The sequence below is a fragment of the Leucoraja erinacea genome, chromosome 19 (genome assembly GCF_028641065.1).
Source record: "Leucoraja erinacea ecotype New England chromosome 19, Leri_hhj_1, whole genome shotgun sequence".
Taxonomy (NCBI): Eukaryota; Metazoa; Chordata; class Chondrichthyes; order Rajiformes; family Rajidae; genus Leucoraja; species Leucoraja erinaceus.
This window is the reverse complement of record NC_073395.1, coordinates 2,228,986-2,301,074: the sequence shown is the minus strand read 5'-3', so window position 1 is coordinate 2,301,074 and position 72,089 is coordinate 2,228,986. Positions and strand designations below refer to the sequence as shown.

The 72,089-nt window shown below is 45.4% G+C and overlaps 1 protein-coding gene across 1 annotated transcript; it reads left to right on the top strand.

Annotated features, from left to right (window-relative positions):
• The first annotated feature begins 47,234 nt into the window (after positions 1-47,234).
• Positions 47,235-71,846, top strand: mtpn (myotrophin). The gene is made up of 4 exons (XM_055650051.1): positions 47,235-47,328; positions 63,381-63,498; positions 67,375-67,458; positions 71,077-71,846. Exons 1-4 carry the CDS (start codon positions 47,258-47,260, stop codon positions 71,161-71,163), a joined length of 360 nt encoding a protein of 119 aa, XP_055506026.1. The 5' UTR covers positions 47,235-47,257; the 3' UTR covers positions 71,164-71,846.
• Positions 71,847-72,089: the final 243 nt, after the last annotated feature.

The following is a 72,089-nucleotide window of genomic DNA, read 5'->3' as shown; positions in this document are numbered from 1 at the left end:
AGCACCCGGAGAATACCCACACTGTCGCAGGAAGAACTTGCAAACCCCATATAGACAGCACCCGTAGTAAAAATCGAAGCTGAGTCTCTGACACAGAAAGGCAGCAACTCTACCGCTGAGCCACTGTGCCATCCCGAGTGTTGTTATAGTACCTGCTTCAACTACCTCTTCTGGCAGCTCGTTCCATATACCCACCACCCACTGAGTGTAAAAAGTTGCCCCTCAGGTTCCTGTGAAATCTTTCTCACCTAAAACCTATGTCTCGGAAGGAACTGCAGGTGCTGGTTTAAACTGAAGATAGACAAAAAAAGCTGGAGTAACTCAGCGGGACAGACAGCATCGCTGGAGAGAAGGAATGGGTGACGTTTCGGGTCAAGAAGGGTCTCGACCCGAAATGTCACCCATTCCTTCTCTCCAGAGACGCTGCCCGTCCCATTGAGTTAAACCAATGTCCTCTGGTTCTTGATTCCCCAACTCTGGGTAAAAGACAGCATCCACCCTAAGTATCCCCTTTACAAATCTATAAGATCACTCCGAAGCCTCAGACAATTTTGTTTAGTTTAGAGGAACTAAACAGCGCGGAAACAGGCCCTTCGGCCCACCGACCTGCGCCAACCAGCGGTCCCTGCACATTGACACTATCCTACACACACTAGGGACAGTTTTTACATTTACACCAAGCCAATTAACCTACAAACCAGTACGTCTTTGGAGTGTGGGAGGAAACCGAAGATCTCGGAGAAAAGCCACGCAGGTCACGGGGAGAACGTGCAAACTCCGTATAAACAGCGCCCGTAGTCGGGATCGAACCTGGGTCTCCGGCGCTGCATTCGCTGTAAGACAGCAACTCTACCGCTGCGCCACCGTGACCGTTTCTGGAAATAAAGTCCTAGCTTCCCCGATCTCTCACCATAGCTCCGCTCAGTCCCTCGAGTCCTGACGACATACTCATGAAAAATAAAAATCACTTAAAGAGATCTGGGTTGGTTTTTGGGGTGAGAAGTTGGCACCGTAACAGCTCGCTGACATGCTAGGCACACTTTCATATAGCTGACTCAACTAAAATTCCCTTGTCACTGATCCCTCTGGCATTTTCGACATCCTTACTGGAAGAACTTGCTCTATAATTTCCCTGGCTCTTGTTCCAGTTCTTGTAAGGATGGCCTGCCTTGAATTAATTCAGTTGCAGGAGTCTAGCTGACAGAATGAAATGCCCCTGCGTGATGCACTGGTTTATTTCTGAGTTCCCTTTGTGCTGAAAACATTCAGTCCAGAAGCATTAGGGGGAACCACCATCCACGTTGTAGATGGGAAAATCGATTTTAATTGATTTTCAGTCGTTTTTTTTTAGAAAAACAAAGCATATTTTCAACCGGTTAGTCTATCCTCTCAATAATGGTCTCAGCCGGGTGGCCTGGCCGACAGTCTGTCTGTTCCCTTTGTTCTGTGTTGGTTTTTAGTATGTTAAAGGTATGTTTTAGTGTTCTTTAGCTGGTTTTATGTGGGGGGATCGGGGGTTTTGGGGGATTTTGTTTAATCCTTTACCTCTACGGAGATGTGACTATTTCCGTATAGTATCTCCGTCCGCCCTGCGGCCTAACATCGTGGAGCTGGCGGCCTCTTGCTGGGGACCAATGTCGGGAGCTCCACCCCGGGAGCCTGCGGACTTTAACATTGTGGAGCTGGCAGTCCCTGGTTAGGGTCCGACTTTGTTCTCTCATATGCTGAGAGAATGGAGCAGCTGGGCTTGTACACTCTGGAGTTTAGAAGGATGAGAGGGTATCTCATTGAAACATATAAGATTGTTAAGGGATCGGACACGTTAGAGCAGTGGTTCCCAACGTGGGGCGTACACCCCACAGGGGGGCAATTTGATTTTTAAGGGGGGCAATTGAGCGCGACTGAGGTCTGGGTCCACATTTTCGATTTTTATTTTTTAGGATTTTCCATCAGGTAAACATATGTAGTTTATGTTTCAGATGTTATTTTGAGTAAGTAATTTTTTTGGGGTAAAAAAATGTCTTTATTGTGTAGTTATTACACCCAAGGTATTGGCGTTTTAAGCTTCTTCAGCTGAAACGGAGTTCACATTTTAAATGATAAGAATTATATATCACCACATGGGGGGGGGGCCATCAGGATTTTAGAGGTGATTAGCTGGGGCATGGCCAAAAAAAGGTTGGGAACCACTGCCCTAGAGGCATGAAACGTGTTCCCGATGTTGAGGGAGTCCAGAACCAGGGGCCACAGTTTAAGAATAAGGGGTAAGCCATTTAGAACGGAGACGAGGAAACATTTTTTCTCACAGAGAGCGGTGAGTCTGTAGAATTCTCTGCCTCAGAGGGCAGTGGAGGCCGGTTCTCTGCATGCTTTCAAGAGAGAGCTAGACAGGGCTCTTAAAGATAGTGGAGTCAGGGGATATGGGGAGAAGGCAGGAACGGGGTACTGATTGGGGATGATCAGCCATGATCACATTGAATGGCGGTGCTGACTCGAAGGGCCGAATGGCCTCGTCCTGCACCTCTTGTCTATTGTCTATTGACTTCGGGAGCTCCAGACCGCAGGAACTTGGACCGCCCTGGTCGCGGGGGCTTCAATCACCGGCTGTGGGAGCTTACTGTAGATGGATGGTTCAACTGCCCCGACTGCGGGAGAATAAAAGAGGAAGAAGATTAGACTTCCATCACAGTGAGGAACGTGGGGAATCCGCTGTGGTGGATGTTTATGTTCACTTTTATGTAGTTGTGTAGTTATGTAGTTTTATTAGTATGGCTGTATGGTCATTCGAATATCAATGTACCTTAACTGGCACACGTGGCAATAAAAGACTTTTGAGCCTTTGAACCTTGAGCTTGATTCCAAGTGAAAAATCCTCCTTTAAACTTGTATAAAGGCAGTGTGGGGAAGCCGGGCCAATGTATATAATGGACAGGTGATTTACTCGTTCACAGTCCATTGGGTCTGCTAAAGATGGACTTCACTCACTAATGGCTCAGACACAATTGTAGTGGTTCTTTTATCCTCATTATCCAACCCCAAACCCCCAATGGATGCTGAAACGTGGGCTGACTCTCAGTGAAACTAAATCCATCAGTATGGAAGATACGGTTAATAAATGGCTGAAAAATCACACTGGTGAATGAGGAAAAGCAGCAACACAGCTGCAAATAAGGTAAAGAAAGACACATAATGGTGGAGTAACTCAGCATTATTATTATTATTTTTTTCTCAATAGGTGCAGGAGTAGGCCATTCGGCCCATCGAGCCAGCACCGCCATTCAATGTGATCATGGCTGATCATCCCCAATCAGTACCCCGTTCCTGCCTTATCCCCATATCCCCTGACTCCGCTATTTTTAAGAGCCCTATCTAGCTCTCTCTTGAAAGCATCCAGAGAACCGGCCTCCACCGCCCTCTGAGGCAGGGGGTGGTTTGCGTGGGAAGGGACGAGTTGACCAGGGAGTTTCGGAGGGAACGATCTCTGCGGAAAGCAGGAAGGGGTGGAGATGGGAAGATGTGGCCAGTGGAGGCATCCCTTTGGAGGTGGCGAAAATGTTGGAGGATAATATGCTGTATGCGAGGGCTGATGGGATGGAAGGTGAGGACAAGGGGAACTGCAGCTGCTGGTTTAAACTGAAGATAGGTACAAAAAGCTGGAGTAACTCAGCGGGACAGGCAGCATCTGTGGGGAACATGGATAGGTGACGTTTCACAGAGTGCTGGAGTAACTCAGTGGGTCAGGCAGCATCTGGGGAGAACATGGATAGGTGACGTTTCACAGAATGCTGGAGTAACTCAGCGGGTCAGGCAGCATCTCTGGAGAACATGGATAGGTGACGTTTCACAGAGTGCTGGGGTAACTCAGCGGGTCAGGCAGCATCTGTGGAGAACATGGATAGGTGACGTTTCACAGAGTGCTGGAGTAACTCAGCGGGTCAGGCAGCATCTGTGGAGAACATGGATAGGTGACGTTTCACAGAGTGCTGGAGTAACTCAGCGGGTCAGGCAGCATCTCTGGAGAACGTGGATAGGTGACGTATGGATTGAGACCCTTCTCCAGACTGGGGGAACCTGTGCTGGGGAGGAGGCAGTGGAACATTTTCTGACGACAATAGAACATCAGTTGGGCAGGAGAAGTTCCACCTGCTTTACTATCTGATTTAACATAAGAAAGGAACTTGCACACTATCATAGGGGTTTCTTTTGTAGTTTGGGTTTGGGTCGACTGAGAGTCGGGGGAAAGGGGAAAGAGATATATGCAGATTGTAATGTAGAGAGACATAGAACAAATGAATGAAAGATATGCAGAAAAGCAATGATGATAAAGGAAACAGGCCATTGTTAGCTGTTTGGAGATACACAAAATTGCTGGAGAAACTCAGCGGGTGCAGCAGCATCTATGGAGCGAAGGAAATACGTGACGTTTCGGGCCGAAACCCTTCTTCAGACTGATGGGGGGTGGGGGGGGGAGAAGGAAGGAAAAGGGGAGGAGGAGGAGCTTGAGGGCGGGCGGATGGGAGGGTGGGAGGAGACAGCTAGAGGGTTAAGGAAGGGGAGGAGACAGCAAGGGCTAGCAAAATTGGGAGAATTCAATGTTAATGCCATCCGGACGCAAGCAACCCAGGCGGAATATGAGGTGCCGTTCCTCCAATTTCCGCTGTTGCTCACTCTGGCAATGGAGGAGACCCAGGACAGAGAGGTCGGATTGGGAATGGGAGGGGGAGTTGAAGTGCTGAGCCACCGGGAGTTCAGGTTGGTTATTGCGGACTGAGCGGAGGTGTTCGGCGAAACGATCGCCCAACCTCTGCTTAGTCTCACCGATGTAAATCAGCTGACATCTAGAGTAGCGGATGCAGTAGATGAGGTTGGAGGAGATACAGGTGATTACATTGTTAGCTGTTTGTTGGGTGTGTCATAATGCTCTTTTACAGATTTTGCAAAGTCTATAGAAAGTTTGAAAAAACGACATTAGACTCTGCAGCCATGATGCTGTTACAAAAACAGCCAAAACCATCAACGACCCACATCATCCTGGCCACACTCTCATTTCACGCCTGGCATCAGGAAGAAGGCACAGGAGGTTGAAATCCTTGAATATCAGGTTCTAACCTAGCTTCTTGTCTATAACCATCAGGCTCTTGAATATAAATTACACAGCGGGTAGAGCCACTGCCTCACAGCGCCAGAGTCCCATGTTCAATCCTGACTTAAAATAAAAAAATGTTTTCATGTATTTTTATTAGAAGCAATTGTACAGAGATAAAATATTCGGCATCTAAAATGATACAATTATTGTACAGCTACATTTTTTAACCTTATTGAAAAAAGAAAAGAAAAAGGAAACAAGAAGCAAGAAAGGAAAAAAGTAGAAAGTGAAAAGATAGATCGAAAAAGAATGGAAGAAAGATCCCTAAACTACCAAAGTAGTGTGGCAGATAGATATAGAAATGACAAAAGAAAGAGGAAGGTGGAGATATACCTGTAGGTGGCATATAGGTGGAGATCATTCCTGACTTCGGGTGCTGCCTGTGTGGAGTTTGCGCGCTCTCCCTGTGACCGTGTGGGTTTCCTCCGGGTGCTCCGGTTTCCCCCCACATCCCAAAGACGTGCGGGTTTGCAGGTTAATCGGCCCCCTCTGTAAATTGTCGCTGGTGTGACTGCAGGGAGTGGGATAACATAGAACTAGTGTGAGCGGGTGATCGATGGCCAGCATGGACTCGATGGGCCAAAGGACGTGTTTCCATGCTGCATCTCTAAACTAAACTAAACTAAACTTTAAACTAAAACAAAGTCTTACTTTGGCAATTCATCAACTTGGAAACATTGAAAACACTAAGGTCACAACGCAAACTTCTCTCAGAACCTTAACATCTGCCTTGATTATCGCTTCCGATTGAAGATAGTCTTTGCTGTTGCTATGTAGAAACAAGGAACTGCAGATGCTGGTTTTCAAAAGGAAAACACAAAGTGCTGGGGTAACTCAGCAGGTCAGGCACCATCTCTGGAGTAAGTGGATAGATAAACCTTCTTCAGACTGTCATACTTGGTTTGGATGAAACAAGGAAAATATCTTTCAAAGTTGTATCAAATCCCCAGAGCTAATACTGCTCTGTTTAAGAGTACGATCTCTCGATCCTCACTCATTTGCTACTCAATTCACCAGTAGATGGTAGCATCTCATTTAGAGGTAAACCTTCCCTGACTTCAGTCGGAAGGCAACCGATTCTGAATCCTACAATGGCATGTGTAGATGCTGGTTTACACCGAAGATAGAGACAAAAAGCTGGAGTAAGTCAGCGGGACAGGCAGCATCTCTGGAGAGAAGGAATGGGTGACGCTTCAGGTCGAGATCCTTCTTCAGACTGACACGTTTGGTTGAAGTGTTGGTGAAATCTTCTCACATCTTAGATTAATTTGATGACCCTTCATCAATTGACTAGGGTCAGGTTTGGGTTTTTGTATTGTCACATGTACCGAGGTACAGTGCAACACTTTGTTTTGTATGCTAAACAATCCGGTTAGATGATACTATACATACATACAATCACATCAACCTCAAGTACAATGGATTGGGCAAAAGAGAAGATACAGAGTGCAGAATATAGTTCTCAGCATTGTTGTGCATCAGTTCCAGAGACAACGTTCGATGTCCGTAATGGGGTAGAGGTGAATCGGACAGCACCCTAGCTTATAGAAGGGCCGTTCAGAAGCCTGATAACAGAGGGGAAGAAGCTGTTCCTGAGTCTCCCACCAAGCTTCTGTGCCTTCTGCCCGACAAGAGCAGAGAGGAGAAGGAATGACCAGGGTGGGGACGGTCTTTGGCGAGCTCTCCGAGGGAGTGTGCAGTGAGAGGGGAAAGATGTTAAAGGAACCTGAGGGGCAACCTTTTTACGTCACCCATTCCTTCTCTCCAGAGATGCTGCCTCACCCTCTGAGTTACTCCAACATTTTATGTCTGTCTTTGAGTAGCTTGGTCTTGGACCCAACAACCTGTGCAATTCCCATTTTTAACTTTGCAGTGTTAAAACGAACCACAGTCGATCATCTTAAAGCTGCGCGCCTGGTTTATCCGCATGCTGGGTTTATCCGCATGCTGAGAGAGTACAGAGGAGATTTACTAGAATGTTGCCTGGGTTTCAACAACTAAGTTACAGAGAAAGGTTGAATAAGTTAGGTCTTTATTCTCTGGAGCACAGAAGGTTAAGAGGGGACTTGATAGAGGTCTTTAAAATGATGGGAGGGATAGACAGAGTTGATGTGGACAAGCATTTCCCTTTGAGAATAGGGAAGATTCAAACAAGAGGACATGACTTCAGAATTAAGGGACAGAAGTTTAGGGGTAATATGAGGGGGAACTTCTTTACTCAGAGAGTGGTGGCGGTGTGGAATGAGCTTCCGGTGGAAGTGGTGGAGGCAGGTTCATTGGTATCATTTAAAAATAAATTGGATAGGCATATGGATGAGAAGGGAATGGAGGGTTATGGTATGAGTGCAGGCAGGTGGGACTAAGGGGAAAAAGTTGTTCGGCACGGACTAGAAGGGCCGAGATGGCCTGTTTCCGTGCTGTAATTGTTATATGGTTATATGGTTATATGGTTCTGTCTGTGGGGAATAAACGGACAGGTGGGGACAGGCAGGGTGCTGTAGGGATGTGTGCTTGGGCTCCAGCTATCTGTAACGCACATTCATGAATTGTACGAGTGGATTAAATGTAACACCTCCAGATTTGTTGGTGATTTAAAGTTGGGGTGTAACACGAGCTGTGAGGAAGAAACAAAGAAGCTCTAATGTGATTTACACTGATGGAGCAAGGGGCAAAGTGCAAGGCAGATGCAGCTGAAAGTGGATAAAGTGGAGGTTTGGGTTTTAAAAGCATTGTGACTGATCGTTATCTAAATGGGAATAGACGGGGGAAAGGCAAGATGTAAGGAAGCACCTTTTGAAAGGTGAAAGGTGCTCCTGATATCAGTCACCGTGAGCAGACATTTAGGTGCGGCAAGCAGTTAGGAAGGCAAATTATATGTTGTTATTGATTGAAAGATGACATGAGCACAGAGCAAGGGTTCATCTTTACCCTGCACCTCCTCTCTTCCAGCTTTCTATCCACCCCCCTCCCCCTTCCTCACAATCCGTCTGAGGAAGGGTCTCTATCCGAAACGTCACCTATCCAAGTTCACCACAGATGCTGCCTGACCCGTTGAGTTACTCCAGCACTCTGTGAAATGTCACCTATCCATGTTCTCCACAGATGCTGCCTGACCCGCTGAGTTACTCCAGCACTCTGTGAAATGTCACCTATCCATGTTCTCCACAGATGTTGCCTGACCCGCTGAGTTACTCCAGCACTCTGTGAAATGTCACCTATCCATGTTCTCCACAGATGCTGCCTGACCCGCTGAGTTATGGTGCAGCAGCATCTATGGAGCGAAGGAAATAGGCAACGTTTCAGGGGCCGAAATCCTTATGGAAATAGGCAACGTTTCGGGCCGAAACCCTTATGGAAATAGGCAACGTTTCGAGCCGAAAACGTTGCCTATTTCCTTAGCTCCATAGATGCTGCCTGACCCGCTGAGTTACTCCAGCACTCTGTGTCCTTTCTCATAGTGGCCATGGTCAGTGTTGTGCAGTGTTCAAGAGCCTGATGGTTGTCAGTAAAAAACTATTCTTGAACCTGGTGGTCACGGTTTTCAGGCTCCTGTAACTTTTTTTTTTTTTTTTAATTTTAAATCAAAAATATTTATTCAAATATTAAAATAGTATTTACAACACAATGAAACAAAACAGCACCCACCACCATAGTACAAGACAAACAAATATACTAAATAAACTTCTAAACAACCACATTACAATCCTTGTCCAGGATACATTCCACCCCCCGCGGTGCCCAGCGGTCCCGGAAATCCCCCAGGGCGCCAGTGGACAGCGCAAAGTCCCTCTCTAACACCAGCCGGGCGCGGAAGTACCCCCGGAAAAGAGGCAGGCAGCCGGCTCGGGCAGAGCCCTCTTACGCCTGGCCCCGTGACTCGCCGATGGCCAGCTTGGCCAGGCCCAGGAGCAACGGTGCCCCGCTCCCTGCCATGGATGCCCTCCACCGAAAACGGTGTCTGAGACGGGCTGGGAAGACCCCTCACACCCCAACCATGGACTGTTTGCCCTCCTCCCATCAGGGAGGCGGTACAGGAGCCTCAGGTCACGTACTAATAGGATGAGGAACAGCTTCCACAACAACACAATCACATTGCTGAACTCGGAGTCCCGACGATAGATTTCTCTGGTCCCTCCGTCCCCATTGTTTAATTATTCTGTATTTCCTGATTATTCTGTATCTTCCCTCTTTCTATTTTTTTTATTTTCTTCATGTACAACTACTGCGGACTGACGCAAAACTGCATTTCATTGCACTGATACTTGTATTTGTGCGATGACATTAAAGTTGAATTGAATTGAACCCAACCAGGACAACTTCGGTCCATCTTGTACCTTCTTGGTGGTAGACGTGAAATCAGAGCATGGCCAGGGCGGTGTGGGTCTCCGATGATACGGGCTGCCTTTTTGAGGGGACCCTCCTCAATTCATTTCCCTTCCTTCACTCACTTCAGACCTTTAAGATTCCCAATTCACCTAAATGGTGACAAACCCAGAAAGTTTTTAAGCAAACAAATGGTAACTGCAATCATTATTTCACTGTGCGTATGTTTGGCCAATGCACATGTATATAAGTTCAATTCCAGCACTCGGGCAAGTGTCAAGGAAAATCTGTTTTCACAAAAAAACGATTTCAAGCTTCGATGGTCTTCTTCAATTGGCCACAAATGCAGTGAGAGAGACAAAAACTGCTGTCCTGAGTAATTTTCCACCTCACTGTTCCATAGCTCTTACACTGTATTGTAAAAGGCAATCAGTAAATAACAACACATTTATGTTTCCGTGTTCACATTTTGAGACAGGGATATCCAAGTACTATTTGGCAATATGACACTTCACCGAATCCTTACAGCAGCAAGATAATGGGGCCACTGTTAACACTGTAAATATAATCTAGTGGTGTAGAAGTCAAATTATTTCAAACTTCAAAAGAAACCCCTATGATAGTGTGCAAGTTCCTTTCTTATGTCAAATCAGATAGTAAATCAGGTGGAACTTCTCCTGCCCAACTGATGTTCTATTATCGTCAGAAAATGTTCCACTGCCTCCTCCCCAGCACAGGTTCCCCCAGTCTGGAGAAGGGTCTCGATCCATACGCCACCTATCCATGTTCTCCACAGATGCTGCCTGACCCGCTGAGTTACTCCAGCACTCTGTGAAACGTCACCTATCCATGTTCTCCACAGATGCTGCCTGACCCGCTGAGTTACTCCAGCACTCTGTGAAAAGTCACCTATCCATGTTCTCCACAGATGCTGCCTGACCCGCTGAGTTACTCCAGCACTCTGTGAAACGTCACCTATCCATGTTCTCCACAGATGCTGCCTGACCCGCTGAGTTACTCCAGCACTCTGTGAAACGTCACCTATCCATGTTCTCCACAGATGCTGCCTGACCCGCTGAGTTACTCCAGCACTCTGTGAAACGTCACCTATCCATGTTCTCCACAGATGCTGCCTGACCCGCTGAGTTACTCCAGCACTCTGTGGAAATGTCACCTATCCATGTTCTCCACAGATGCTGCCTGACCCAATGAGTTATGGTGCAGCAGCATCTATGGAGCTAAGGAAATAGGCAACGTTTCGGGCCGAAATCCTTCTGGAAATAGGCCACGTTTCGGGCCGAAACCCTTACGGGTTTCGGCCCAAAACGTGGCCTATTTCCTTAGCGCCATAGATGCTGCCTGACCCGCTGAGTTACTCCAGCACGTTGTATCGTTTCTGGCACAAATACGTTAGCAATGTGTGAGAAATGATCCGGTTTTCCAAAATGCATTTGGATTCCATCATCCAGTTTTCTAGGAGCGTTGAACTGTCAATTGCTCTCTGTTTTTTGAAATAATCAATAAGGTAATTATTCTGTAGTCTGTGTGCTACACCAACAATATCATACGAGACCAATTAGGAAGCAATTGAACATTATGAGGCAGTCTCTGCATATTGTTTGGCTGTCAAAGAATTTAATTCAAACAGGAACGGGTGTAATTTCCATATGAAGACTCTCTTAATTTCTATTTATACGTTGAAAAACATTTGCCATTCATCTCAGGGCACTTTTCTTCTTGATTAACAAAGAACAGCATTGAAAGAAGATGTGTGGTGTATCTGCCTTGATGAGGAGTGTAGCAAGCAAAAACCACAAGGAATTAAAAACAAAAAAACAGGGACAAAGAATGCCTGATTACCTGAAATCTTTGTTGCATAAAGTGTGAGTTTTATTTAAAGAGGAAATCCACGGTGCTCCTCATACAATTCGAAGGCTCCTCACCACCTAGTAATCGCAAATATCGCAACTCCACTGACATAAGTTGACACAGTTGATGAAGGAGAGCATTTGACTGCCTCAGAGGGCGGTGGTGGCCGGTTCTCTGGATACTTTCAAGAGAGAGCTAGATAGGGCTCCTAAAGGGGATATGGGGAGAAGGTAGGAACGGGGTACTGATTGAGGATGATCAGCCATGATCACATTGAATGGCGGTGCAGGCTCGAAGGGCCGAATGGCCTACTCCTCTACCTATGGTCTATTGTTTCACTAGCCCCTAGAGCTCTATCTAACTCTCTCTTAAATCCATCCAGTGACTTGGCCTCCACTGCCCTCTGTGGCAGGGAATTCCACAAATTCACAACTCTCCGGGTAAAAAAGTTTTTTTCTCGCCTCAGTCTTAAATGACCTCCCCTTTATTCTAAGACTGTGGCCCCTGGTTCTGGACTCACCCAACATTGGGAACATTTTTCCTGCATCTAGCTTGTCCAGTCCTTTTATAATTTTATATGTTTTATAGGAGGGTTATTAAAAATGACAGCAGGCCCTTGATCAACTGGGCAAGTTAGTTTAGGTAACTATCAGGTACATAGTTCTTTGAAAGTGGTGCCACAGGTAAATAGGCTGGTAAAGATGGCATTTGGTACATTATCCTTCATCAGTGGTGGTAACGAGGGGCGCTGCTCTGGCAGCAGCCATGTCAGCAGCGCGTCAGTTTTTTCAACTTTTTTAAATTTTTTAGTATGTTTTAAAGTATGTGTTTAATGTTCCTTTGTGTGTTTTGTGTGGGGGGTGGTGTGGGGGGGGGAAACCGCTTTGGTCACCTCCTCCACGGAGAGATTACTTTTTCCAGGTCGCCTCCCCCGTGGCCTAACAACAAGGATCGGCGCGGCCTTTCCCGGAGACGTGCCCGGGGCTTCAGCGGCGGGCGCAGCGTGGACTCTCGGCGTGGAGTGGGTGAGCCCTCGCTGGAGGGGAGCGCTCCGTTTCGCTGGCCCGGGGCAGCCTGAAGCCTGAAGTCATGGTCTGCAGAACTCCAGCTGGTGCGGCGTCTACAGCCCGGGATCCCTCGTGGGGGACCCGGGGGAAGAAGAAGCCACCACTGCCGGCCCGCGGCCAACTTCTACCGCGGGCCCTGCATGGACTCACCACCACCCCTGGAGGGAGCTTCGACCGCCGGCCCTGCGGTCTACGGTGCTTCTGGCTGCGGCGGAGACTTTAAATCTCGACCGCCGGCCTGCGGCCTACAACAGCTTAAAGCCGCGGTCTCCGGTGAGGAAGAGCCGATCCTGGACTGACTCTGGACTCTGGTCCTGTCCACGGGTGGGAAATGGAGGAGGACTGGCCAAATGTTGTGCCTTCCACCACAGTGATGAATGTTGTGGTGGATGTTTGTGTTACATTTTTATTGTGGTTGTGTGTTCTTTATTATTGTACCGCTGCTGACAACCCATATTCCACCGACCCTGGTTGTGTGGCAATAAATTCTATCTAATCTAATAGAAGTTGTGACGTTACGTTACAGTTGTACAAGGCATTCCTCCTACGCTCGAGTTGCATCTCATTTGCTGCCCTGTCATCACCACACCTGCCAGGAACCAATCCCTTCAGGCAGTGTCATCACTATTTTTCTTGGGTTTTGTTCTAAAAGACATTGCATGATGTGTTTGTAGGTAATTGGCATGTTATTATGAATGCACTTGGAAGTGGCTTCATCATGAAAAAGATAAGCAATTTAAATCAGTGCCAATCCATCTGTGAGTGTGCCAGTTTTAAATTGCTTCTTAAATATGCCTCCCATCTACCCTCCCTTCACAGCCTGGTATCCACATACCTTCATTTCTCCAGAGATGGTGCCTGCCTGACCCCTGTATTCCACACACAGGCTGCTGGCGTTAGAATTGCCAGTGGCTGTAATTGTAATTCATTTATGAGCCAAGTATGTTTGGCCCCACACTGATGATCTATGCCGCACTTCTCAATACACACACTGCTCTGCACAGGCTCAGAGAAGATGCGTCAATCTGTTTTGAGCTCTGCCATGTGTGTAATTGGATTCAGGCGGCAAACACCGGCTGACACGAGACGGTCCGAGGGACTTCTCGCTGGCTCCGTTCAACGGCATTGCCCTTTAGAACCTCCCGGTCCTTTTACCCAAAAACTCTACAGAGGATTAAAAATGTGATCATTGCACAATGTTCAATTCTGCGCGCAGCTCCCTAGTCAAGAGTCTACGGAGTTTAAGTGTCACATACTGAAACGGAACAATGAAAAGCTGAATGCAGTTGCCACAATCCACTGAACATTTCCAGCGCCACTTCTCATCGCAGTCATTGTCCCAGCAGTGGCTTGAGCTACAGTAGGTATAACATTTGGGCCATTGTCTCTGTTGTATTATATCACAGGACTCGATTCCTTGTAGCGCGGGAGGCAGAGGGGTGATCTTATAGAGGTGAACAAAATCACAAATCACAAAGCCCAGTCATTTACCCAGTGTACGGGAATCAAAAGCAAGAGGACATGGGTTTACGGTGAGAGGGGAAAGATTTAATAGGAACCTGAGGATCTTAGGAGTATATTTTCCACACTGGGTACATGGAACGAGCTGACAGAGGAGGTAGTTGAGGTACTGTCAGTACTATAACAGCATTTAATAGACATCTGATCTAATACATGGAGGGAAAAGGTTTAGAGGGATGTGGGCCACATACAGGCTAATGATGGGGCTGAGGTGGGAAATCATGGTCTGCATGGATGTTGGGCCGAAGGGCCTGTTTCCATGCAGTATGACTCCATGACTCTAACCCAGAATGGAAGCAGTTTAACAATAAGGAGTAAGCCATTTAGAACGGAGACGAGGAAACACGTTTTCTCACAGAGAGTGGTGAGTCTGTGGAATTCTTTGCCTCAGAGGGCAGTGGAGGCCGGTTCTCTGGATGCTTTCAGGAGAGAGCTAGATAGGGCTCTTAAAGATAGCGGAGTCTGGGGATATGGGGAGAAGGCAGGAATGGTGTACTGATTGGGGATGATCAGCCATGATCACATTGAATGGCGGTGCTGGCTCGAAGGGCCGAATGGCCTCCTCCTGCACCTATTGTCTATTATTTGTTATGCATGCAAGCAAGTAAAACCTTCCCCACCATTAACATCATTGGGGATGCCATCGACCAAGAACTCTATCAAAGCGGCCTTGTGAATAATACTGCAAGAAAAGGTGGGTAGAGCCATTGCCTCAAAGTGCCCCAGACCTGGGTTCAATCCTGACCTCAGATGCTGCCTCTGTGGAGTTTGCATGTTCTCCCTGTTATCGCGTGGGGCTCCTTCAGACTGAAAATTCAAGAATCTGCAAAAGGGTCCTGACCGAAAACGTCACCTATCCGTGTTCTCCACAGATGCTGCCTGACCCGCTGAGTTACTCCAGCACTCTGTGTCTATCTTTAAAACTAAACTACTAACATCTTCCTAAGACAAATTAGTTCAGAGCAACAAACCTATTGGGCAATATTGGGCAATATTGGGCACTACCATCTTCCTGGGCGATAAATTTTGTCATGGCCTGTGACACGAGATCCCAACAATGAAGATAAAACATATACCAGCATAACTCGGAAAAACATCAAAACCATCGTCAAAAATATCAGTGTATCATTATTATGTAAAATTATGTAAAATACCACCTGGTAGTTTTAAATTACTGCAAATTACTCTCCAAAGCTATTTTGTACTTGGATTAGAGTGCAGCAGTCATTTGGTTTGATCATTTACAAAGAAGCATTCAATGTTGTGATGCCCGAGCAATCAAGTGTTTTTGGAGCCTCCTCAAAACACTGTAAACGGTAAATAATTTGTGACAATCTCCAGTTGCGATCGATCCCTGAGGACAGGCCTAATGCAGTGAGTGAGGCCTGCTTCATTGTCAGTTCAGTTCAGTTTATTGCCACGTGCACCGAGGTGGAGTGGAAAGCTTTTTGTTGCGGTCTAACCAAACCAGTCAGCAGAAAGACTGTACATGATTACAATCCAGCCATTTACAGCGATAAGTGAATAACGTTTAGTGCAAGGCAAAGCCAGCCAAGTCCGATCAAGGATAGTCCGAGGGCCGCCAATGAGGTGGACAGTAGTTCAGATTGTTGCATTAGACCGCAGGAACTGTGGCAAGTCTCACGGAGGTGGGGGAGAGAGTGTAGACACGAGGGGCCGGCAGAGACTGGCATACACAACGGTTCACAGAGTGCTGGAGTTCACAGAGGAGAACATGGATAAGTGACGTAACTCAGTGGGTCAGGCAGCATCTGTGGAGAACATGGATAGGTGACGTTTCAGGTCAGGTCCCTCCATCAGGCTGAGACGTTGCTTGAGCCGCTGTGTCCCTCCAGCACTTTGTAACCTTTTGGGGGAAACGTTGGAGAGCTAAATGCAAAAACAGGAACTGTAGTAAAGCGATTCTTTTGGTAGAAGGCGACTTAAATATCTACAAGGGACCTGTTGGTCTGGTGCCATGAGGGGTAGGACAGCAAACTGTTGAATTTCCAATTCACAAAGTTGAAGAACTCAACAGAAAGGTTAGCCCAGCAATCAGCGAGTTCACTGGGATTTTAGTTTGAATCTGTACTGCTGGTTTGGAGTTTGGAATTCTGAAATAGCTCAAGTGGACAGGCCCTTTGGCCTAATGAGTCCACATTGGCTATCGATTACCCGTACACACTGGTTCTATGTTTTCCCACTTTTTCATCCGCTCCCTACACACTAGGGACAATTTAGACAATAGACAATAGGTGCAGGAGTAGGCCATTCGGCCCTTCGAGCCAGCACCGCCATTCAACGTGATCATGGCTGATCATCCCCAATCAGTACCCCGTTTCTGTCTTCTCCCCATATCCCCTGACTCCGCTATTTTTAAGAGCCCTGTCAAGCTCTCTCTTGAAAGCATCCAGAGAACCCGCCTCCACCACCCTCTGTGGCAGAGAATACCACAGACTCGTCACTCTGTGAGAAAAAGTGTTTCCTCGTCTCCGTTCTAAATGGCTTACTCCTTATTCTTAAACTGTGACCCCTGGTTCTGGACTCCCCCAACATCGGGAACATGTTTCCTGCCTCTAGTGTGTCCAAGCCCTTAACAATCTTATATGTTTCAATGTGAACCCCTCACATCCTTCTAAACTCCAGAGTGTACACGCCCAGCTGCTCCATTCTCTCAGCATATGACAGTCCCGCCATCCCGGGAATTAACCTTGTAAACCTACGCTGCACCTCCTCAATAGCAAGAATGTCCTTCCTCAAATTAGGGGACCAAAACTGCACACAATACTCCAGGTGTGGTCTCACTAGGGCCCTGTACAATTGCAGAAGGAGTTTACATTTACATCTGTTGTACGAGCTGCATCATCTTGCCGCTCAACGTTTGCGAGATCTTAGTGTGTGCAATCTTGCTGATGAATATAGTCAGGCAAAGCTCTCTGCTACACCAGAGCTTATTACCAGAGTGAGGCCACGTGAAAAGTGGAGGAACAGCACCTCATATTTTGCTTGTTTAAGAAGGAACTGCAAATGCTGGAAAAATCGAAGGTAGACAAAAATGCTGAAGGAACTCAGCGGGTGAGGCAGCATCAATGGAGCGAAGGAATAGGTGACGTTTCGGGTCTCTGGCCAAACTCTGAACTATAACAGCCTATTGCATTTTATCTGATTATTTATATGTATGGTCTATGTTATATAGACACACTGATCTGTTCTGTATTTATGCCTACAATACTCTGTTGTGCTGCAGCAAGCAAGAATTTCATTGTCCTATCTGGGACACATGACAATAAACTCTCTTGACTTGATTTGACTTGATTTACCCAGCATCACTGATCATGAATTCCATTATTGATTATGGCACTGTATTTTGTTGTGTGAGTGGATCCCATTGCATGAATGGGTTGTGTTATACTGCAGCGAGTATGACTTCACTGTTGCGTTCCTGGTTCATATGACAATTGAACACTCTTGAGACTCATGAGAAGCCTGCTTGTGTAGATTTTCAAACCGAGAAACAAAGTGAAGGGCATTGAATGTATGCTGGTTGAATGAAAAGACTACAATTGCATCTGGCATGATGAAACGATCAGCGCTGCATTCTAATGCTCCTAACTGCAAGGTGTTAGCTTAAGGCTGGTGACATTACCATATGCCTGGCTGCTCTTTGTGGCGTTGTGTTGCTTGTAGCGATGTTTCAGAAGCAGTCTCGGTGGGGCCAAGACAATAAACATGACTGCCTGTGGCTCCTGATTTCTGTGTGAGTTGGCACGCAGTTCAACAGAGAAACTAGTGACTGAAATGAGGGGAAACTCTCCTGTTAATGTAATGAAAGCAGAAGGAGCTGGAAACAACCGCCTGCCTGGGTCAGGCAGCATTTGTGGAAAGCAAAACAGAGTTAACATTTCACATCCAAGACCCTTTGTCAGAACTGAGCGAAAGCAAAAAATTAGTGTTATTGCAGAGATTGTGGGGAAAGCACAGATAGGCCAAGCAATCATCTCTGCCGGTGAAAGGCCAGAGGTGCCATGGTGTTCAGATCTTGATGAAAACGTTGGGTTGTCAGGTTAATGAGGGAGTTTGGTAAGAGTGAAAACAAACAAAGGATCTCATTGTCAGAGTGAAGATCAGATCAGAGCTGGAGGTGGTGGTGCCTCTATGATCTTTGGTGATGCCCAGCAGTATCAGGCAGTGTCAATGGAAAGAAAATAATGAGCTGATTTACAGATAAATAGACTACAGCAGATCGGGCCAGTCGTTTTAGTTTAGTTTAGTTTAGATTAGTTTTAGTTTTAACTTAGTTTAGAGAAACAGCAGGGAAACAGGCCCTTCGGCCCACACCGTCCATGCCGACCATCTATCAGCCGTTTACTTTAGTTCTACGATATCCCACTTTCTCATCCACTCCCGACACGCTAGGAGGAATTTTATTCAGACCAAGTAATCTACAAAACCAGTACGCCTTTAGACGGTGGGAGGTAGGAGGAACGTGCAAACTCCGCACTGACAGCACTGAGGTCAGAATTGAATCCAGATCTCTGGCGCTGTGAAACAGCAGCTCTACCCGCTGCGTCACCGTGCTGCCCATACAAGTTGCTGGGATACAAGCTGAGGAAGCGTTGAATTGGAAACTATGGAAGCTTGCAATGTAAGTAAGTAAGTATCAGTATCAGTATCAGTATCAGTATCAGTATATCTTTATTGTCATTTTCCTGAGTACTCACATGCCCAGAGGAAACAAAAAAAACGTTGCTCAACCAGTGTCCGTTCAGTGTGCAGTACAAATAACAACAAATAAATAGAAATAAAAATACATATATCATAAACAAATTAAATTAAACACTCTACTCTCTACTAAACATCAACAAGCGTTCCGATCGACAGCTGCTGCAGTGTGTCCAGGTTGATGGTTGGTGCGCGATACTTTGGCAGGGGGCTAAGTAAGTTTATTGGCCAAGTATTCACATACAAGGAATTTGCCTTGGTGCAGTGTGCCCAGAGTGAAGGTGTGTACTGGCCATTAAGCTTACGCTGGTTCTCATTGCAACAATGAAAGGAAAGGCCTGAGACAGAGAGTCACAGGCTGGGAGTGAGATATGGAATCAAAGTGGGACCGCAGGGTCTACCCCTGCAAAATGCATACCCATATTCAACAACAAACCACGTTTAATGTCTCTGGTGCTAGAGAGGCCACAGGGTGATTGCAAAATGCAGTCTGAAGAGGAGTGTCCCAACCCAAAACATCCCCGTTCCGTGTTCTACAGAGGTGCTGCCTAACCCATTGAGTTACTCCGGCACTTTGTGTCCTTTTTTAATAATCCAGAATCTGCAGTTCCTTGTTTCTACAGAGTGCCGTACATTGGATTAGACGTTGGATTGCTTGGATGGCTTCTGCACATGAAAGGATGGTTTGAAACTCTAGGTGAGGTGGGAACAGGTAACATGACCGTGCTGGGTCTTTTGCAACTCAGCATGGCAAATATGAAAGAGGTGGAGATAACAGATTGTATAACCATGTGCTTAACAATGCTGCTATCAGATCAGCCTCCACCTCCAACCCAGGCAGTGTGTTCCAGGCACCCACTACTCTCTGTGTAATAAATCTGCCCGCACATCTCCTTTAAACGTTGCCCCTCTCACCTTAAAGCTATGCCCTCTGGTTTTTTGACATTTCCAACCTGAGAAAAAAGGTTGTGACTGATCACCCTATCTATGCCTCTCATCCTTTTAAATACCTCTATCAGGTCTCTCCCCAACCGCTGCCGTCTCAACGAAACCGATCCAAGCCTTGTCCAGCCTCCCATTGTAGCTAATACCCTCCAATCTGGTCCTAGCACACTGATGCAATTATAAAGAAGGCACATCAGCGCCTCTACTTCCTGAGAAGATTACGGAGGGTCGGTATGTCAAAGAGGACTCTCTCGAACTTCTACAGGTGCACAGTAGAGAGCATGGTGACTGGCTGCATCGTGGCTTGCTTCAGTAACTTGAACGTCCAGGAGCGGAAAGAAATGCAGAAAGTTGTGACCACTGCCCAGTCCATCACCGGCTCTGACCTCCCCACCATAGAGGGGATCTATCACAGTCGCTGCCTCAAAAATGCTGCCAACTTCATCAAAGACCCACACCATCCTGGTCACGCACTCATCTCTCCGTTGCCATCCGGAAGAAGCTACAGGAGCCTGAAATCTGGAACATCCAGGATCAGGAACAGCTTCTTCCCCACAGCCATCAGGCTATTAAATACAACGTCAAACAAGCTCTGAACAACAACAGTCTATTATTACTATTGCTCTTTATCTGTATATTTATTGTGTACATATATAGACACATATATGGTCTATGGTATATAGACACACTGAACTTTCATCTCCTGTTCTGTATTATGTTTACATATTCTGTTGTGCTGCAGCAAGCAAGAATTTCATTGTCCTATCTGGGACACATGACAATAAAAATCTCTTGATTCTTAATCCAGGCAGCATTCTGGTCAACCCACTTCTGCACCCCTCTGGCTCAAATCTACACAGCGAGTTGTGCAACTATGTCCCAACTTCCACACATGACCAATTTCTTCCCAGCAGGCACCTTATTATTGAGTTTAAGAAGGAACTGCAGATGCTGGAAAATCGAAGGTAGACAAAAATGCTGGAGAAACTCTGCGGGTGCAGCAGCATCTATGGAGCGAAGGAAATAGGCGACGTTTCAGGCCGAAACCCTTCTTCAGACTGGGACAGGCACCTTATTATTGTTGGTAGACAAAAATGCTGGAGAAACTCAGCGGGTGCGGCAGCATCTATGGAGCGAAGGAAATAGGCAACATTTCAGGCCGAAACCATGAAGGAAATAGGCAACGTTTCGGGCCGAAACCCAGAAGGGTTTCGGGCCGAAACGTTGCCTATTTCCTTCGCTCCATAGATGCTGCTGCACCCACTGAGTTTCTCCAGCACTTTTGTCTACCTTCGATTTTCCAGCATCTGCAGTCCCTTCTGAAACACCTTCATTATTTTTGTTTACTTAATGCTTGCGACTATGGCGCACATAACTGTGTCCTCTCTCCAGGGAGCTGCAGAGAATATTGAAAGCGCTGTCAGTCAATGAGCACGATAGGAGGGTTTAAGTTGTTGTCACAGTTTGCTGTCAGCTCCACCGAACATCAATGCATTTAGTCTGTTTAAAAGAATTCCGAATTAATAACTCCTGGCTCCTGGGAGCAACTCCCCGGCTGCCAATTAGCGAACGTTCACACTCACACTACAAGGTTGGGAAGAACATGCAGGCTGATCAAAAGCGATCACGTCAAATCGATGCGCTGTTCTTTAAATGTCTCATTTGACGGGTGGTACACTGCCACAGCTGCGAGAGCTTCAATACAAGGTGTGGCACAGCTGGTCGAGCTGCTACCTCACAACACCAGAGACCCGGGTTCAATCCTGACATCGGGCGCTGTCTGTATGAGGAGTTTGCACCTTCTCCCTGTGGCCACATGGGATTCCTCCGGGTGCTTCAGTTTAAGGATAAGGGGGAAATCTTTTAGGATTGAGATGAGAAAAACATTTTTCACACAGAGAGTGGCGAATCTCTGGATTTCTCTGCCACAGAAGGTAGTTGAGGCCACTGTTCATTGGCTATATTTAAGAGGGAGTTAGATGTGACCCTTGTGGCTAAAGGGATCAGGGGGTATGGAGAGAAGGCAGGTACAGGACACTGAGTTGGATGATCAGCCATGATCATATTGAATGGCGATGCAGGCTCGAAGGGCCGAATGGCCTACTCCTGCACCTAGTTTCTATGTTTCTATGTTTCCTCCCACATCCCAAAGATGTGCAGGTTTGTCGGTTAATCGGCCCTCTGTAAATTGCCCCCTAGTGTGTAGGGGAGTGGATGGGAAAATGGGATAACACAGGTTGATCGATGGTCGGCGTGGACTCGATGGGCCGAAGGGAGGGTTTCCAAGATTAGCAGTTGTTGAACACACGTCTCGGCATCTGCATAATGGTGTCTGTCCAGGAGTGGAAGAAAATGCAGAAAGTTGTGACCACTGCCCAGTCCCATCATCGGCTCTGACCTCCCCACCATCGAAGGGATCTATCGTAGTCGCTGCCTCAAAAAGGCTGCCAACATCATCAAAGACCCACATCATACTGGCCACACACTCATCTCACCATTACCATCAGGTAGAAGGTACAGGAGCCTGAAATCTGGAACATCAGGTTCAGGAACAGCTTTTTCCCCACAGCCATCAGGCTGTTAAACACAACATCAAATGAGCTCTGAACTATAACATATTGCACTTTATCTGTTTATTTATTGTGTATATATATGGTCTATGGTATACAGACACAGTGAACTTTCATCTCCTGTTCTGTATTATGTTTACATATTCTGTTGTGCTGCAGCAAAGCAAGAATTTCATTGTCCTATCTGGGACACATGACAATAAAACTCTATTGACTTGACCTCTTGTGCGTGGTAGTGGAAGCATCGGTGAAAACAGGGCCGCGACGTGAACGCTCTTTCCAAGACCCCGTTTCCATCTCCAAACTAAACTTAGTATGGAAACGTGATCACAAAAAGTCCACCGCTGTTTGATAACAACAACAAGGGCTTGAGACATTTTTTATTTTTAAGTTATTGAACTGCCAAACAACCCAGAGCTGCACTTGTTCTGTAACTGCCGGGGAACTATTGATTTAATGCAAAATAAGCCGTTGCAAAAGTATGTTGCAAACTTACGGGCAATCATTATCACTGAATATTTTAAATATAATTTAGATTTCTTCCGCAAAGTAAAATCTAGCATGATGAAAAGCATCATGAAAAATGTCCAAAGATGAATTGACAAAAGGGATCTGCTTGGAGCAGATGTGGGGAAAAAATCAGCAAAAATCCCCAGACTTCATCCATCCTGTGTGGTTTATGAATTACTCAGGAAACTGATGTTTATTTTTCAAAATCCTTTGTTGGAGACATCACTGCGTAGGCAGCTCGGGTTTCAGTTTTCCTGTGCTGATGGTGCCATAGTTGTTTGAGATAATTAGGATTTCATAAAAAGTGAAATATCAATGGCCGCTGTTCGCTGTGTTGTGGAATTTCCAGAAACAATTACCAGTGGCCCCGGTTCTCAGAAAGGGAAGAAAAAGAATCGGATCATTTCCGTGTTTAAGAAAGAACTGCAGATGCTGGAAAAATCAAAGGAAGACAAAAATGATGGAGAAATTCAGCAGGTGAAGCAGCATCTATGGAGGGAAGGATTAGGCGACGTTTCAGGTCGAGAACCTCCTTCAGACTTCATTTCTATGATGTTTTGGCTCTTTTCTAAGAGCCTGCTGTGGGAGTCTACACTATAAAAATGCAAGGAACTTTTGACAAAGCAATTGAATTATTCCTGACCCCCCCACCCCCCCCCCCCCCCCCCCCCTGGCTTGGCTGTTAGAGGTGGTGGTGGAGGCAGATATGATAGTGGCATTTCAGAGACTTTTGGATGGACACATGGTGATGAAGTGCTTTGAGTAGACACAAAATGCTGGAGTAACTCAGCGGGTGTTTATGAATGTGGCAGCATCTCTGGAGAAAAGGAATGGGCGACATTTCGGGTCGAGACCCTTCTTCAGACTTCTCCTCAAGTGCTTTGAGAGGTTGGTTATGGGGCTTATCAACTCCAACCTCAACACGAACCTCGACTCACTACAACCTGCTCACCACCACAACAGGTCAACAGAGGATGAGAGCTCACTGGCTTTCTGATTTGCACTAGTCCACTTAGACAATAAAAACACATATGTCAGGCTGCTGTTTATAGACGGCAGCTCGGCGTTCAATACCATCACCCCCTCCAAGCTATTTACCAAGCTCATAGAACTGGGTCTCTGCGCATCCCTCTGCTACCAGACTCTTGACTACCTCATCAACAGATCACAATCTGTACAAATTGACACTTCCTCCTCGATAAGGGATTGGACGGGCTCGATGCAGGAAGATTGTTCCCGATGTTGAGGAAGTCCAGAACAAGGGGTCACAGTTTAAGGATAAGAAGGAAGTCTTTTAGGATCGAGATGAGAAAATCATTTTTTACACAGAGAGTGGTGAATCTGTGAAATTCTCTGCCACAGAAGGTAGTTGGGGCCAGTTCATTGGCTATATTGAAGAGGGAGTTAGATGTGGCCCTTGTGGCTAAAGGGATCAGGGGGTATGGAGAGAAGGCAGGTATGGGATACTGAGTTGGATGATCAGTATTGATCATATTGAATGGCGGTGCAGGCTCGAAGGGCCGAATGGCCGACTCCGGCACCTATTTTCTATGTTTCTATAACCATCAGCATGGGAGCACCTCAAGGCTGTGTGCTCAGCCCCCTGCTCTACTCACTCTATACTCACGACTGTGTAGTCCGACACAGTTCAAACTCCCTCTACAAGTTCTCAGACGACACCACTGTTGTTGACGAATTAAAGGTGATGATGAGTCAGGGTATAGAAGGGAGATCGATCGGCTGACCAAACAACAACCTTGCTCTCAGCGTCAGTAAGACCAAGGAACTGATTGTGGACTTTGGAAGAATCAGCCACTCTACCGCTGCGCCACCGTGCTGCCCCAGCTGAGTTACCAACCAGGTTGGTAGCCGAGTTAAAATTGCAAAGTCCAAAATGACTGAATTCTGGAATCTGTCTTCCAGACCTTGGTAAGGACAAGAGACAGACCACACCAGGAATGGATTTAACATGGCATAGTTGCAGTCCCGTCAGCTGATAGATTCAGCATCTCCTCACAGCTATTCACAGAAGCCACTGACACATTTAGTTGAATAATGTTCTTCATTGCTTTGAAAGGAAACAAGTTTTCAATGTCTCCATTAAAAGGCTTGCTTTGGTTAAATGTTGTTGATCGGTTGAGGGGAACAAAGTTTCTGCATTCTCAGTCAAGCGTGCAGAAGAATATTTTCTATCCAACGCTGTTTGCTTCCCAGGAATGACTTCTACTCGCTCCCACCTTTCCCCAGGAGATTACATTTCCGCACAAAATTATTGGAACCAACTAAGCAGATCTATATTTTAATGGAAACGCTCACATGAGCCAGTGGAGTGCTCCATTTACACAAGCATTTGGCTGGGATTCATCAAAACCTACTCAAAATTACACCAAGATGTCAAATGGAATTAATTATCAGCAGCTCGTCACTGTGATGTGGAGAAGCAAAAAGTGTAAAAATATTCCTTTCAATTATTATTTCCGTATGACTTTGTGTGGGTTCTCTACTGGAGATAGAGTCACAGAGTGATACAGTGTGGAAACAGGCCCTTCAGCCCAACTTGCCCATTCTGGCCAACAATGTCCCAGCTACACTAGTCATAGAGTGATACAGTGTGGAAACAGGCCCTTCAGCCCAACTTGCCACACCGTCCAACATGTCCCAGCTACACTAGTCCCACCTGCCCACGTCTGGTCTATATCCCTACAAACCTGTCCGATCAATGTACATGTCTAACTGTTTCTTAAATGTTAGAATAGTCCCCGCCTGAACTGCCTCCTCTGGCAGCTCGTTCCATCCACCGACCATCGTCTGTTGATACACGACTGAACTCTGTAGTTTTAAGACAGCATTGGTGGAGGGAGAAGCAGAGTTAACATTTCGGGTCAAGAACCCTTCATCTTTTTCACACAGAGAGTGGTGAGTCTGTGGAATTCTCTCCCTCAGAGGGCGGTGGAGGCCGGTTCTCTGGATACTTTCAAGAGAGAGCTTGATAGGGCTCTTAAAGATAGCGGAGTCAGGGGATATGGGGAGAAGATAGGAACGGGGTACTGATTGGGGATGATCAGCCATGATCACATTGAATGGCGGTGCTGGCTCGAAGGGCCGAATGGCCTACTCCTGCACCTATTGTCTATTGTTATCAGAAGTGAGGAAAAAAAGGCTGTTTTACGTTGCAGAGAGGAAGAGGTGTGTGGAGAACAGAAGCGTTTCGTCTGGGTGGGTTGCAAAGGATGATCTTGGAACGATGAGATGCAGGACAAACAGGAATGCTGAAATAGTCAGCAGAGCAGGCAGCATCTGCAGGGAGAGATGACAATGTTAGTGGTGGGTAATGTTACAGCAGAGCTGGCCAGTTTTACAAAAAACCCCACAAAGTTCTGGAGTAACCAAGCAAGTCAGGCAGCATCTCTGGAGAACATGGGAACAACATTTTGGATTGGGAAGGTGGGACCTATCCATTTAACCTCGAGCAAATCAGTGGAAGTCATTGGACATTTTAAACATCATACAATGATAAAAACCATTAGACATAGGAGTAGAATTAAGCCATTTGGTCCATGGAGTCTGGCATTTGATCATGTTTCTAATTTCCCCTCTCAATCCCATTCTCTTGCCTTCTCCCCACAACATTTACTTACCGAATAGTGAGCCTGGATAGAGTGGATGTGGGGAGGATATTTCCACTAGTGGGAGAGTCTAGGACCAGAGGCCACAGTCTCAGAATAAGAGGATGTACCTTTATAAACGAGATGCGGAGGGATTTCTTTAGTCAGCGGGCGGTGAATCTGTGGAATTCATTGCCACGGAACGCTGTAGAGTCCAAGTCAATGGATATTTTTAATAGATTCTTGATTAGTACGAGTGTTGGGGTTATGGGGAGAAGGCAGGAGAATGGGGTTGAGGGGAAAAGATAGATCAGCCGTGATTGAATGGCAGAGTAGACTTGATGGGACGAATGGCCTAAATCTGCTCCTATGACTTATGAAGTTATGAACTTACCAATCAAGAACCTGTCAATCTCCATGACAAATTCAGTAGAGAAGGGTTGTAACCAGTGTGTAGGAAGGAACTGAAGCTGCTGGTTAAGACAATAGAAAATAGGTGCAGAAGTAGGCCATTCAGCCCTTCGAGCCAGCACCTGAAGATAGACACAAAAAGCTGGAGTAATTCAGCAGGACAAGCAGCATCTCTGGAGAGAAGGATTGGGTGGCGTTTCAGATCTGAAGAAGGGTCTCGACACGAAATATCACCCAGTCCCAAAGATCCTATCATGGAGCAAGATAGTCCACTCCTGCTAAATGCAATGGGCTGACGTGTAGTACGCAATGGAGCGGAATGTCGGCCATTTGAGTAAACTCGACCCGACTTTGGTTATCCCTCTCGCAGTGTAATCAGCGTTGCGGGGGAACAGTTTGTGTGGGTGATATAGGGTTAGGTTCATAATTCATAATTCTGTTCATTCATAATTCTGGTATTTTTTGTTAATGTTAATGTTAATGATTAATATGTTAATAAATTATAATTCTGTTAATTTTCTTTTTTAATGTTTTAAAAAAATAATCTTTTTAAATGGATCATGTGCTGTGTTTGAGTTGATTTTTGTATTCAACTTGTACTCTGTAATTCATCGAATCACATTGTTCACAATTGCGGTTTTTGGTTTAAAAACAATAGAAATATGAACATTCCAGTTGCTCTACTCTTGGAATGTTCCTTAATGTTTGTTTGTGTCTATGGAATTGTTAATTAACAATAAAATGGGCCTGGTCTTCCCAATAGCCAGAGAGTGGAACGAGATCTGTCTGTAATGGTGGGGTTACATAGAAACATAGAAAGTAGGTGCGAGAGTAGATCACCAGGTCCGTCGAGCCCGCACCGCCATTCGCTCATGGCTGAACACTAAACAGACACACTTACCACAAACAGTAGACACAAGACACAGAACACAAGACACTACCCTCCCCTTTATACCTCTATCACCCCTCTCCACCCCAAGAACCTCGTGATCTCCTGGGGGAGGCAAAAAACCGGATAAAAACCCAGGTCCAATTCGGGAAAAAAAAACGGGAAATTCCTCTCCGACCCCAATCCAGGCGATCGACACTTGTCCAGGAGATCACTCAGGTCTTACTATACTAACCATACCTAGGTCCATATCCCTGCCCTCTCCCCGTAGCCCCTTATCCCCTTGGCAGCTAAAAAAAACATCTATTTTAGTCTTAAATATAGCGGAAAGTTTCTGCTTCCACTGCTCCCTGGGGCAGTGAATTCCATAAATTAACCACCCTCTGGGTGAAGAAGTTCTTCCTCATCTCAGTTTTAAAAGAGCCCCCCCTTATTCTGCAACTATGTCCCCTAGTTCTAGTTTCCCCGATCATTGGGAACATCCTCGGGGCATCCACCCGATCAAGGCCCCTCATGATCTTATATGTTTCAATGAGATCGCCTCTCATTCTTCTAAACTCCAAAAAGTAGAGTTCCAGCCTACTAACCTTTCCTCATATGTCATTCCCCTCATTGCAGGAATTAATCTTGTAAACCTTCGCTGCACTGCCTCCAGGGCTAGTACATCCTTTCTTAAGTATGGACCCCAGAACTGTACACAGTATTCCAAATGTGGTCTCACTAATACTGTGTACAGCTGCAGCAAGACCTCCGTGTTTTTATACTCAATCCCCCTAGCAATAAAGGCCAAAACTCCATTGGCCTTCCTAATTGCTTGCTGCACCTGCATACTAACTTTCAGTTATCTAAATGAAATGTTTTGAGCAAGATTAACAAATGATGTATAACTTAAGGATGATTTCATTCAGCAACCATACAATTGATTAGATTGTGTAGGAAAAAACACTCATACATGAATGTGATATAGATGTATATAATCATATAACACCCACATATATATTTCTCCAGATTTTATATATAATGATAAACTTTATTTAGGACTCAAGGCCCAGACAAGGGACAACATTACATAAACTTTACCCTGGCATCCCAGCCGTGCTGACCTGGGCCAGACTCTCCACACGCTATGGAAGGAACATAGGCATCTTTTTGCTTTTTATTGTGAGGCAGAGAGGCAGAAAGAAAATGCTCTTGAGGAGAAGATTTTTACGAGGATGTTTCCGAACAGGCTTCCGTCTCCGCATTAGTATCTTTACATAGAAACATAGAAACATAGAAATTAGGTGCAAGAGTAGGCCATTCGGCCCTTCGAGCCTGCACCGCCATTCAATATGATCATGGCTGATCATCCTACTCAGTATCCCGTACCTGCCTTCTCTCCATACCCTCTGATCCCCTTGGCCACAAGGGCCACATCTAACTCCCTCTTAAATATAGCCAATGAACTGGCCTCAACTACCCTCTGTGGCAGAGAGTTCCAGAGATTCACCACTCTCTGTGTGAAAAAAGTTCTCATCTCGGTTTTAAAGGATTTCCCCCTTTATCCTTAAGCTGTGACCCCTTGTCCTGGACTTCCCCAACATCGGGAACAATCTTCCTGCATCTAGCCTGTCCAACCCCTTAAGAATTTTGTAAGTTTCTATAAGAAACTTACAAAATTCCTTTGCTCCGCCATAGGATCTTTGGTGCGGAGACGGAAGCCGATTACGGTAATGGTGCTGAAGATTACCTATGCCGCTACTACGGCATTTTCGTCGAGTGGACTATCTTGCTCCGCTATGGGATCTTTGCCCAGCCCTTCTCTCCAGAGATGCTGCCTGTCCCCTTGAGTTACTCCAGCATTGTAACCAGGCTCTCCTGTCTCGCACCAACATTGCAAGCAGTGATAAGCTCCTTACCAGTAAGAAATTACAAAGTAGAAGTGACACTGAGAGGAAATATGTGAGAATATGTTGAAATTTACTGAATATTTAACAGATCTACAAGCTACCTAACACTTTGAAGTGTTGCCCTAGTGTTGGAAGCACTTTAAGATGCACATGTACTCAGGTGGATTGTTTTGACACATTTTGAGTCATGTTTTTGACTTTAGACTGATTTAAACAGTTTTAATATTTATAGGCTTGCTATTTGCGAATACCATGTAGCATTTGGCACTCTGAGTTCATAATTCAACGTAGGAATCAATATTTTTTTACATGCATGAAGGAAGGGTGATGGTTTTTGATGATGTTCCCCTTATTTTAAGATAAGAGGGGGGAGGCTGGTTTGGACGTTGGACTGAGCTGCATTCATGACTCGGTACAAAACCGTGGTAACACACCCACCACCATAGTACTAAATCACCAAATTATCTCAACACTGAGTTTGTGACAATCCTTACATATATACTAAATAACTACTATACAACTATGTTCCCCTCTAACACCACCTGAGCGTGGGCAAAGCCCTCATCCGCCTGGCTCCGTGACTCGCGGATTGCCAGCTTGGCCTTTCTTGCCTTCTTGGGCAGAACAGTTGGCAAACCAAGTTGTGATGCGTCCCGACAGCATGCTTTCTACCCTGCTTGCAGAAGCTGGTAAAGAGTTTTTGGGAGATGTCTAATTTTGTAAGACTTCAGAGGAAGTGGAGGCATTGGCTGCAGATTCAACGCGCTTAGACCCGGTCAAATTGTTGGTTATATTTGCACCCAAGACGGTGATGCTTTCAACCATCTGATGCCGACTGAGGTGTGTACACCACCTCGTTTTCTGAAGTCAATAACTAGCTTAGTTTAATTTAGAGATATAGCACGGAAATGGAAACTTCGGCCCACCGAGTCCGTGCCGACCAGCGATCCCCACACACTATCCGACACACTAGGGACAATTTACAATTTTACCAAAGTCAATTAACCTACAAACCTGTACTTCTTTGGAGTGTGGGAGGAAACCGGAGCACCCAGAAAAAACCTACGCAGGTCCCAGGGAGAGTGTACAAACTCTGTACAGACAAGCACCTGTAGTCAGGATCGAATCGGTTTCTCTAGCGCTGTAAGGCAGTAGCTCGACCAATGCACCACGGTGTCATCTGTAAACTTGTCAATGGAGATGGGGCAAAATTTGACGGCACAATCATGAACAACCACCAAAGACAAAAAGAGTCGACTTTGTTGAATAAATGATAACATTCAACCTTGAAGAATGGGAATTAGCATTGTTAAAATGTGCAAAAGTAAATCAATTTGTTCCTTTTCAGGGCACTTTGTTTTAATTGGATTACACCTAAATATTGCTATTGATTTATGCAGTTTAAATTAAAGTTGCAGAGCCTTATTTTAAATCAATTCCACTATCTGCAAATTACCGCCTGCATAATTTGGTTACTCGAAGTCTATTAACAATTAGGACAATTCACGCTCTTCACTATGCACTTGTCCCCCACAGGGGGCGCAACAGCCTCACAGCGCCAAAGACACAGTTTCAATCCTAACCTTGGGTGCTGTCTGTGTGGAGTTTGCAAGTTCGCCCTGTGACTAACTGGGTTTCCTCCTTGTGCTCTGCTCTCCTCCCACATCCCAAAGATGTGGGGGGTTGTACGTTAATTGGCCTCTTTATTTTGCCCATAAAGTGTTAAGGAGTGGATAGGAAAGTGGAATAACATGGAACTAGTGTGAACAGTGATGGTCGGCAGTGGACTTAGTGGGCTGAAGGGCCTGTTTCTAGGTTGCACTTCTAAACTAAACTAAACCCATGCTACATGTTTGCCATGGGGTGGAAGATTGCAACCTTCACGTGGTCCGCCCTGTTTCGACTAATGCAATCAACTCGACGTGCACAAACAGAAGATCAAATGGAAGAAGTTGTCCTACAACTCTAAGCTGTGCACGCCACACGAAAGAAGAAGATGTTTGCCATTTAATTTTTTGGACATATAAAAATTAATTGCATGTAAATTGGGTACAAAATTATCTATGTTGGAAAGAAGCAGAAAATCAGTAACAATGGGAACGTTCATGTATTTTTAGTACACCATTTTTAAAAGCTTGTACAAATGTTCAGGAAGCTGTAACTTCTGCATCTTAAACCATGTATTAGCTGTCAACACAAGCATTTCTTCAGTATGTTCATAATCATTTTGAAAGATTTCTGAAGAGAAGAACAATGACATTAATCACTGGGATGTTTTAGAATCATTGATGATCCCATCATCTTTTATATTGTGTTTAATAAAATGCTGGTCCAAAATAAAGTGACATTATTAAGACTGGCTATCCTATTAAATTATGAAAATTCGACTTCCCTGATGGACGATGAAATGCTGACCAGCTTCCCCAGGTGGTAGAATGCCTCAATCAGTTCTACTGGGGACCGGAGATGCTTGCGTCGACTGGTGTCGTCCAACAGACTAGGTCTTACTAGTACTGATGAAAACACTGAGGGAGGTTCCAATATTATATTTAATCACCTATCAAGGTCATGATCTCCCTCTCAATATTTGCACAGTGGCGCAGCGGGTAGAGCCGCTGACTCACTGCGCCAGAGACCTCGATTCGATCCCCATCTTGGGTGCTGTCTGTGTGGAGTTTGCAGGTTCTCGCCTCTGTAAATTGCCCCCAGTGTGAAGGGAGTGGATGAGAAAATGGGATAAACATAGATATCGATGGATGGCGTGGACTTGGTGGGCCGACTACCATGCTGTATCTCTAAACCAAACTAAACTAAAACATTGATATTAAGGAGAAAGTTTGTGCTCTGTCAGAGGTAAGCTTCCCAATCTGCTCAGGGGAAAATGGTTACACAAAACCAGTGTCGGGTTACAATGGAGATAAATTAGTTTCAGTTTCTTGTGGTGATGACAATGAATGATGGAGATAAAACGCTGGAGTAGCTCAGTGGGACAGGCAGCATCTCTGGAGAGAATGAATGGGTGACGTTTCGGCTCCAGACCCTTCTTCAGACAAGGATCTCGAACCGAAATGTCACACATTCCTTCTCTCCAGACATGCTGCCTGCCCCACTGAGTTACTCCAGCTTTTTGGGTCTATCTTCGGTATAAACCAGCATCTGCAGTTCCTTGTAACACATGAATGATGGACATTCCTGATATAAGATTCTAAAAAAGATTAAACAGGGAAGAAAAATGAAAACATTGCCTTTGAGCAAATTAGAGTACAATCCAAGGTTCCGATCCTAGATTTCAAAGCCGGCAAAAGGACAGTGAAAGATGACATTGCTGTAGTTTAGGTGGGGAACATTCACAGGCGTAAGTAATCACATCATTCTAGGCTTTCAATGTCAGAAGTACATAGCACATCAGAAACTTTATTGGGCATCGTGAGGCGGGAGAGGATGAGTTCAGAAGAGGACAGAGTTGATGGTGGATGGAAGGTGAAGTGAGGGGTGGAGAGGACTAAATATTACATGAGTTTCGCCAGAGTGAGTCTCACCGCAAATTGGTGGAGCAGCACCTCATATTTCTCCGTGGGTAGTTTATACCCCAGCGATATGAACATTGACTTCTCCAATTTTAGGTAGTCCTTGATTTCTCCCTTCTTCCATTCCCCTTCCCAGCTCTCCCACAGCCCCACTGTCTCCACCTCTCCCCCACCCCCACATTAGTCTGAAGAAGGGTCTCAACCCGAAATGTCACCTATAATCCTTTGCTCCATAGATGCAGCCTCACCCGCTGAGTTTCTCTAGCATTTTTGTCTACCTTTGAGTTTAGTTTAGTTTACTTTAGTTTAGAGATACAGCACGGAAACAGGCCCTTCGGCCCATAGGGTCCGAGTCGACCCGTGATTCCCGCACATTAACACTATCCTACACCCACTAGGAACAATTTTCACATTTACCAAGCCAATTAACCTACAAACCTGCACGTCTTTGGAGTGTGGGAGGAGACCGAAGATCTCGGAGAAAACCCACGCAGGTCACGGGGAGAATGTACAAACTCCGTACAGACAGCACCCATGGTCAGGATCGAACCTGTGTCCCTGGCGCTGTGAGGCAGCGACTCTACCGCTGCGCCACCATGCTGTCCTATGTCATGCCTGGGGAACAGACTGATCAGACTGCACTTCCAGATTCTAAGTATAGTTTCTGATAATCTTATATGTTTCAATAAGATGTTTCAAATAAGATCCCCTCTTATCCTTCTAAATTCCAGAGTGTACAAGCCCAGCCGCTCCATTCTATCAACATATGACAGTCCCGCCATCCCGGGAATTAACCTCGTGAACCTACGCTGCATTCCCTCCCTCAATAGCAAGAATGTCCCAGATTAATTAAGACTGGAGGGACCAGTCAGGATTGAACCCTGGTCTCCGGCGCTGCATTCGCTGTAAGGCAGCAACTTTACCGCTGAGCCACAGTGACTGCCCTGCAGTTTTGGAGAGGGATTAGAGAAGTCATCTTGGGCAGGGGGTGGATATTCCGGTCCTGACGGAGAAATCGGAGAAGGTGGCAAGCAGAACGAGTGCCCCTGCAGTTATTCCGCGTTAGAAAATTAAGATTCCTGTGGAAAAGGTCAAGAAGTGTTGCAAATCTCGTGTGCAGTTAAATGATCCATTAATCTGCAATGATGTAGAGAGACACCCAGGTAAAGCAACGCCAGGAACACAGGCAGAAAGTCACTCGCTGACAACTGAAGTTCTTGCGTGACATGGCGATCAAAGGCATTTGTCAACGACGGATTATCTTTCATGGACAAGGTGGTCCATCACATGAGAGGGAACTGTGACAGTGACAGCTCTTCAAACATCCAATCTTCATCTCCCACGAGGCTAAACCACTTCAAAGACACGCAGGGTGTCTAACACAGCAAAGCATGGATAGATGGTGTCAAGCTGGAAAGGGTGCAGAGAAGATTTACCAGGATGTTGCCAGGACTAGAGGACTATAGGGAGTGGTTGAGGAGGCTTGGAATATTCCTTGGAGCGCACGAGGATGAGGGGTGATCTTATAGAGGTGCATAAAATCATCAGAGACATAGATGCACAAAGTATCTTGCCAAAGTTCATCGAGAACTAGAGGACATAGGTTTAAGGTGAGGGAGGAAAGATTTAATCGGAACTTGAGGGGTAACTTTTTCACACAAAGGGTGGTGGGTGTATGGAACGAGCTGTCAGAGGAGGTAGTTGAGGCTGGTCCTATCGCAATGTTTAAGGAACATTTAAACAGGTACGTGGACAGGACAGGTGGGACTAGTGTAGATGGGTCATGTTAGTTGGAATGGGCAACTTGGGCCAAAGGGCCTGTTTCCGCACTGTTGTCTCCATGACTCCCTGATTCACACTTTTATTGCATTGGCATTAAATGCCAGATACTGTAAATAATGGGAAACGCCCATGTACCTCGTTAACGCTGATCAACAGGCCATTATTTTAATCCAGGCGAATGTTATTGTTCTCTACCACCATCATCAAGATGTGAGTGGGTGTGCAGCAAAGTGCCCATGACTAACAATAGAGCTTGCACAAGCAAAAAGGTTTGCAACAAATCTTTAATTTAATAATTGCCTATTAGCACCGCCAATGCAGAGCATAAGTGCGTGTAATTACTGTAGCGTTGCCTGGTCAGGTACATTCAGAAAAAAAAGCACAAAGGACTGGAGTAATTCAGCAGATCAGGCAGCATCTCTGGAGGACATGGATTGGACCCGGCCCAAAACATCACCTATCCATGTTCTCCACAGATGCTGCCTGTCCCGCTGAGTTACTCCAGCACTCTGTGAAACGTCACCTATCCATGTTCCTCCACAGATGCTGCCTGTCCCGCTGAGTTACTCCAGCACTCTGTAAAACGTCACCTATCCATGTTTTCCACAGATGCTGCCTGTCCCGCTGAGTTTCTCCAGCACTCTGTAAAACGTCACCTATCCATGTTCTCCACAGATGCTGCCTCCCCCACTGAGTTACTCCAGCACTCTGTGAAATGTCACCTATCCATGTTCTCCACAGATGCTGGAATTTAGAAGGATGAGAGGATATCTTATAGAAACATATAAAATTCTTTAGGGATTGAACAGGCTAGATGCAGGAAAAATGTTCCCAATGTTGGAGGAGTCCAGAACCCGGGTTCACAATTTAAGCATAAGAGGTCGGCCATTTAGGACTGAGATGAGGAAATACTTTTTCACCCAGAGAGTTGTGAATCTGTTGAATTCTCTGCCACGGAAGGCAGTGGAGGCCAATTCAATGGATGTTTCAAAGAGAGTTAGATTTAGCTCTTAGGGCTAACGGAATCAATGGAGATGGGGAGAAAGCAGGATGGGACACAGATTTAGGATGATCAGCCAGAATCATATTGAATGACGGTGCAGGCTCGAAGGGCCGAATGGCCTACACCTGCACCTTTTGTCTATTTTTCTGTTTCTAATGGCATAGAAACTGTGTGCCAGTTCAAGGTTTCAAGGTCAGTTTATTGTTACACGCATCAATTAAGATACTGTGAAATTTGAATTGCCATACAGCCATTCTAAGTGAAAAGCAACAAGACACACAGATACATAAAGTAAAAGTTAACATAAACATCCACCACATTCCTCACTGTGATGGAAGGTAATAAAGTCCAATCTTCTCCCTCTTTATTCTCCCGCGGTCGTGTCTGTTGAACCATCCGCAGTCGGGGCGATCGAAGTTCTCGCAGCCAGCGGTACAAATCCCTCGCGTCGGGGTGATCGAAACTCCCTCGTCGGGACGGTTGAAACTCTCCGCGGCTTGTTGTTCCCGAATCAGTCTCTAACCAGGGACTGCGGGCTCCACGATGTTAAAGTCCACAGGCCCGTGGTTGGAGCTCTCCACAGTCGATCCCTGGCAAAGGGATCGCAAGCTCCACGATGGTAAATCCGCGCCGCGCCCATGGTGAAGCGCCGAGTCGGTCTCCGGGAAAGGCCACGCTTCTCCACTATGTTAGACCGCAGTGGGAACGGAGATACGATACGGAAAAAAATTGCATCTCCGTCGAGGTTATTGGGCCTAACTAATATAGTTAACTGAGCATTGGGGGGTGGTTCTAATGCCAAATACAAGCCTGACCAGAAAATCAGATACAGTACTAAGTGGGCAGAATCTGCCAGTAAAGATTTTTACCCATTTCAAAATCAGTTACACCATCTCGCTTGTTAATTGGTGCTAAGTTAAAATCAATTTGAAAATCAATATTTCAGCTAATGATCTTCCAAAGAGCCCTTGTCATTCATGGACCGTGCGCGGGGATTGGCGGAAACTTTTGTCATGGAGGCTTACAACACGGAAACAGACCCTTCAGCCCAACTCGTCTATGCTGACCAAGGTGCCCCATCTAACCTAGTCTCGTTTGCCCGCTTGGCCCATATCCCTTTAAACCCGTGTACCTCTCCAATTGTCTTTTCAATACTATTATAGTACCTGCCTCAACTACCTCCTATGGCAGCTCGTTCCATACACCCACCACCCTCTGTGTGAGAAAGTTACCCCTCAGGTTCCTATTATTTTTTCCCTCTCACCTTAAACCTCTGTCCTTTTGTTTGTGTCATAGTGTCTGTGCCGAACATGATGCCACGACCATCACTTACCCACCTGCACATGGCCCATATCCCTCCATTCCCTGCGTATCCATGTGCCTATCCAAGAGTCGTTTCAATGCCACCAACATATCTGCTTCAACCACCACCCCCGGCAGCATGTCCAACACACTCACAACTCTTCCCCTATTGGAAGTCATTGTTCCTGATCAAAAGCACACAAGGTTTTGAACATCTTTAACTATTCTTTTATTGATTTTCTCTGAAGTCTTTCAGCCCTGTTACCAATCTTGTGAATTTCTTCCGCACTCTCTCCAAAGGCGTGACATCCCCCCTCAAGTGGTGGCCAGTATTAATGCCAAACTAGGCATCTGGAGCAGAGAAATCCCTACTGACGTATTAAAATATGGTGGGGAATTACCTCTGGTGCAAGTCCGCAACCTCAGCTCAGACAAGAGGATCCCGAGAGATCGCAGAGACACCATCATCATGACCATCTTGGGAAAGAGCAATAGGCTTGGTCACCCAATACCTCCATAGCAGAAGGATTCCTTTAAAACTATTGTTATCAGTCAATTAGCAGAAACAAGAAAGTGAAGATGCTGGTTTACACAAAAGGACACAAAAGTTCTGAATTAACTCAGAGTGTCAGGCAACATCTCTAGAGAACATGGATAGCCAATATATCGGGTCGGGTTCGGTCTGAAGAAGGGTCCCGACTCGAAACATCACCTATCCATGTTCTCCAGAGATGGAGTAACACTTAGTTACTCCAGCACTATATGATCTTTTTTATCTGTCAATAATCTGCATTTTACCCACAAAAAGGGGGAATATGTATTACCACATGTGTAGGGTGCCGGTTTAAACCAAAATCAGACACAAAAAGCTGGAGTAACTCAGCGGATCAGGCAGCATCTCTGGAGAAAAGAAATAGGCGATGTTTCTGATCGAGACCCTTCTTCAAACTACCACGTTACATAGAACAGTACAGCGTAGAATCCAACTTGGCCCCAGATCAGGCAATGTAAGATATATTGGGCAGCTTTAAGGGTGGCACAGTGGCGCAGCAGTAGAGTTGCTGCCCTACAGTACCAGAGGCTTGGGTTCGACCCTGACTACTGGTGCTGTCTGTACGGAGTTTGTACGTTCTCCCCGTGACCTGCGTGGGTTTCCTCCAGGTGCTACGGTTTCCTCCCATACTCCGAAGATGTGAGGGTTTGTAGGTTAACGGTCTTTGGTAAAATTGTAAATTGGCCCTCGTGTGTAGGATAGTGTTAGTGTACGGGGTGATCGACTCAGGGGTTGGTGCCGACTCAGTGGACTGAAGGGCCTGTTTCCACACTGTATCTCTAGAGTCTAAAGCTTCTAGCACATTATGTCTCAGGACATGATGCCATTCAGTTCCAAACACTATGGGGGATGTGCCCAGCACTGTTCCACTATTACGATGAAGGACATCACAGTGGAGTTCTACTGATAGTTCCAACGCTGTCTAAGGCAGTTTATCAGCGTGTACAACATTAAAATGTACATCTTCCTCATGATTTTCTCTATTCAAAGAAATGTTAGCACACTGGTAGCTTCAGGTTATTCATTATTTTTGGGATACTGAATAGCTACAAAATCTAATATTATTTTCGGCTGAAGGCTATAGTAGAGAGATTTTTATTTGGGTGAGAATTAGAATTGTATTTCTGAAAATATAGTTGCTCAATAATTTATGTAATTTCAGAAATATGCTACAAGGTATATCTTTCAACAATTTGTTTATTAACTTGGTCTAATCAGCACAAACCTACATGTATTGGATTTGTCACTTCCTATATTTCACAAGTTTAGCCCTGGTGCACATTATCATACTATAGCCCTGCTACACAATTATCTCAATACTCACAACTCATGTTCAAAACTGTTCTCTGTAACTTTTTATTAGCCATCATTTTAATAGCTGAAAAAATGAAAACAGGAAATATTTTTATGACTAACAGGTAACAGGTGTTTTTAAGCAAAACTAATTTGTTTTTTATCGTATTAGCTGTGAAGAACACAACCATTGATTCTTGTTCTGCACAGAGGCTGATCAGTTGAGTTCCTCCAGAACATTGTGTTTTGCTCAAGATGCCTGAGTCTGCAGTTCCTTGTGTTTACGGGACAATGGATTCAGGAGTCTTAAGCCACTAAATCCGTGGCATTAAATATTGGGAAAACCACATAAATGTTTATGTTGCGACACATGCCTTTGTTAGTTTGAGTTAGTTAGTTAGTGCGGCACAGTGGTGCAGCGGTAGAGCTGCTGTCTTAAAGCGCCAGAGACCTGGGTTTGATCCTGACTAGGGGTGCTGTCTGTGTGGAGTTTGTACGTTTGTGGAAGAAATTAATTTAGAGGGAAATTATAGGAAAACTAAAAGTAACAGACTCTGAAGGTTTGCTTCAAGAGACTTTATAACATGATATCATGCAGAGATGGCGGTAGTATACTTCCCACTAGTTCTCTGACTTCACAACAGAATTAGCTGACAGTTATACTGTGCAGTTAATAATTTTTGTTTAATTTTGGTAGATACTATTCCACAAAAAATTTATATCAACCATGGGTACCAATTATTTCATTATTGATAACATAATGTTCTCTCATGTTAATCTTATTCAACAACAAATGATCAATACAATTCAAACACAATACAAAGGCCTCGACATTATTCCAAGCCAATCATAAGCCTTCCATTTACTGCAACGTATCTACGCTACTAGCGGTAGGGGGCGCGGGTGATCTACTGTAACTTCTCAGAGAAAGTTAAACAAACTTTGTTATCTCCTTCTATTTACATTTATCATCCACCCTTCATCACATTCCCAGACAGGAGGTAATAACATCTAACCTACTTTGCTGTTTCCCACAAATTCCCGTCTACACCTGGTCAGGACAAAGATCTCCAATTGTCACCTCCAATACACCTTTTTGTTACCTTGTTCAATTCCAATCAAAATTAAATAAAGAAGGATATAAATTTTTCCACCACAATGTTCTCCCTGAGATCGTGTGGGTTTCCTCCGGGTGCTCTGGTTTCCTCCCACTTCCAAAGACGTGCAGAGTTGTAGGCTCAGGGGGACACGCAGCATTTCTGGAGAGAAGGAATGGGTGACATTTCGGGTATCAAGAAGGGTCTCGATCCGAAATGTCACCCATTCCTTCTCTTCAGAGATGCTGCCTGTCCCCGAGTTACTCCAGCATTTTGTATCTACCTTCGATTTAAACCAGCATCTGCAGTTCTTTCCGACAGGTTTGTAGATTAATTGGCTTCAGTAAAATTGTAAAGTGCTGGCGGAGTGAATGATGGTTGGCATGGACTTGGTGGGCCGAAGAGTCTGTTTCCACACTGTACCTCTCTAAATTAATGATAAAAGATATCATTGTTGTTAGGTTGCTCTTTAACTCTGACATTTCCTCTTCAAATTCCCTCATCATATTTAAATCATTGTCTCTAATTTCTCATCCCCACCAGCTCCCTGCTTTTAACTTTACTGTTGTTCTACCTTTTTTGAGATACAGCGCGGAAACAGTCCCTTCGACCCACTAAGTCCACGCTGACCAGCAATCCCCGCACACCAATACCGTCCTACACACACTGGGAACAACTTACATTTATACAAAGTCAATTAACCCACAAACCTGTACACCTTTGGAGTGTGAGAGGAAACGGGAGCTCCCGGAGAAAGTCCATGCAGGTCACGTGGAGAATGTACAAACTCCATACAGACAGCATTCGTAGTCAGGATTGAACCCGGGTCTCTGGCGCTGTAACGATACGATATGATACAACTTTATTAATCCTCGGAGGGAAATTGGTCTGCCGACAGTCACAACACACATGGTTTCAAGGTCAGTTTATTGTCACGTGTACCAATTAAGGTACAGTGAAATTCGAATCGCCATACAGCCATACTAAAAGCACGCAACAAGACACACAACGACATAAAAGTGAACATAAACATCCACCACAGCGGATTCCCCACGTTCCTCGCTGTGATGGATGGCAATAAAGTCTAATCTTCTTCCTCTTTATTCTCCCACGGTCGGGGCAGTCGAACCATCCGCAGTCGGGGCGATCTACAGTAAGCTCCCGCAGCCGGCGGTCGAAGCTCCCGCGTCGGTACACAAACACATAAAATTAAAAGTGAAAACAAAAAGAAAAAGACAAGCAACTGTTGTCTGCTGCCGTGTGCACAACGCCTTCACCGGAACAAATGAACAAACAAACACAGACTTAACTCCTGGCCAGAGGATTAGTGTCGTTCCCATTCCCCCCCCCGCTTCGTTCTCCCACAGTTCCGCACGGTGGGTCCCCATTGTCTTTGGTGCCGGAACGTACGGTGGTGGCGTGCTTGTGAAATTATCAAATGCAAATTTCCCCGCTGTGCTCCCCCTAAGACTGTGGAGAGCATATTGACTAGTTGCATCACGGCCTGGTATGGCAACTCGATCACCCACGAACGAAGAAGATTGCAAAAAGTGGTGAACGCTGCCCAGTCCATCACAGGTGGTGACTCCCCACCATGGAAAGGGTCTACAATGCTCAAAAAGGCAGCCAGCATCATCAGAGACCCGCACCATCCTGGCCACACGCTTATTTTTCTCCTGTCACCCGGAAAAAGGTATAGCCACCTGAAAATTGCAACATCCAGGTTCAGGAACAGCTTCTTCCCTACAACCATCAGGCTATTAAACATGTGTAGGAAAGAACTGCATAAGCTGGTTTAAATCGAAGGTAGACACACAATGCTGGCGTGGCTCAGCGGAACAGGTGGCATCTCTGGAGAGAAGGAATGAGTGACGTTTCAGGCTGGGGCTCGACCATTCATTCTCTCACGTCATCCATTCCTTCTCTCCAGAGATGCTGCCTGCCCAACTGAGTTACTCCAGCATTTTGTGTCTAGGCTATGAAACATTACAACCCCTAAATAGACTCCCAACTGTATAGACCTGGTAGCATTGTGTTTGACTTTACACTATCATTCATTATTTATTTGTTTCCTTGTGTTATTTATAGAGAACTTTTTTGTTGTTTATTACAGGGCACTAATGTTTACATATCTGTTTTGCTGCTGCAAGTAAGGATTTCCTTGTTCCGTTTCGGGACATATGTTAATGAAACACTTTCGACCAAAGATTATAGAGGAGCTCCTCTATAATCTTTGCTTTTGACTTGACTCTCAGCCATGGCCTAAAATTGGGCCATGTTTAATGTGGGACACTATTTTTTGGACTGAGTTCAATCCCGACCTCGAGTGCTGTCTAAGTAGAGTTTGCACGTTCTCGTTTTCACTACTTGGGCTTCCACCGGGAGCTCTGGTTTCCTTCCACTCCCCAAAGACGTGCGGGATTGGAGGTTAGTTGGACCCTGTAAAATTGCAATGCAAAAGTGGGATAACAGAACTATTATTGGTTGGCGTGGGCTCGGCAGCACCGTTTCCAAGCTGTGCCTTTCAATAAATAAAAACGTGTCGTTTTATATTATTTCGATTCTCTTTTTGAGAAAGATTAAAAGGAGAGAAAAATGTAAAGGTTGATTAGAAGGCAGACTTCCCCTGGGTCAGCAGTGAACTATTTTATTGCAGATGTACAACCAGAGCATAGACTGGCATTGAGGGAGTGCAAAATTACAGGGCAGGCAGAAAATTGAAAACAATTTCCATTTATCAGATCTGGCTTCCTCTGCCCTGGAACAGAGCAAACGCCTCACACTCAGCAACTGCTGAATAATCTTGTCAGATTTTAACAAAACTCTTTAAAAACATTTTGTTAAGAGAATTGCAGGGAAGTTCAATTTAAGTGAGCGCTTCATCATTTCGTATTCAACACAGAAAGGTTGCAAGCATGTGGTGCCGGGCAGAATTAATCTGTGGAAACAGCTTGGGAATGTAATTTGTGGCAGAATATTGTGCCGGTGTTACATTAGGTCAGAATACATCACTTCATGACAGTTATAAACCTTTGTGAATTTTTTTGTGGTTGTCAACGGTTTCTCTGGTTGCAGAAAGGCTTGAGGCTGCCAAATGAAATCCGATTACCTTTATTGCATTGACTAAGGGAAGAGGGGAAATGTTATTGCCTGGCATACAGGAGCAATGCTTGACATCAGCTACAGGGATGAAGCTCATTAGTTTTATCAGAAATATGCTTTATTCAAAAATAATAATTGTTTGGAATATAATTGTGTTTACTGCAAGTAAGGCAAGTGTCGGTTTTTGACAATAATAGGATTACAGTCTAGACATCCCTACTCAGAAATCACCTGAATAACCATGCCGCAGATGTGTTAAACTATAACAGTGACAATAGACAATAGGTGCAGGAGTAGGCCGTTCGGCCCTTTGAGCCAGCACCGCCATATAATATGATCGTGGCTGATTGTCCACAATCAGTGCCTTGTTTCTGCATTCTTGCCATATCTCCTGACTCCACTGTCTTTAAGAGCTCCATCTAACTCTCTCTTCAAAGCATCCAGAGAATTGGCCTCCACTGCCTTCTGACGTAGAGATTTCCACAGATTCACAACTCTCTGGGTGAAAAAGTGTTTCCTCATCTCTGTTCTAAATGGCCTACCCCTAATTCTTAAACTCTGACCCCTGGTTCTGGATTCCCTCAACACATGGAACATGTTTCCTGCCTCCAGCGTGTCCAATCCCTTAATAATCTTATATGTTTCCATAAGATACCCTCTCATCCTTCTAAATTGCAGAGTGTACAAGGCCAGCCACTCCATTCTATCAACATATGACAGTCCCGCCATCCCGGGTATTAACCTTGTGAACCTACACTGCACTCCCTCAATAGCAAGAATGTCCTTCCTCAAATTTGGAGACCAAAACTGCCCACAATACTCCAGGTGTGGTCTCACTATAGCCCTGTACAACTGCAGAAGGACCTCTTTGCTCCTATACTCAACTACTCTTGCTATGAAGGCCAACATGCCATTTGCTTTCTTTACTGTCTGCTGTACCTGCATGCTTACTTTCAGTGGCTGATGAACAAGGACCCCCAGATCCCAATGTACTTCCCCTTTTCCCAACTCGACTACATTTAGATAATAATCTGCCTTCCTGTTTTTGCCACCAAAGTGGATAACCTCACATTTATCCACATTAAACTGCATCTGCCATACATCTGCCCACTCACCCAACCTGTCCAAGTCACCCTGCATCCTCACACTGCTATCCAGCTTTGTGTCATCTGCAAATTTGCTAATGTTACTTTTAATCCCTTCATCTAAATCATTAATGTATACTATAAATAGCTGCGGTCCCAGCACCAAGCTTTGCCCCACTAGTCACTGCCTGCCATTCTGAAAGAGATCCATTAATCCCTACTCTTTGCTTCCTGTCAGCCCACCAATTTTCTATCCATGTCAGCACTCTACCCCAATACCATGTGCTCTAATTTTTCCCACTAATCTCCTTTGTGGGACCTTATCAAATGTTTCTGAAAGTTCAGGTACACCACATCTACTGGCTCACCCTTGTCCATTTTCCTAGTTGCATCCTCAAATAATTCCAGAAGGTTAGTCAAGCATGATTCCCCCTTCGTAAATCCATGCTGACTCGGACTGATCCTGTTACTGCTATCCAAATGTGCCGCTATTTCATCTTTCATAATTGACTCCAGCATCTTCTCCACCACCAATGTCAGGCTAACTGGTCTATAATCGCCTATTTTCTCTCTCCCACCTTTCTTAAAAAGTGGGATAACATTAGCTACCCTCCAATCCACAGGAACTGATCCCGAATCTATACAACATTGAAAAATGAACACTAATGCATCTACAATTTCTAGAGCCACTTCTTTAAGTATCCTGGGATGCAGACCATCAGGCCCTGGGGATTTATCTGCCTTCAGTCCCATCAGTCTACCAACACCATTTTCTGTCTGATGTGAATTTCCTTCAGTTCCTCCGTCACCTTAGATCCCCTGGCCACTACTATATCAGGAAGATTGTTTGTGTTCTCCTTAGTGAAGATTCAGATTCAGATTCAGATTCAATTTTAATTGTCATTGTCAGTGTACAGTACAGAGACAACGAAATGCATTTAGCATCTCCCTGGAAGAGCGACATAGCAAACGATTTGAATAAATAATAATAAGTGTCCGGGGGGGGGGTGGTGATTGGCAGTCACCGAGGTACGTTGTTGAGTAAGACAGATCCAAAGTACCTGTTTTACATGTCTGCATTTCCTTGTTCCCCATAATAAATTCACCGTTTTCAGTATTCAAGGGACCAACTTTGGTCTTAACTAATTTTTTCCCCTTCACATACCTAAAGAAGCTTTTACTATCCTGCTTTATATTCTTGGCTAGCTTACCTTCGTACCTCATCTTTTCTCCCTGTATTGTCTTTTTGGTTATCTTCTGTTGCTCTTTAAACATTACCCAATCCTTTTGCTTCCCAGTCATCCTTCTTCTACTTTATTTTCATACTGTCCCTGACGTCCCTTGTCAGCCACGGTCGCCCCTTACTCCCCTTGGAATCTTTCTTCCTCTTTGGAATGAACTGATCCTGCACCTTCTGTATTGTTCCCAGAAATACCTGCCATTGTTGTTCCACTGTCATCCCTGCCAGGTTATCTTTCAACTTTGGCCAGCTCCTCCCTCATGGCTCCATAGTTCCCTTTATTCAACTGTAACACCGACACCTTCAATTTACCCTTCTCCCTCTCAAATTGTAGATTGACCCTGACCTCACTACCTCCTGATGGCTCATAACCTCAAGTTCCTTTATCAAATCCGGTGCATTACATAACACTAAATCCAGAATTGCCTTCTCCCTGGTAGGCTCCAACACAAGCTGCTCTAAGAATCCATCAAAAAGACACTCCACAGACTCCCATTCTTCGAGGTCCCAACCTAATTTTCCCAGTCTACCTGCATGTTGAAATCTCCCAGAATAACCGTAGCATTACCTTTGCGACATGCCGGTTCAACTTGCACCCTATATCCAGGCTACTGTTTGGGGGGCTGTAGGTAAGTCCCATTATTCTCCTCCCCCCCCCCCCCATCATCTCCCCCCCCCCCCTCCTCCTCTCTCTCACTCCGGTCACTATTGGCCCTGACCTTACTCTCTTATCCCTTCTAGAAACATAGAAACATAGAAATTAGGTGCAGGAGTAGGCCATTCGGCCCTTCGAGCCAGCACCGCCATTCAATATGATCATGGCTGATCATCCAACTCAGTATCCTGTACCTGCCTTCTCTCCATACCCCCTGATCCCCTTAGCCACAAGGGCCACATCTAACTCCCTCTTAAATATAGCCAATGAACTGTGGCCTCAACTACCCTCTGTGGCAGAGAGTTCCAGAGATTCACCACTCTCTGTGTGTGAAAAAGTTGTTCTCATCTCGGTTTTAAAGGATTTCCCCCTTATCCTTAAGCTGTGACCCCTTGTCCTGGACTTCCCCAACATCGGGAACAATCTTCCTGCATCTAGCCTGTCCAACCCCTTAAGAATTTTGTAAGTTTCTATAAGATCCCCTCTCAATCTCCTAAATTCTAGAGAGTATAAACCAAGTCTATCCAGTCTTTCTTCATAAGACAGTCCTGACATCCCAGGAATCAGTCTGGTGAACCGTCTCTGCACTCCCTCTGTGGCAAGCATGTCCCTCCTCAGATTAGGTGACCAAAACTGTACGCAATACTCCAGGTGTGGTCTCACCAATACCCTGTACAACTGCAGTAGAACCTCCCTGCTCCTATACTCAAATCCTTTTGCAATGAAAGCTAACATACCATTCGCTTTCTTTACTGCCTCTTTACTTTCTCGAACTTTCCTTCCCATTAATTCAGGAGTCTTATTACTAAAGGCACTAGAGCAATCTTATTACCTTCCCCCTCTACCCCCTACTCCTCCTCTCCCCATCGCATTCCCCCTCCCCCCTCCCACTTCATCATCTCCCGCCCCGTTGCCAGGGGAGGCGGAGCGCGCCCCGGCTTCCGCTGGGTCCGGAAGTGCGGCACCGATCGCCTTCCCCGGGGCGCGCGTCTCCTCACCCTTCCCCCCGCGCGCGCGCTCCCGCTCCCCCCCCCGTCACCGCCCCGCCCGCAGACAGCCCGCTCCCGCGCCCGCCCGCCCGCCACACCGGCGCCGCCGCCGCCCCCAGCCCAGCCCAGCACCGCCCAGCCCAGCAGCACCGCCCGCCCGCCATGTCGCAGCAGACCGACGTCATCTGGGCCGTGAAGAACGGAGACCTGGAGGAAGTGAAGAGTTTTTATAGCGCAGGTCGGTGTGGGCCCGGTGGAAGCGGGGAGGGAGGGAGATGGGGGAGGGGGAAGGAGGAGGGGGGGGGGGGAGGGGATGAGGGAAGAGGAGAGAGGAGAGAGAGTAGATGGAGGGAAGAGGAGATGGAGGGAGATGAGGAAAGGGGAAAGGGGGAGGGGAGGGGAGAGGAGGAGAAGAGGAGAGAGAGGAGAGGAGGGAGATGGAGGAAGGAGGGGGAGGGGAGATGAGGGAAGAGGAGATGGGGAGATGGAGATGGAGGGAGATGGGGGAGAGGAGAGGGAGGGAAGAGGAGAGAGGGAAGAGGAGATGGAGGGGAGGGGGGATGAGGGGAGATGGAGGGAGAGGGAAGGGGGATGGGGAGAGGAGGGGGAGGGAAAGGAGATGAGGGAGAGGAGATGGGAGGGGGAGGGGAGGGAAGAGGAGATGAGGGAAGAGGAGATGGGGGGGGGGAGGGGGAGGGGGAGGGAAGAGGAGATGAGAGGAAGAGGAGATGGGGGGGAGAGGGAGAACGAGTAAAGGATCCTAGGAGGGAGAGAGGAGGGTGTGGGTGGGGTGAAGGGGAGAGGGACGGTGGGAGAAGAACAAGGGTGGGGAGGGACAGGGAACCCTTTCTGGCTTAAGTCCTCCCTCCACCACCTCCAGTTTAAATTCCATTTGGAATATTTTGGAGGAGCAAGAAACAAGAAGGAGGTAGAGGGAAGGGGGTGGAGGAGGTTGACATGCAGGAGGGGAGGGGGGCAGGGAGATGTTGGAGGGGTTGGGGAAGCAGGGTGGGGAGAGGGAAGGGACAGGTGGAGAACGGGAGGGGAGAGGGTTGGGGAGGGAGAAGGATGGGGAGGGGGCACAGGTCTCTGGGCGGGGAGTGGGGGGAGGGTGAGGCCTGTGTGCTAGTGCTGGAGGAGGCAGGGGCACATATCCCTCTGTCCCAGCTGCCCACATGTCTCTGGCACTTTCTTGTTTTATAATCTTTCATCCTCAGTTATTGTGATTTGAAAAATCTGCTGAAAGGATTGTCCAATCTGCCAGATCGGATCTTTTTCATATCTAATTTAGATTTATGATTGTCATCTTTACCAAGGCAGTGTGAAAAAATTGTACAAGTTGTGATGGTACAAAAATGTATTGTTGGTGCCTGTCACACAGACCAGTCTCCCCACCATCGACTCCATCTCTGCTTCATGCAGCTTCAGAAAAGCATCCAACATGATCAAAGATCCTTCTTGTCCTGGTCATTCCTCTTCCTCCCACCCAGCAGAGGATACAGAAGCTTGAAGGTACACCACCAGACTCGGGAACAGCTGCTTCTCCTAAGTTATCAGGCTTCTGAATGGTCCTTCCATCAGCTGGAGTACTGACTGATTCACCTCTACCCCATTGTGGACATTGGACTTTGTCTCTGGAACTGATGCGCTACAATGCTGAGAACTATAATCTGCACTCTGTGTCTTTCCTGTTGCTCTCTCTATTGTATTTGAGTTTTATTATTTTTATGGATTGTATTGTCTGATGTTTGGGTAGCATGCAAAACAAAGCTTTTCACTGCACCTCAGTACACATGACAATAATAAACCTATCCCATTGCTGTGGAATCACAACTGTATCCGTAAGAACATCTACCACCTCCAGTACAGAGATCTGGAATGGAAATCCGCATGTGTTCTTTCATCCTGTCATTGGTAAAAAAGGTGTTATATAGTATCCTGTTTGAGGACATGGAAAATTAATTTAGGTTTATTATTGTCCCATGTATTGAGATACAATGAAAAGCTTTTGCGTGCTATCCAAATCATGAATACAATCAGTTCAAACTCAAGTACAAAGGGTAAAGAGAACAGAAAGATACAGCGTGGAATGTAGTTTCTCAGCATTATGGCGTAACAGTTCAAAGTCCAGTGTCTGCAATGAGGTGGTTGGAGAATTGAGACCGTATCCCAATGTACAGAAGGACCGTTCAGAAGTCTGCAAAGAGGGGAAGAAGGTCCCAAATCTCGTGGTGCGAACTTTCGAGCTTCTGCACCTTCTGCCGGAGGAGAGCAGAGAGAAGAAGGAACTGGGGTGGGAACAGTTGATTATGTTGGCTGCTGTCTGTGGCAGCTTGAGTCATTGGTGGAATGTCTCGTCTGTGATATGGACTGGGTTACATCTACAAATCTGCAATTGCTGGTTGGCTAGGGCAGAGCAGTTCCCAAAATGCAGCCCAATGTTTGTGTCGTCAAGATGGATAATGTGATGTGTGGATGCTTCAGTCTGGTGTGGAAAAAGCTATTATTTGACTATGAACTTGGATCATGCAGCCACAGGCCATACAGAAAAATGAAGACTGCACATTTTCTGTTATTTTCTGCAAATTAAAACTTTTGAATTCAATATTCCCATATCAAAATTGCAAGATTTTGTACCGTTAGGAGTTAAAAGTAAATATCACCTCCACAAATTAATACAATTGTTAAGTGTACATGTGGGATTAACTGAATAGCTCTACCAAAATTGCACAGGACAATAATATGTTCTCTAACGTACTAACAGGTGGTGAATCTGTTGAATTCATTGTCACAGAAGGTTGTGGAGGCCAAATCAATGGATATTTTTAAGGCAGAGTTAGATAGATTCTTGATTAGTGTGGGTGTCCGGGGTTATGGGGAGAATACAGGAGAATGGGGTTAAGAGGGAATGATAGATGAGCAGTGATTGAATGGTGGCATTGACGTGCTGGGCTGGAAGGTAGTTGAGGCAAGTACTATAACAGCATATAGGACATTTGGACAGGTACAAGGATAGGAAAGGTTTAGTGGGATGCAGGCAAATGGGATTAGCTTAGACGAGATATTTTGATCAGCAGAGATGAGTTGGGCCGAAGGGCTTGTTTCCGTGATGTGTGGCTCGATTAGGTTTATGAATGAATTGTGTTCTGCAAAATTATTATGCATACTATATTACGCAATAAATTGGTAATTCGGCACAATATTTTTCTGTAGATAGACACAAAATGCTGGAGTAACTCAGTGGGACAGGCAGCATCTCTGGAGAGAAGGAATTGGTGACGTTTCAGGGTTGAGACCCTTCTTCAGACCTGAAACATCACCTATTCTCTTCAGAGGGGGAGATGATCTACCAAATTTTACTTCACCAGAAATCTATAAATGCCACCTGGAGACAAAATCTGAGAAATAAGTGCATTGATCCAAGATTCAGAATGCTCATCTCAGCAATTTCTGGGATCAGTATAATTTTCCGGGCAGCCAAGGTCCTGTTTTGTATTTTGTTGGGAGCAAGTGGAAGTATGTGCCGGTGTGTGATTTGTAAGCCAGCACCACTTTAAAGGAATCAGCACAAGCTTTTCAGAAAATTTGGTTGTGAGTAACTGGTCGACTAATTCAGCGTAGACACAAAATGCTGGAGTAACTCAGCGGGACAGGCAACATCTCTAGAGAGAAGGAATGGGTGACATTTCAGGTTGAGGCCATTCTTCACTCTTTGAGTCAGGGGAGAGGGAGACCAGAGATATTGAAGGGTAAGGATTGAAACTACAGATCACAACAGACAATCTCTGCCTACTTATTCAGCTTGGTGTTTTGATTAAAAGTTAGATTCAGAGATGTATTCTATTGCATCTGAATGGTGTTCCTCTAGAATAAGGCGGGAATGAGAGGTGCATGGGGCACCGTACTAAATGGGCGTCAGTATCCACAGCAACAGATTTCTGAAAACATTTGATGGTTTTACCAGAGACGTTAAAAAGATCAGTATCTCAACATTGCACTGCACCATCTCTGTCACTGGTTGTTATCAGCCATCAACAACAACAGTCATTTTCTTCGGGTATGTGGAATCAAGAACCAGAGGACATAGGGTTAAGGTGAGCAAGAGAACATTCAATAGGAATCTGGCGGGAACTTTTTTACGCAGAGGGTGATGGAATGGGCTGCCAGAGGTGGTAATTGAGTCAGATACAACTGCCTTTAAATTACTTTTTCCAGTTGGACAGGTACATGAGCAGCCAAGGTTTAGAGCAAACTCGGGGAAAATGGAATTAGTGTAGATCTTGGTCAGCATGGACAAGTTGGGCCGAAGGGTCTGTTCCCGTGCTGTGTGACTCTTATAACCAGGAAGTCACTTCTTTATGCCGAATGTGAGTAATTTGATCACACATTGACTTGCAGACTCGCATTCACCCATGAAGGGCACATTCACCCATGAAGCCATGAAGAATTTCATTGTACTATCTGGGACACATGACAATAAACTCTCTTGACTTGACTTGACTTGTATGATATGCAAACCGCTGGCACTTCTCTCCTGTAATCTGCGAGCCAACAGTTGTATTTATCACCTAGAAAGTAATCTGATGCCCGAGAGTAATTTGGACAAGCAAGCTTTCAGTAAAACACTAGAGTATCTCAGACTGAAGAAGGGTCCCGTCCCAAAATGTCGTCTGGCAATTCCCTCCAAAGATGCCGCCAGACGACTATTGCCAGTTCCTCCAGCACTTTGTGTTTAACTCAAGTTCCCAGCATCTGCAGTTCCTTTAGTCAGTCCCAACCCAAAACGACACCTATCTTATATCCTCCAGCGATGCTACCTGACCCACTGAGTTACTCCAGCACTTTGTCTTTTTTTATACAGGAAAGGAGAATGCCACTTGACCTCCTGTCTATTGAGTGGGATCATGTAGATCGAGGCCTCGTTTCCTGTTAAAGAGCTTTTTCTCCTTATGCTTTGATATCCTTATTTTACACAACTTTTTAATTTTATAGATGCTATTTGACCACGCATCCATGGCCTTGTGGAAAAGAAAATCTAACATTCTGCTGGTTTCTGTGTGTTTTTTCGAAAAATAAATTTTCTTTTCCCGACTTGGAATTGACTATGATGTTGAGAAATAAATGTTGCACACTTTCAGATTGATGCTCAAGAAAAAATATTTTTTATTAAAACTTTGACCCATTGGTAATATTGAAAGGGTTATCTGACACACATTACTACTTCTATAGTTTTGGTTTAAGAAAATAATGGGTTTTGAGACAATCGACAATAGGTGCAGGAGTAGGCCATTTGACCCCTCAAGCCAGCACCGCCATTCAATGTGATCATGGCCGATCATCCCCAATCTGTACCCCGTTCCTGCTTTCTCCCCATGTCCCCTGACTCCATGTTGGGGGCGGTCGAAGCTCCTGCGGCTTGGAGCTCCCGATGTTGGTCCCTAACTAGGGACCCCGAGCTCCACAATGTTAAAGTCCGCAGGCTCCCGAATCGGTCTACAGCAATGGCCGCCAGCTCCTCGATGTTAGGCCGCAGTGTGGACGGAGATACGGAAATAAATTGCACCTCTGTCGAGGTACGGGATTTTAAAAAGTTTCCCCCAACCCGCCACCCACATAATACAAAGCTAAAGAACACTGAAACATACATTTAACACATATTATAAAACAACAGAGAAGGAAGGGACAGACAGACAGTTTGTGAGGCAGCCATTGCTGCTGACTACCCCACTCAATCTCTATATTTATTCCACTGGGGTTCCTCACAATTTAACAGTATGAACACTGAATGCTCAAACTTTGGGTAACTAATCAACAACAACCCGTCCCCATCCACTTCCACCTATATCCAATCCTCTGGCTTCACCGTTTATGCTTCTTCAGTATCTAGGTCCCTGTTTTCTTCTTCCCATCTTTAGCCTTTATCTTCCCTTGAAACCCCTCGCTGTACTCGCCTATCACTTGCCAACCTTTGTCCCATCCCGCCCTCTCTTCCAGTTTTCTCCCCCTACTACAATTGGTCTGAAGAAGGGTCCCGACACGAAATGTCGCTTATCTATGTTCTCCAGAGAAGCTGTCGGACCTGTCCAGCACTTTGCGTCTTTTTTTTCCTCCATATTTATTGGTTCCCCTGGATTTCAGAAATGTATCGGTCTCGGGTCGAATGTAAAGGGCCTGTCCCACTTAGGCGACTCTTTAGGCAACTGCCAGGGACTAGTTTTAATGGAATTCACCTACGACACCTGGCGACAGCCTACGACAACAAACATTGTCGCCACTGTGCCAAAAAGCTTTCAACATGTTGAAATTTTTGCGGCAGTTGCCTGTAGTCGCCCAAAAAATGGTCCAAGTGGGACAGGTCCTAGAATGTGACTGAACAGCCAGACTGCAGTTGGTTTTGGCTGTCACATTTGCCTGCTTCACTCATAATTTAGATGACTCTTCTCAAAAATATCTGCATTTGGATGGTCTACTGCTAACTGATACCCTCTTCAGCCTTCATTTACAAAGAATCTGGCAGCCGGTAGAGAGATTGGTTCTTGGATTATGAACCTTGCGAACTGTGGGCCAATTCACTGAATAGTCTGATAATCTTGCCAAGGAGGCAATTGGCTTCATTCTTAGGTAGCACACTGCAGATCCAATTTTGCATATATAACTACCAAATGGATCTAATATGATGATTGAGATTGAAAGGTGATATTACAATAGAAGCATTTGTGTGAGAATTGACGTTGTTTATTAGCCAAGCCGAGGATTGTTGGAGTACTAGCCTTGCGTTTTCAAAAAAAAAAAAATCTTAGATGCTGGAAATCTGAAATTAATGGGAAACCATGAAAAATAGTGGAAAAAAAACCTCAACAGATCAGGCAGCATCTGTGGAAATAGCAGCTGTTAATATTTCAAATAAAATCCTTTACAGCTGAAATCTCAATAAGAAATTTGAGGTGTGTAAGGATGTGTGTTGGTGTAGATTGAAAAAAAAACTGTTGAAAAGAAAACAACGGGAGTAGGGAGAAAGTGGCATGACTGGGATGGGACAAGTCTTTGATTATGTCAGCTGCTTATCCACTTAGCGTGAAGTGTAAATAGTCAATGGTGGGGAGTGTGGTGTGTGTGGGACTGGGCTACATCTACAATGGTGGGGAGTGTGGTCTGTGTGATGGACTGGGCTACATCTACAATGGTGGGGAGGGTGTGGTCTGTGTGATGGACTGGGCTACATCTACAATGGTGGGGAGTGTGGTCTGTGTGATGGACTGGGCTACATCTACAATGGTGGGGAGGGTGGTCTGTGTGATGGACTGGGCTACATCTACAATGGTGGGGAGTGTGGTCTGTGTGATGGACTGGGCTACATCTACAATGGTGGGGAGTGTGGTCTGTGTGATGGACTGGGCTACATCTACAATGGTGGGGAGTGTGGTCTGTGTGATGGACTGGGCTACATCTACAATGGTGGGGAGTGTGGTCTGTGTGATGGACTGGGCTACATCTACAATGGTGTGGGAGGAGTGCTCTGTGTGATGGACTGGGCCACATCTACAACTCTCTACAATTTCTTGCGGTCTTAGACAGAGCTAATGCCAAACCAAGCCGGGTTGCAGCCCGACAGTATGCTCTCTACGATGCATCTGTAGAAGTTTGTAAGAGTCATTGGAGACATGCCAAATTTCCTCAGTCTCCTCGGGAAGTGCAGGCATAGTTGTGCCTTCTTCGCTGGTTGGTCCACGACAGATCTGGAAGTCTGAAGAATGATCCTGACTGGAAACGTCATCTGTCTGTTCCTTCCAGAGATGCTGCCTGACCCGCTGAGTTACTCCGGCACTTTGTGGTTTGCTCATGATTCCAGCGTCTGCAGTTCCTTGCGTCTCCACATTGAATGGCAGTGCAGGTTGGAGGGTCCTGGCTGCCTATTCATGCTGCCATGCCCTTGTGTTCTCTATGCACATGCCCTGTCTGATGAGCTATGGGGTTTTTTTTGCAACATTCTCGGTTTTTATATTTTCTCTGAAGCTTGATAGTTGTCCTATTATTGGCCTGTGATTAGTCAGAGCATTTTTCAATATTGCATAATGTCATTGTGTACTTTCTGGACTGTTACTCAGTCATGTATCATTCAAAACATTTTCTAAAGTGTGATGCAAGGAGAAACACATCCAATAAGTGTCACTAATCCTGCTTTTCATGTCTTTCTGAAAGCATCTTCCAGTTGTAAATAAAAAGATTGTAGATGGTGAAGCACCATCGATGGAAGACAAAATTATCATTGCAATTTGAAGGCCTTTTATTTGAGCTGCTCCCAATGGCTCGTGCTGGTGTCCTTCAAACCTGCTGCCTTTTAAATGTTAATTCTTCCCCTCTTTCTAATTAAATGTTTAACTGTTGCCACATTATGTGCCATTGCTACCATGTTCCAACCTTCACACCAAGTTCTCTATTAGACCCCAATCAGCAGAGATAATTCCAATTACTTTCAGCTCCCCTTAATATTTAGAAAACATTGATCACTCCACCCCTTCACGTTCTAACCTCGAGGAAACTTAGCCTTAGTTTGCGTAGCCTCTCAATTGTTATACTTTTCTCCAGTTTCCTCCCACATTTCAAAGACATGCAGGTTTGTAGGTTGATTGCCTCTGAAATTTGCTCCTAGTGTGTAGGGAGTGGATGCGAAAGTGGCATACCATAGAACATAACATGTGAACGGGTGATCAATGGTCAGCGTGGGCCCTTTTTCCATGTAGTATTTTTAAACTAAACTAAACAAATACTGTACTATACCACAGGCATATTCCTACTGTGCAGCTCAGAGCCATATCGTGATCAGGACCTTGTATAGTTCTCGACTAACTTTCACATCCTTTTATTAAAGCCTTCTAGGAATAATGGCCAGGATTCCGATGGCCTTTATTTTCTGACTGTACTTGTCAGATGTTTGAACCCTTTAAAACAGTGTGGAACTGCCCTGCCACATCACCTCACAATTTAGATAACCATTTTATGTTATCAGTGGATGACATCAAATTGGCTTCCATTGAAATCTATTTGTCCACTTAATATTATCTTTGTATTGTCAGCGTTTGAGAATGTAGTTTTTAACCATTTTCTAAGCTGATAATAAATACAGAGCAAGAAAAAATCTCCCTGAACCTCCGCTAGCCACACCTGTTGGTTAAATGCCTATTCCTACTTCAACTTCTGCGGTTCAGCACATTTCTTCAACTTTATAATTTGCCTTTGACTCCTTGAGCTGCTACTCAGTACTGGAGGGGGGATTTATCGGGGACCTTTAGATATTTCCTGTCCTCCTCTTGATCATCTCTTCAAAATAAATCAGGTTTTGCATGTGTTTAAGAAGGAACTGCAGATGCTAGAAAAAAGTTTATTCCCCCCCCCCTCCTACCCACCTCCACATCAGTCTGAAGAAGGGTCTTGACCCGAAACATCACCTATTCTTTCGCTCCGTTGATGCTGCTTCACCCGCTGAGTTTCTCCACCAGGTTTTGCATATGTGGTGACTTGGTAAGGCAGCATCAGATTCTTTCAGTTTACAACCCAGCGGTATGAATATTGAGTTCTGTAATTTTAAGTAATCCTTGCATTCTCTCTCCAGCCTGCCCCCACCCTAATAGCACTGTTAGTTTCACTTGTCGTATCTCTTCATGCAGTTCCATAACTCAGTACTTCCCTAACTCGACGTCAAATTGAAAATCCTTCCATGGGGAAGTGAGAAAATAACTGCTGCACAAAATGGAGCATATGGTGGTTGCAATAGAACAGGCAGTCGTTGGAAACAGGAGGTTTAGATTTTAGGTTTGGGTTTATTATTGTCTTGTGTACCAAGGTACAGTGAATAACTTTGTTTTGCACGCTATCGAAACAGATCAGATATACCATACATAAATACAATGAAGGCAAATTCAAGTACTATATATAGAGCAAGGTGGGAAGATACAGAGTGCAGAATATGGTTCTCAATATTATACCACATCAGTTCCAGAGATCATCATCATCATCGGCAGTCACTCGAAACGAGTATGACTGTCCTCTCATGGAGGACGCCTGTGCGTGACTTTGTTTAACATGGGGAGACTGGTGCACAGACACTGGTCCTTGACAGATCTGGGTCAGGATCCAGTGGCATGGAGTCCAAGACGACTGGAGACCCTTTTCTGCTGCAGCCTTCATCCGCCTTCCCAGCCGTTGTGACGCTCCATTAAAGTCAGCCCTCGCCCTCCGCCTGTTCCACCATTGAGGTCTTGGTTGGATTGCTCTTTGTCAGGGACCTCCCCCTCGACCTTAGCACCATGAGTGACCCTACCAGGAGAATAGCTCCAGACGGCATCGCTCTCAGGATCTCAGGACTACACAAGCTTCTCCACCACGACAAAGTGACAATCCAGAGATAAGGTCCAATGTCTACAATGGGGCTGAGGTGAATCAGACAGTACCCTAGTTTATGGAAGGACCATTCAGAAAACTGATAACAGAGGGGAAGAAGCTGTTCCTGAGTCTGGTGGTGCACACTTTCAGGCTTCTGTATCTTCTGCCGGACGGGAACAGGGAGAAAAGGGAATGACCGGGCTGGGACAAGTCTTTGATTACATTACATCTTTTGTGTATGTCTGTTTGTTATTCGCTGTGTGTGCTTCAGCACATGTATCTTCTATCCCAGCTCCACTCCTTTTGATTCACAACCCAAGATTTGAGAAAGCTAAAAGTTTTACAGCGATCTTGACTCGTATTATTGCATTACATTCTCTGTTGGATCGCATAACATGTACCGTAGGGGATATTATAAAACTTTGCCATCACACCCTGTTTACTAGCAGTCAAAAACAACTTGGCGATGTCACAAAATATGTTATTCCATTGGGGATCTGAACTAGAGAGGCTTGCATTTGAACCACATTCATTGCCTGAGGGCTTGTTCCAAGATATTGTAACGCTCATCGCATTTCCACACTATCTTATTCCTAATGCTAACAGGCACTGCAACTGATTCTGAGTCCTGATTGTCAGACAAAGCAGAAAGGGAGTGGTAATATTTAAATTAGTTAAGATCTCATTTTTGATGTAAACTAAAACTTATTAATGTACCTCGGTTCCCGTGACAATAATACACAAAACTAAAATGCCAAAGGAGTTTTATGCTGAGGAAGTTTTATACTTATTTCCTTATTCAGAGGGTGGTGAATCTGTGGAATTCATTGCCACAGACGGCTGTGGTGGCCATGTCAATGGATATTTTTATGGTGGTGATTGACAGATTCTTGATTAGTACGGGTGTCGGGTTATGGGGAGAAGGCAGGAGAATGGAATTGAGAGGGAAAGATAGATCAGCTGTCATGGATAGTGGAGTAGACGGCATGGGCCAAATGGCCTATTTCTGATCCTGTAACTTAAAAACGTAATAATTTTTTTTGGATGTGGCCTAATTGGTTCTTAGCATGTCACAATGGGATTTGAATGAGTCTTCACTAGAATGTTGATCCAAGCTGCTAGTTTGCAGGTCCTGCATCATAAAGCTTTACTTTAGAGGTACAATATGGAAACAAGACCTTTCCATGGAGTTCATGCCAAGCATCGATCACCGGTTCACACTCATTCTATCCCCTTTCTCAACCACTCCCTGCACACTCGGGGCCATTTAGGGTCCAATTAACCTACAAACCCACACGTCTTTGGGATGTGGGCGGAAACCCATGTGGTCACAAGGAGAACATGCAAACTCCACATGGACAGTACCTGAGTCAGGATCAAACCCAGGTCTCTGATGCTGCGAGGCAGTCGCTCTTGCATCTGCACCACTGTGCTGCCCTTGTATGTTTCTCTGCTCGTATATCATGTTTGTCTGTAAAATACAAAGTGCTGGAGGAACTCGGCACGTCAGACATAATGGGGAGAGAATGGACAGGCAATGTATTGAATCGGGATCCTTCTCCAGACTGGGCATTTGTAAAGGTGCAAATGCATTACGTTGCTATGTAACTAATCGGTACATTTTAGAAAACTGCTCTGACCAAAGAATTGCATTGTAATGGCCTGTGTTTGTGCGATTGTACCGTCCGTCAGCAATAGTGTGTGGTGCTGAATGGCAATGCTGATAACAGCAGACTAATATTTTGGATGGTGTTAGCAGTTTACTCTTTTGGGGAAACTTTCTGGAAAGAACCTTGTTGTGGTGCAGTGAGCTGTTGATGGGTTTTTTTGGTTCTATTATAATTGCTTTTGTTGAAGAGTTCATTGTTCAAGGTTCAAGTTCAAGTTTACATTTACTGTCACGTACACCATTTGGTACAGTGAAATTTGGGTTACCATAGAGCCATACGGATTAAAAAAAGAACACAACACGTGATAGAATTTAACATGAACATCCCCACACAGCAGAATTAACGTGAGGGAAGGCAATAAAGTTCAATCATCTTCCTCTTTGTTCACCCGCGGTCGGGGCTTCCCGAACCCTCCGCAGTCGCCGCTACGGCGGCCCAAAGTTCAGGCCCTCTCGCCGGGATGATTGGAACGCCGACGTCGGAACGGAAGAACATTCTCAGCGGCTTGGAGTTCCGAATCGGCCACTTCGTACCGGAGACAGCGGCTCCCGAAGTCCACAGACCGAGCTGGGCGGAGATTCAACGCTGGCGGCCCTCGGCAAAGGGATCACCAGAACTCCGCGATGTTGAAGTCAGTGCGGCCCGCGGCTAGAAGCTCCACAACCACAGCTCCACGATGATAAAGCAGCAGGCCCACTCTGGAGCTTCAAACGGTGATCCCCGGTATGGCATCGCCCGCTCCGCGATGGCAAATCAGTGCTGCGCCACCGCTGAGGTTCTGGTTGGTCTCCGGCAGGAAAGGCCGCGCCAATCCAGATGGTAAGCTGCGAGAGGGGGGACAAAGACGTGACTGGGAGAATAGTCGCATCCTCGCCAGGAAGTGACTGAGAAACGGTTTCCCCTTTACCCTCCCCCACATAAAAAGATGAAGAAACCTCCAAAACATACTTTTTAAACAGACTAAAAATAACCCAGACAGACCGTAGGTAGAGGCTGCCATCATAGGGCACCCCTAGTTGAAAAGAGTTTCTGAGAGGACATCCTCTGGCCCAAGTTGCTTGTTCCTGAAGCAGATACAGGTTCTCAGGCATCAGGTTGGGCCTGACGTGCATCTGACTGGAGAACGATAGATAGACTGGCACAGTGTAAAAGTAACCAGACCTTGAGGGAGCGCAGCGTAGGTTTACAAGATTAATTCCCGGGATGGCGGGACTGTCATATGCTGAGAGAATGGAACGGCTGGGCTTGTACACTCTGGAATTTAGAAGGATGAGAGGGAATCTTATTGAAACATATGAATATTAAGGGTAAGGCCCGATGTTGGGGCAGTCCATAACCAGGGGCCACAGTTTAAGATTAAGGGGTAAGCCATTTGGAACGGAGATCAGGAAACAATTTTTCACACAGAGAGCTGTGAGTCCGAATTCTCTGCCTCAGAGGGCGGTGGGGGCCGGTTCTCTGGATACTTTCAAGAGAGAGCTAGATAGGGCTCTTAAACATAGCCGAGTCAGGGGATATGGGGAGAAGGCAGGAACGGGGTACTGATTGGGGATGGTCAGCCATGATCACATTGAATGGTGGTGCTGGCTCGAAGGGCCGAATGGCCTACTCCTGCACCTATTGTCTATTGCAAAATGATGTCCTATGTAGTCCGATCATCTGTGAAAGAGGCGGGGGTTAGCCTGGGTCTTTATTTTTGCCTCTCTCAGGGGACATTGATCTAATACACTGGACAGTACATACAAAAGAGAGGCTTCACCACTAATTTCCATCCGGCACTCAAATTCACTTGGACCATTTCCGACATCTCCCTACCGTTTCTAGATCTCACCATCTCCATCGCAGGTAACAGACTACTGACAGATATCTACTATAAACCCACTGACTTCATGGCTATCTGGACTACACTTCTTCCCACCCTGCTTCATGTAAGGACTATCCCCTATTTCCAATTCCTCCATCTACGCTGCATCTGCACCCAGGATGAGGTGTTCCAGACCAGGGCACCGACGATCTCCTCATTCTTTAGGGAATGGGGGTTCCCCTCTTCTATTATAATGAGACTCTCACCAGGGTGTCCTCTATATCCCGCAGCTCCGTTCTTACTCCCCATCCCCCCCACGCGTAACAAGGACAGAGTCCCCCTTGTCCTCACCTTCCACCCCATCAGCTGTCACTTACAACATATTATCCTCCGATATTTGCGCCATCTCCAAAGCTTTGGCCAGAATTGAGGAATGTGTTGAGGGTACATCTGGAAGTGTAGTTTCCCTTGTCATTTAAGGACTTTGTCTCTCAGATCTTTTCTGTGCAATTAGTTGCCTTGATTGTCGATTGTAATTGAAGTGGGGCCAGGCTGTAGACAGAACAACTAATCATGTACATGGAACGTACATGACAAAGGCTTCTCCGTTTCACTTTACAATAAGTATAGGAAGCAACTGCAGATGCTGGTTTATACCGAAGATCAACACACAATGATGGAGAAGGGTTTGACCCGAAACATCACCTATTCCTTTTCTCCAGCGATGCTGTCCGACTCACTGAGTCACTCCAGCAGTTTGTGTCTATCTTCACTTTAGAATAAGTCTTTGTGATGCTGAATTTCTGCGTTGGAATATTGAGTCTTCTCATCTAGCAGACACATACACCAATCATGTCAGCTCCTCGGAGGTCTCTGGTATTGTGTCTTGTCCAGTGGGTCTTTGGTAATGATATGGGCAACTTTTTACTACGGCCAATGCAAGCTGACAGTGTGTTTTCTCAGTATATTTAAACCAGCATCTGCAGTTCTTTCCTGCACAGTATGCTTAGCCAATTGTTCCACTCCTGTTTAGACCACATCTACTTTGAGGCCTGTAGTTATTTATAACAGCGTGCAAACTTCCTGCGTTTTTTCTAAATTTCAGTCAAAAACCAGAGACAGTGGTCAGAAACCATCAACTACAACATGTTGTATTTGTCCAATGTGTGTAAAGTACTGGTGATGCCCCAACATGCATCACAGATTTCCGCAGCTACAATTCAATTGTTCAGGGGTATTTATTGTCGCATGTACCCAGATACAGTGAAATTCTGTTTTTGCATTCAATTCAGTAAAGTCTTACTGTATAATTACAAGAGTGCAATGATTGTAGTGTGAGAATAGTGAAATGTTGTTGTATGTATTTGCAATGACAATAAAATGTATTATTATTACGATAAACACAAGGTGCTGGAGTAACTCAGCGGGTCATGCAGCATCTCTGGAGAGAAGGAATGGGTGACGTTTCGGGTCGAGACCCTTCTTCAGAATAGTGGATTCTACCGCGACAGCAGTCTAATGAGTCACCACGTTTCTGGCGCTATCATGCTTCCTTCAAGTTTGAAAGTTGCGAAAGAGTCTTGGCCATAAAGGCCCGCAGTGCTGGAGGTGGCATTGGGTCTGTGAGTGTTGCAAGGATCGGCCTGGCCTGCTGATGCTCTCCATGTCTCCCACCTCCCGTGTTGCTGCAGGTTGCCTCTGACTATAGAAGTTCCTCCTCACCTCCTTTCTGAAAGAGCGCCCTATAATTCTGAGGTTATGACCTGGTCCTAGACTCTCGCACCAGTGCAAACATCCTCTCCACATCCACTATATCGAAGCCTTTCATTATTCTGTAAGTTTCAATGGGGGTCCCCTCCTCAACCTTCTAAACTCCAGCGAGAAGAAGCCCAGTGCTGTGAAATGCTCATCGAGAGAGAGAGGGGAGGAGAGGGACAAAGGGGGGGGGGGGGGGGGGGGGGGGGGGGGGGGGGGAGGGAGAGAGAGAGAGACAGACAGAGAGAGAGAGAGAGGGAGAATCATCTGCTAACCCACTCATTCCTGGAATCATTCTTGTAAACCTCCTCTGGAGCCACTCCAGAGCCAGCACATCCTTCCTCAGCCTGCCTCGTAGAGCCACACCAGGGTGCCTCCCATAGCCGACATCACCACCCCCAGATTGCCTCGAAGGCAAGGGAAGTGAGCCCACGGCCCCCAAAACTGCAACCATTTAACTTTGTTAATGGCTGTGTCCTCAAGGAACGCAGCCAAAGTTCTACTCCCTGCCCTGACATCAGTCCCCAGAAGGGTCTCGACCCGAAACGTCCCCCATTCCTTCTTTCCATTGATGCTGCTGCACCCGCTGAGTTTCTCCAACATGTTGTGTCTACCGGGTATTTGTTGGATATTGTGTTTGTTGATTCTAATGTTTTTTTTCACATTCCTTCTGTCCCCAGGGTATAGATGTGAACAAGATAGAGGTAGCTGGCCGTAAACCCATCCATTGTGCAGCAGATTGTGGTCAGCACGAGGTCCTCGAGTACCTGATCCATGCAGGAGCAGAGATTAACGTAAGAGACAAGGAAGAAGCTCACTATTTGCTGCAACATCAGCCAGTGTTTGTTATAAGTGTGCCTGATGAAAGTACTGGTGCAGTGGCCAATCTTCTAACCACAGCTATGCCCCTGTCCCACTTAGGAAACCTGAACGGAAACCTCTAGAGACCTTGCGCCCCACCCATTGTTTCCGTGAGGTTCCTGGAGGTTTTTGTCCCTCTCCCTAATGGTCGAAAGTGGTTTCCGCGTAGTCGAGCTTCTTCTATGTTCCGCCGATTATCTCAAACAAAATTCAAAACCGGCCTCGACTAAAAATAGGTTGCCGTTTTAAAAACCGGTAAGTTTTTAGTTGAAGCCGGTTGCGATGCTAGTTGAAGGTGGTTACCGGAGGTTGCAGGTAGTGGAAGGTAAGACCTTTTTTACACCAGTTTTATTCCACCAGGGAGGTCTTCCCTTCCACTACCTGCATGGAACAGGCCATTCTATGCTATCCCACTTTTGTATCCATTCCCGATATATTAGGGTGCAATTTACAGAGGCCAATTAACCTACAAACCCGCACACATCTAGGATGTGGGGGGAAACCGAAGCACGTGAACGATGCCCATGTGGTTACTGACATGAAGCAATTAAATGAACTGGAACAACATTGATAAGAGTTGGCACGATGCCTGCTGCCCTTGGACTTCATTGTCATCTGAGAAGAGGAGCACTATGAATACAAATAGACTCAAAGCCAAAAAATTGTTACCTGATTGCTAACTATTTGACGAGGTAGAGGATATAGAAGAGAGACACAAAATGCTGGAGTAACTCAGCGGGACAGGCAGCATCTCTGGAGAGAAGGAATGGGTGATGTTTCGGGTCGAGACCCTTCCTCAGACTGAAACGTCACCCATTCCTTCTCTCCAGAGATGCTGCCTGGCCCACTGGGTTACTCCAGCATTTTGCATCTATCTTCAGTGTAAACCAGCATCTGCAGTCCCTTCCCACACAGTTATTTATCCTGTTTATGTTTATCTTCCATGTTCATGATTCATCTACCAGTCTGACATCCTGATGCACTCTTTATATTCTAAGTTAATTCAGAATACACTTCATATTAAAAAAAATCTGAAACATAAAGTTTGTTGAATGGTCACATTCAAAACATGTGACCAAGTTGATAGATTTTTGTTGGATGTGTGTATACAAGAGTGTAAGATTCTTAAGGCTCAGGTTAAATTTTGAACCGGGGCTGAGATAATTTACGTCCAACATTACAGTCATCTTCCTTCCTTTATACTCCAGTCATTGTAGACGGATAATAATAGATGAGATAAGTAAAGTGGAGTGGCACAGTTACGCAGCGGTAGAGTTAAACAATAGACAATAGGTGCAGGAGTAGGCCATTTGGCCCTTCGAGCCAGCACCACCATTCAATGTGATCATGGCTGATCATCCCCAATCAGTACACCGTTCCTGCCTTCTTCCCAGTTACTGCCTTACAGTGCTTGCAGCGCCAGAGAATCCTGGTTCGATCCCGACTACGGGTGCTATCTGTACGGAATTTGTACGTTTTCCCCGTGACCTGTGTGGGTTTTCTCAGAGATCTTCAGTTTCCTCCCACACTCCAAAGACGTACAGGTTTATAGGTTAATTAGACTGATATAAATGTAAATTGTCCCTAGTGTGTGTAGGTGTGTAGTGTTAGTGTATGGGTATTGCTGGTCGGTACAGATTCGGTGGGCAGAAGGGCCTGTTTCTGCGCTGCATCTCTAAACCAAAAAAATTTAAAGTGATGCAAACGCATCTTGGCCCTGACATTGCAACTTACACTCAGTTGGTGAATGTAAGAAGTGCCAAAGGATACAAACATTAAAATAGGGTTAGTGCTGGAAATTAGAAAACGACAGAGGGTCTAGGGCAAATTTAATTAGCAAAATATTTTGGACCAATGTTCGTGAAATGCAATTAAAACCATTTTCCAGAGTAGTGTGTTCAGGAATCAATAAAGAATTCAACTAAGTTAGAACTAATATTGTGAAATGAGGCAGGGTAAACAAATTATCTTCTAATAAGATATCCTCTAGGGAAGATTTGATTCCATGTTAGAATTTCAAGTAGTGTTTGCGAAGGCTGCAGCTTGGATCTAAAATGTAAATCTATCTGATTATGTAGGTATTAGGGGCAAGTAGTCTGTGATTGTTTGAAAAAATATATTACAAATATTGTAGTTGCACAAAATAAAGTTTCAAAATACTGCACAGTTCATCATTTTCATAACTAGCCGAACATGATGCCCAGACCAACTCCTATCTGCCTGCACCTGATCCGTATCCCTGCATTCCCTACTTATCCATGTGCCTATCCAAAAGCCTCTTAAATGCCACTGTCGTATCTGCCTCCACCACCACCCGTGAGGTGTGTTGTCTGTAAGGTATGACAGTGTCAGCTTGATTCTGACCAATCCATTGGACAGCACTCCCATTTAGATGCCAGTCCCTACGTGTTTGTGAGGGAACATTACTTAAGAGACCTAGCTGGTGTAGTGTAAGTGAAATGTTTGTGGCTGCAGGAGTCAATACTTTGTAAACTGTCTGAAGAAATCTTATGTATAAATGTATTTGCTGGATTAATGACTCTGAAATGAAATCATCTTGGCCTTATCAAACATAAGACGCTACCAATCCCAGCTGTGGAGACATTGGGATAGTTGTCTCGTTGGAGGACACTGATTTTTTTAATTCTTGATATTAAACCATGTATTGTGCTTTTATATGTAATTTATTCTATGTAATGTCTTGTCTTTTGTCTGGACCTTGAGTCTGTAATAAAAAGTAAGTAAGTTCAATGAACTGGTGGCAACGAGGTCAATGCAAGGTGGGTACATCTGTTTATTCTTCCTCTCGTTCAATATTGTTATTGCGTTTTGTTTTCTATTACATGGTGCTTTAGTGGCGTCACGGTTTGGAGTACTCTAGTGCAGCTTCTGCCTCTGTACCCTCAAACATTCCACTTGGCTGAGAAGCAGTGCCACCAAGATTCATCCATTTAATTCCTGTGTTAAGAAGCTTGTCCTTTGAGGAGTTGTTGTCTTCAACTGATGCACTTTCTCTGCAATTCGCAAGCGGTGATCTTATTGAGGCAAACAGAGCTTGGTAAAGTGGGAGTGAAGCAGCAGCTACATTTTGGTGGGTCTAAACATCAGAGCGTTATGATGAGGGCCAGTTATTTAAGATTAGGGGAAAGGGAAAGTTCACTGGGAAATCTGAAAATCTTTATAATTCTACTCCAGAGACTTAAGAAGCCTGAGTCGTTGAATCTAGTTGCTGGCACACTATGGGAAGCAATGCTGTTTAAGAAGGAACTGCAGAGGCTGGAAAATCGGAGGTACACAAAAATGCTGGAGAAACTCAGCGGGTGCCACAGCATCTGTGGAGTGAAGAAAATAGGCAACGTTTTGGCCCGAAACCCTGAAGGAAATAGGAAACGTTTCGGGCTGAAACCCTGAAGGAAATAGGCAATGTTTAAGGCCCGAAATCCTGAAGGAAATAGGCAACGTTTCGGGCAGAAACCCGGAAGGGTTTCGGCCCGAAACGTTGCCTATTTCCTTCGCTCCATAGATGCTGCTGCCCCCGCTGAGTTTCTCCAGCATTTTTGGGTACCATGGGAAGCAATGCTTCCTGATTTTGCTCCTCATGTACAATTTGCAATTCTGTATTCTTCCGTTTGAAAGTCTGAGCCTTGGTTATGTTAATTTGATGAACCCCTGTTTCAAAAGTTGTACTAAAGAGATTATCTTGGCAACTTATTGTTTTTACGAAATGACCCTGCTTTGATATTTAATGTAATTAAGTAGGTATTAACTTTACAATACATGTTGATCTCTGCTGTTTCTCTGATCCACAGGTTCCAGATGTGCATGGTTTTACACCACTTCTGTCAGCTATTCACGAGGGACATTCAGAATGTGTCAAATTGCTGGTAGCCAAGGTGGGTGGTACATACAATGGACTCTCTCTCTCCCTCTCCCTCTCTCGCGGAGTGGCTGGTACATGCAGTACATCAGAAGTGATAGGAGCAGAATCAGGCCATACGGCCCATCAAGTCTACTCCGCCATTCAATCATGGCTGATCTATCACTCCCTCCCAGCCCCATTCTCCTGCCTTCTCCCCATAACCCCTGACACGAGAAACGCAGGCGTAGGCATCCTATGTCCTTGGGGCATAGGAAAAATGTGAGGAAAAACAATAACAGCAGGATTTAGATAGATAGATGGATAGATGGATAGATAGATAGATAGATAGATAGATAGATAGATAGATAGATAGATAGATAGCCTTTATTGTCATTCAGACCGAAGTCTGAACGAAATTGCAGCAGTCATACATATAATACAATAAAAAACAACAATAAACACATATTAACATCCACCACAGTGAGTCCACCCAGCATCTCCTCACTGTGATGGAGGCAAAAGTCTTAGGGGAATAGACTTGGAGCACCACAAGAATGAATAATAATAATAATAATAATCTCTATTTATATAGCACTTTTCAACAAAACCAGTATTTGAACCAAAGTGCTTAATGAAGGGATGCTGGGACTGAGTGCTGTGCAGTATCAATGGCAACTTGGCATATCTTTGGTATATTGTGCATTGTATATATATTGTTGTGTCGATACAAGTGTGCATCCACTCCTGTTTATATTGGTGACTGTCGCATTACTGGGTAAGTGGTGAGGTTGTTAATAATGAGTGGCCACGATTGCCCATCACTGGGTACAACAAGCTTCCTGCTACTAATTGTCCCTTGCCTCTCTGCCACCTACCATTGAAATATGCAAATTATTGGTCATCAACTGTAAGTGGTTGAAATATTGCACTTTTAATATAAAGGGCCTGTTCCACTTACGCCATTTTTTCGGCGAATTGCCCGCACCTGTCATAGTCGCTGCAGGTCGCCGCAAATATCGAAAATCCAACGGTGACCGACCAGAAAAAGGTGCGGCTCTTTGAGCGACTACGCACAACCATACAGGCATCACGTGTCGACATGTCGCGGAGTGACGCCCGTTCGGTCGTGAGTAGTCACCCAAAGAGTCGCACCTTTTTCTAGTCGGAGTTTCAACATTTTGGACATTTTCGACGACCTGCTGCAACTATGATGGGTCGGGTGCCGGCAAGTCGCCGAAAAAATCGTGTAAGTGGGACAAGCCCTTAACTTGGATTTTAAAATTAACTTCATGGCTCTCTTGGCTCTCATCATTCTGCCTAAAGTTTATATTTCGGAAGTTCAGGAGAATAATCTTCCTCGTTGAACCCCTGTCCTGCTGTCTGTCACCAGCCTGCCTGCTATTCCTGCTCCAGCCCAATGATGCTGCTCACCCACCATTCAATATCAGTCTGAAGAAGGGTCTCGGCCCGAGATGTCACCCATTCCTTCTCTCCAGAGATGCTGCCTGTCCCGCTGAGTTACTCCAACATTTTGTGTCCACCTTCGATTTAAACCTGCGTCTGCAGTTCTTTCCTACACACAATATTTGTTGCTGCCCTTCCTACACCACCATCTACCATTCACATGAAGAGCAGAAACTCCTTTTAAGCCTTCATAGGACTTTGGTCAGGCAGCATTTGGAGTATTGAGTGCAGTTCTGGTCGTCCCATTACAGGAAGATGTGGAGGCTTTGGAGGGTGCAGAGGAGGTTTACCAGAATGATACCAGTATTAGGTGGTATTACGTACAGAGGGAGGTTGGACAGACTTGAATTGTTTTCTCTGGAATGCTGTAGGCTGAGGAGAGATCTGATTGAGGTGTATAAAATAGTGAGGGACATAGATAGGATAATCAGGATGGAAAAAATCAAATATTGGAAGGCATAGCTTTAAGGTGAGAGGGTTGATGTTTAAACATGTGCAGGGCATGTGTTTGTACACAGAAGGGTGGTGGGTGCCTGGAATATGCTGCCGGGGGTGATGGTGGAGGCAGATACGATAGTTATGTTTGAGGCTTTTGGACAGGCACATGGATATGCAGGGAATTCGGGATCACGTGCAAGCAGATCATAGTTGGCCTTGGCATCACGTTCGGCACAGACATTGTGTGCTGAGCGGCCTGTCTTTGTACTGTTCTGTTCCATGCCCGTGCATTGTGAAAGACAATATCCAGGTGCAGACTGTGATGAAAGGCCTCTGGGGAAAACCTTGTTGTTTCAGCAAAACACAAGTGGGGACTCCATTCCCTGCATCAACATGTGTAACTAAAAGTTACCGCAACGCCACAATCGTATCTGCCTCCACCACCACCCCTGGCAGCGTGTTCCAGGCACCCAGAAACAAAGCAAATTCTTGCCCCGCACATCTCCTTTATATTTTGCCCCTCTCACCGTTAAAACTTTGCCCTCTAGTCTGTGACACTTCCACCCTGATGTCTTTGGTATTCTTTAAGAATGAACTGCAGATGCTGAAAGTTTCTTACCCCCCCCCCCCCCCCCCCCCCCCCAAATCAGTCTGAAGAAGGGTCTTGACCCAAAACATCACCTAATCCGTTGCTCCATAGATGCTGCCTCACCCGCTGAGTTTCTCCAGCATTTTTGTCTACCTTTGGAATTCTTTGTTCGTTTATAATTGTCACACTGTAAGATCACACATTGGTGTCTGTGGATATATTTTGCTGAAAGGTGTTATTTTTAGTTGCCTAGTTTTTAAATGCATGAGTCCAACGGGAACGCCTTGTTGCAGTTGTTTCCTTGTGTTGTACCATTATTCCCGGTCTTATCAGTAATTCCAGCCTCACCATCAGTGCCCGGTGGGGCCTCATCCATCAAGGGTTTGTTGACTGCTTGTAGTGTGTGTGCTTTGACCATCAGCAGCTGTCTTTGCTGCTTTTACTTGGCATTCCTGTTGATGCTGCTGCAACCTGTCAGTGATTTGGTCAGCTAATTTTATCAATACTGCAGCTCTTCCTCCAGTTTACCGTGGCTTGTGACTAATACTGGTCTTTTGTGCTTTTTATTGATTTCTGTAACCTATTCAGTTGGAACAGCAATTTAATGCCTGAAAGTGCAGCAGGTATATAAGTGGGTCTGGAAAAAAAAATGCTTATGAGTATATTTTGAAAGGACATTTAACTGCTCTGCTACTGGACACAAGGGGCAATTAGTTACTGATCTCATTTAGTCGTAAACATTTTGTTATTTTCACTGAGCACTGGAACAGCATTGGGGAAACTCAGTGGGCAACTCGAATATGTTTAGGAATGGCTCAAATGTTATGTGAATCCTTTTTAATGGTAAATGTTTTATTATTTTGGATAATGCTGGTTGAAGGCTGGAAATGATCAAACTAGTTTATTTTCTACACTAATGGCAGTTGCTGGTTGCTTCGTACCACTTTCACGCTGGTAGTCATAGAATAATTAATCTATAGCTAGTGCTAATAGACCTGCAGACACATTTATGTTAGAGCCTGTTCCATTACTTTGTTTCCCCGGGCGTTATAATGCAATGATGCTCCTTTGAAGAGAAGCCAATGCTTAGCTCCCGTTCTCGTGAACATTGTCAGTTTGCTCCCAATTAAATTGTTCCTGTTTTCATTCTTCCCCCTGCAGGGTGCTGATATAACTGCAAAATGCCCAGATGGAAAGACCTTACTGGAAGTTGCTGGAAGTCAAGAAATAAGAGACCTTCTCAAGTGACGATTCTCTTGCTTGGCCGTGGCCTGTGTCGCCTCATCTCATATAGTTTTCTTTTTCCTTCGTACTCACTTCTTTTGCTTCCGATTGCACCTTTTAATTCTGACTAAACAAAACCAGTTTGTAGCATGTTTTTGTACAGTTACAGACAACTTAGTTAACATGAAGCTCTTGCGCAGTGTACAATGGACTGAGTCTACCCTTGACTAGGGATAGTTCAACACAAAAATAAATTGCTGCGACTATTGAAGGCTGTTGCTACCACGATTATTCGGCAAATGCCCCTTTTCTCGAGTTACCTGAGCTGGGCTCGAGTTCCAATGTTGTGGACCATAGATTGAAGTGGATGCTCTTTAAATGATTGTGCCGTGTGTATCCAGAGCCAGCAGAGATTTATTCTTGTGTTCCCCTCATCATGCACCGCACTCTGGGTGGGTGCCATGCTTCCAAAATTATCAATGACAGAACCTCGTCATTTTGTTTAAACCTTCCAAATTATTTTGTTCCCCCCCCCCCCATCGATTATCATGTGAACTATCGTGATTCTTCAATGTCATGAACAGTAAACAATTCCAAATGTGATCATGGTGACCATTGATTGATCGATGGAGTGATAAACTGTCACTATTCCTGCTCCATAACCAGTGTGAGAAATCTGTTTTAATAAAATAAAGATGTGTGTATAACTTGCCTTGTTTCCATTATTTGTAGACATGAGAATAGGCCTTTGGTCCCTGGTGCGTATTCTACCATTCAGTAGGATACCAACTGCTCTTGAGTTTAGTTTAATTGTCAAGTGAAAAGCTTTTGTTCCGTGTGAACCAGTCAACGGAAAGACAATACATGACTGGTCAAAGATAGTCTGAGGGTCTCCAATGAAGTAGATAGTAGCTCAGGACTGCTCTCTAGTTTTTAAGATTGAACTGCAG

Excerpts from the sequence above, each read along its gene's own strand:
- mtpn (XM_055650051.1), top strand. The coding sequence starts at position 47,258 with ATGTCGCAGCAGACCGACGTCATCTGGGCCGTGAAGAACGGAGACCTG. Across the intron at positions 47,329-63,380 it reads GAAGTGAAGAGTTTTTATAG|CCAGGGTATAGATGTGAACA; the intron begins CGCAGGTCGGTG and ends TTCCTTCTGTCC. Across the intron at positions 63,499-67,374 it reads ATGCAGGAGCAGAGATTAAC|GTTCCAGATGTGCATGGTTT; the intron begins GTAAGAGACAAG and ends TCTGATCCACAG.